General features: G+C 36.8%; 3 protein-coding genes across 4 annotated transcripts; 1 reads left to right on the top strand and 2 right to left on the bottom strand.

Moving 5' to 3' along the window:
• Nucleotides 1-31,817: 31,817 nt before the first annotated feature.
• On the bottom strand, nt 31,818-32,318 carry LOC131145766 (uncharacterized). Its single transcript, XM_058094955.1, has one exon. The coding sequence runs from the start codon at nt 32,316-32,318 to the stop codon at nt 31,818-31,820; it is 501 nt and encodes a 166-aa protein (XP_057950938.1).
• Nucleotides 32,319-47,197: 14,879 nt separating this feature from the next.
• Nucleotides 47,198-52,451, top strand: LOC131146403 (callose synthase 3-like). Of its 2 annotated transcripts, XR_009134369.1 has the most exons (5): nt 47,198-48,887; nt 49,085-49,194; nt 50,713-50,835; nt 50,930-51,047; nt 52,231-52,451. XR_009134369.1 is itself a non-coding variant. In XM_058095999.1 (4 exons), the coding sequence occupies exons 1-4, from the start codon at nt 49,189-49,191 to the stop codon at nt 52,269-52,271; spliced, it is 288 nt and encodes a 95-aa protein (XP_057951982.1). In that variant the 5' UTR covers nt 47,198-49,188; the 3' UTR covers nt 52,272-52,451. The 2 variants fall into 2 exon arrangements, 1 of the variants encoding a protein (XP_057951982.1); XM_058095999.1 differs by having other exon boundaries at nt 47,198-49,194.
• A 2,643-nt stretch (nt 52,452-55,094) lies between these two features.
• LOC131145765 (uncharacterized) lies at nt 55,095-55,568 on the bottom strand. The gene has a single exon (XM_058094954.1). It carries the CDS (start codon nt 55,566-55,568, stop codon nt 55,095-55,097), a length of 474 nt encoding a protein of 157 aa, XP_057950937.1.
• Nucleotides 55,569-72,089: the final 16,521 nt, after the last annotated feature.

Here is a 72,089-nt window from a genome sequence, read left to right as displayed (position 1 = left end):
ATATACTATTATAAGATGATGGAATGTGCACAGAAAATGAAGAGAATTTTTTTTTATTAAGATGAATTCAAATATACTGATATGAGAATTGTTTTATTAAGAAACGTTGAAACGAGGATATATAAATATATTGAAGAGTATTTTCCCAAAAATGATAGAATATGCAGTATAGAAATGTTTTAATGGGAAATGTTGAATAATTTGAAATGAGATATACATGTATTATTATGAAATGAATTTTGAAATGTGAATATTAAAAATGGGAATATTGCAATGTAAATTCTACAATATAAATATTGAAATGTGGAAATTGAAATGTGAACATTGCAAAGTGCAAAAGCTGCAATGGGATCATTGAAATATGATTGATAAAATATCGATACAGCATAATGATTGCAGGTATATGGTAATGATAACCCTAAGGGATGGATATGGAAACCCTAATGATGGGTTGTGATATTGAGCACGGTAACGTTTCTAGTGGTGTTAGTGCAACCACATGGACTCGTGGAGCGTGTGGCGCGACAGTTAACTAAGTTGTTTAGTAGAGTTGTTGTGCCCCCTGAGTCCGGATTAGGGCTATAGGCCAGCCAGTCGTACTACAAATACTGGATATATGATATGATATTTTGATCTAATCAGGTCAACCAACTGCGATTAGATCCAGCCTTCGGGCCACACAACCCAGACCATAGGGGGAAGCATGGCGTGGAATATGGAGTGAGACCGCGACCATTGAGGTGAAGCATGGCGTAGCGAACATCCTCAAGGCAGCCATAAGTTACAGACATGGGTATACTAGTTACCAAGCACACTCATGAGCTAGATGAAAGTGGAAAGGAAATGAAAATGAGAATGAGAAAGAAAATGTGAAAGAAAATTGTATGAGTTAACATTATAAATAATTAAAGCAAAGTAAAACTCACCGCCTAAGGGCTTACTGAGTAAGGTGAGTGCCCTGATAAGTACCAATTGTGGTCGAACCCGAGTTATTTGGGTAAGAATACAAACGATATCAGGGCAGAGGGAAGCTGCTTGTATGGGCGGGTAAGCTTCTCTATTCTCGAGAACTTCGTTGGTAAACATGAGTTGTGTACGAATGATTTTTGAAACGATATTAAAAGCTTTTGAAAGCTTGTGTTGTATATCTATATGACTGTATACATGGAAAGGTATATTTTTCTCATAAGATACAATCATTGATATGTTTATATATTATGATATAATGAAACTCATACTGCTACACACTGTAAATAATTTATTAGATCTTATTGAGATGTGTCTCACCCAAATTATCGAAACTTTTCAGGGAACAAAGACAAACTAGGTGATAGGGCTCCGAGATAGTATGGAGCGGATACCTTGATATACAGGGTAAGTGTTGGACTAGGGAGGTGTAATTCCTCTAGGGTTGTGTTGTTTTGGGTATGATAGAAATGTATATGTTTATATATAATAATACTCTAGGTATTGTATTCTGAATACTTTGTATTTTATGACTTCTGTTGTTAGGTTTTGTATGTGAAATGCCTATTTACCCGGTACCCAATACGAGTCGGGTTATGTGTATGGTATAAGAGTTGTTGACATGGCCGATATATGATTTTTTAATATTGTTTATATTATAAAAAAAATGGTATGAAAATTGGGGCAACACATCCTTCAAGTCATCCTTATTGCTTGATTTCACCTTTACTCAAGTACACTGAGCTACAGTATCTATAAATTGAAAACCCACACATGATATCTGCTTGAGTCATATCCAACTTTAGGATACATGAAGCATGGACATTTTGGTTATTATGACATGTAAGATCAATACAATGTCTTTGAGAAAATTATATTGATGCAAGGGTGAGATTGGTAGCTACCTACAAAACCAAGCACAAGAAAATTAATTCATCAGCAGTTTAATAAACAGTTGGGGCCAAATGATGTGAGGGTGACATGTAGTAAGATGGATAACCTTAGTTCTCTTACAACTATTTAACTAATAATTTGGGCCAAATGTACTGATAAATTTGATGTGCTATAAAGATTTTTCATAAGCAGCTATGCATTTCTCATTATTATTATTATTATTATTATTATTATTATTATTATTATTATTATTATATGTTTATGAAAATTGCAATTAAAGACATATTTGAAGTATGATCGTTGATATCAAGTTGACACATTATAAAAATTGCAATTGAGGGTTGAGACTCACTATGATAAAGAAGAGGAGAGAATACACAACCCATATGTCATTATTATTAATAAAATTTAATTATGAATCTCCTATATCTTGTCCCATATTAGAGTTATTTGACACAAATATGCTTCTGATTTTGTTTTTGGGAGATTTTGTAGGTTCAAAATTGAAACTTAGCAGTATTGTAGGAGACAGCAGGCTTTGTTTTTATGTATCTCATCGGGCTTAGTAAGTATTAATTAATTAATTAATGCAGTTTTTTGACTAAAAATTCCTCAGTCTTGTCTTAATTTTAATACCTTAGTCTCCTTCATATTTGATTAAATAACATTGCATGTGCATTAATATTTATATTTTTACTAAAAGTTTACCTTTTCTCTTTTAAATGTTTAGTTAGGTTTTAATATACTTTTACGTTATGTTTGGAGAGGTCTTGGATTTGGAGTGGTATTGGATTTGGAGAATATGTAATATTAAATTGTATTGAAATTTGTTCAAATTCAAATCCAAAACTTGCAATCCATGCTCCCAAATGTAGCGTTAGTGATTTGTCTTAAACTTTTAAATGTGTTTTTCACTGTGTTCTTTTAAATTTTTAAATAAGATTACAAACTGAAAATAAGTAGAAATATTAGGACGATAAATGTAAAAATTTTAACTTGAGAAATCAAAACATGAATATATATAATGTAAAGGCTCAAATACGATAAATGTAAAAATTTTAGCGAGGCATTTTGGAGAATGAGTCATGCGGGCATGACTCACTTGAGATATGATTGATTAGGTAATTTAATTTACTTTTATTTTAAGAGTAAGAATACATCTGCTAGTCAATGAGTCATGTACAATACATGTGCTTGCATGTGAATATTATTATCGTTTAAATATTTTATAATTCTTAATATAATTTGAATATATTTTTTAAAAAATTAATAATATATTTTCATAACTTAATTTATAAATATTAAAGTATGAATATTTAAATTTATTTATAAAAATTATATTTTATTTAATAAACATAAACATAGGAAATTTTCCTATGACACCACTTAGATGGATGGACAACAAAATTTTTAAATATATTATATGATATGATAGGAATGATCTAACTAACATGGAATGAAATATTAAATTTAATATTTACATATCATTATACATAAAAAAATTGATAAGCAACATTTTTATTGATTTATTTTTATAAAAGAATCTTATTAAATGACTTCTTCCAACAAAAATACAAATAAATTTATTGCAATTTTAAAATTGTAATTTTCTATCAAAATATTTATAATTATTATTTTTTGTTTACTTAATGAGCAATTAATGATTTTTTTAAAATTTCAAATACATTAATTATTTGGGAGTACTTCTAATTTTGTTTCTAAAATTTATTTTTCAAAAGTTATTATCTATCTAAATGGTGTTAGAAACCACACAAAATAATTTTTTAAGATGTCAAAAGTGTTACTTATTTTATTTTTTGTTTTTATTTTTTCATTCAATTACAAAAATACTAGCTTATTTTTCACTTTCTAATATTTATATTATAAAACTAGAAAGTAAAAGTTTTGTTTAATTGCAAAAAAGAAGTTTCATTTTTTATTTTTAGAATTTCAAATAATTACAAAATCACATCTTATTTTCAAATTTTCAAAAATTATATAAGACAAAACAATAATAGGATGTTTTTTTTTTTTTTTTTTGAACTTTCCTATACTAATTTAGAAAATTGAAAAACAAGATGCACTTTTGTTGTTTGAAAATTTGAAAATGGAAAATAAAACCGTTTATCACAAGTGAATAGTGTCAAAAGGCTATATTTTTTATAATTTTTTGAAAAAAAAAATAAAAAATAAAAATTGTTTTATACAACTAAACTTGGTGTGGACTTTTCTATGACTTTCGTTGTTTAAGCAAGCTTTCTATGCATAAGATCCTTAAGTATTTTCAAATATTGTCAAAAGATCCTTCGATTGACATATAATTACCATTGCGGGATAAAATGGTGATGACCTACGACATCGCTTTTCGACTTCCGATGATTTGAAAAGGATGGAAACATAGCAGGCTTGGAGGATCCGGGGTGTACTTCGGGAGATCACTCCAATGCCTAAGTAAGGGAACGCTTCAAAGATGTTGAATGCAACAGTAAAGTGGGTTAAAAGTGAGTTACCTTGGCTTGTTTGCATCACCCTTCTTTATAGTGGCGAGGTTTGACCCATGGGGTGATCTGTCATTATGACATGGGAGCATGGATCACTCCGAAGGTTTAAAGTGCCAGCGTGGAACACTCTAGGCGTTTAAGGCACCAACGTGGATCTCTCCCTCAATTATTGGATTAGAGCTAATTGCTCTTGCCAAAGGATCTGACTTGGATAGTGATTGCTAGGTTTTGACTTCTTTTTATAAGTTGATATATTTAGGGCATATCGTTGTCCCCCCCTTAGTTTCGAAGTTTTGAACCATATTTCCAAAGTTCGAAAGTTGTTTAGCCACTTCTTTATCTACAGCTTGCCGAGTCAGATTTGGGGCGTGCTCTGCTTACCTATGCCAATCTTGTGGCGCTCCTAGCTTTGTCGAGTCGAACTCAAAGGGGCATCGGCTAGTCTGAGTTGAGGTGGAGGCGAACACAGCTTTGCCGAGCCGATTTTCCAAACTAGATTTTCATTGAGTATTTGTGCTGAGCTACTCTAGTCGAGTTGTTCTCGCCGAGCTATTTTCGCCGAGCTTTCCTTCGTGGGCAACTTTTGCCGAGCCGCTCTTTAAGGAAATTCTTGTCGAGCTGCTCTGACCGAGCTGTACTTCGTGGGCAACTTCTTCCGAGCTGCTCTTCAAGGCACTTCTTACCGAGCTGTTTTTGCCAAACTATTCTTCATGGGCAACTTCTACCGTTCTGCTTTTCAAGGCACTTCTTGCCAAACTATTTTTGCTGAGTTACTCTTCGTGGGCAACTTCTACTGAGCTGCTTTTCAAGGCAATTCTTGCCAAACTATTTTTACCAAGCTGCTCTTCGTGGGAATCTTCTACTGAGCTACTTTTCAAGGCACTTCTTGCCGAGTTGTTTTTGTCTACCTGCTCTTCGTGAACAACTTCTGCCAAGCCACTCTTTAATGCAATTCTTGCCAGACTATTTTTTCTAAGCTGTTCTTCGTGGGCAACTTCTGTCGAGCTGTTTTTCAAGGCAATTCTTGTCAAGGTGTTTTTGTCGAACTACTCTTCGTGGGCAACTTCTGTCGAGCCACTCTCCAAGGCAATTCTTGCCGAGCTGCTCTTTGTGGGCAACTTCTACTAAGCTACTTTTCAAGACAATTCTTGCCGAGCTGCTTTTCGTGGGCAACTTCTTCCGAGCCGCTCTTCAAGGCAATTCTAGTCGAGTTGCTCTTCGTGGGAAACTTCTGCCAAGCTGCTTTTCAAGGCAATTCTCACCAAGCTATTCTTGCCTAGTTGAACTTTGTGGGCAACTCTGTCGAGTCGCTCTCCAAGGCAATTCTTGTCAAGCTATTTTTGCCTAGCAGCTCTTCGTAGGCATTTTCTACTGAGCTACTCGTCGTGACATTTCTTGCCAAGTTGTTTTTGCCGAGCAGCTCTTCGTGGGCATTTTCTGGTGAGCTACTTGTCGTGACATTTCTTGCCGAGTTGTTCATCGTATCATTTCTTGCCGAGCTACTCTTTATGGAATTTTTTGCTGAACTACTCTTCATGGGCAACTTTTGCTGAGGTGCTCTTCAAGGCAATTCTCGCTGATCTATTTTCACCGAGTAACTCTTTGTGGGCATTTTCTGTCGAGCTACCCTTCAAGGCAAATCTTGCAAAGCTATTTCTGCTGAGCTGCTCGTCGTTGAGTCTATTTTGTTTAGTGAGTCGTGCTCACTTGTTGGCGGTTATATGGCCTCACGAGCTGTGCTCGTCAGTTGAGCCTTCTTTTCCTAATGATCTGTGCTCATTTGTTGGGCATTCTTCTAACCTTGTGGGCTTTACTCGTCAGTTAGGCTGATTTTGCCCAAAGAGGGAGATTTATTTTTGTAGTACTGCATAGGCTTAAGAAAATAGAATATAAAACTTCTAGTGTCATTATCCCATTTGAATCTTCATCTCCAATAGAACTAGCAAGAAAAGAAATAAAAGGCATTACCAAAAGTTTACCTAGTTAGATATTCGCCGCTAAGATGTTGCCTACAGTGAGTGTGCATAATGACTTGTACAAGGATGACTTTTCAATTAATAATTTTTTGAAACTTATCGCACAATTGGTTGAAATTGAGGATTGGAGTACATGCATGCAAATGCTAGCTTCACAATACAAACCACTTCACCTGCAAGTTCACTTGTAGGTAGAGATGAAATGAAATCACGCGGATGCCTCCCCATAGTTACTTCCATTAATACTATCCCAAAGCTATAAACATTACACTTCTCACTCACTTTCGTTGTATAAGGAAACTCTACATGCAGAAAATTCTTTATTTAGTCAATTATTTACCCTTGAAAGTTGTAATTATACTTTTTAAAATAAATGTAAATTACTAATAAACTATCTTTGCCATTTGATATCACCATTATTTAAGTATTATACTGCACATCAGCATCACCCTTATTTTAACACTGTATTGCATTATTGTATTTTATGTTTTGTTACTTTCTGTATACTTATATTACTCTTAAAAGATAATTCTTATTTTTATGGTCATTAGGGTACAAATAAAAATTAAATTGACTATTTTACCTTTTTTGTCATTGAAGTTTCTATTTTGAATTTCAATTATTTTCCTTGGATTGGAGTCTTGAAATTCAAAATATCCTTGCATTTATTCTTTTCTTAATGGATGCTAATTAGGGCATTGAATTTTATAATGGGGGAGCTCTTGGGATGTCTTGACCAAGTTTTGAATATTGCTTTTATTGAAAAATATTTTGGCATTGTGTCTTTTAAGGTAGCGTTTGGCAATATGAATTTAGAGGATTGGAGTATAATGAATAAATGGGTGTATAATGTGTTAGCTTTGGTGTAATCCCAAGACGGGGGTGAATTGGAGATTTAAAAATTTCTTCCTAGGTTAAACTAATCTAGCAACAGTATTATGCAATCTAGGGGCAATCTAAGTATGTATGAAATTGCAGATATGATATATTAACCAAATTCAATACATGCACTACAATTTCAGTATTTCTCAACAAGATACTATTAGCTTTGGTGTATTCCCAAGAAGGGGGGTGAATTGGGTATTTAAAGATTTGTCCCTAGGTCAACCAATTCTAGCAGCAGCAGCATTATACAAACCTAGAGTCATTCTATTTAATTATAAACTCAATCAACACATGTACTACATATAATGAATCAAGCATACAACATACATGTGCTGAAAATAAAAGTGCAGAAAATAAATTTGTGGTAATATAAGGAACACGCACAATATGTTATCGGGGTTCGGCCAACTGTGCCTACGTCCCCGCCTTTAACTCGCAAGCCCGAGGATTCCACTAATGCTCACTTAATAGGTGGAGCAGCACCTAATACAACCAGGTCAATTAGCATAAGGCTGACCTAAACCTTTACAAATTCTCCTTGCGGGGCGGAGAAGACCCTAACAATCCTTATGGGCTGGATTATCGCCCCCTCAGGTTACGCCTCGAATACAATAGTTTTTTTCACAAAATAACTAGTACAGTGATTATACTTCTCAAGTAAAGTAGATATGTACCCAATATAAGCAATCACATACACATCAACAATATAAGTAATGTAAGCTCAGTGATGTGAATATATGTGCAAATAACACTCAACAAGATATTATCACAATAGTGTTCAAGAGTGTTCTAAGCAAGTTGTATCTTTCAAACGAGCTAAATGATATCTCAATAGAAAATCAGGGTTTCAAAGATGTTTATCAAATATTCAAACTTAACTCAAAATATTTTCCTTCAATGTAATGAGTACAAAAGTAGTTTGAAAATATTTTATCTTGTTGAAAAATATTTTGCACACCAAAATCAAAACTATGAGACACTTGCACTAACAATGCAAATATCCTAAGCTTGCCAGTTTATCCCAACACAAGATTTATAATATTGAAATCTGTACTCCCAAAAATGAATCAAATAATCAACCATACAAATGGAAGTATTAGCACTATTTAATAAACACAAGAACAATCAATAACCTCTCACAATATCAAGATCTATCAAGGGAATAAAAATTTGAGAGTATTTTGGGAAAAATGAGATTTTGAGATAGAGAGGATTTTTGTTAATTATTTTGGCTAATCTCATACTAATCCTCACAAATGAACCCATATTTATAGACAAGGTAAAAAAATAGAACCGTTTGGGACCTATTGGGTATTCTTAGAAAAGTATAAAATGCTTAGGATATATTAATCACAAATTAACCCGTATTTACCTCAGTTAAAATAATTTTAACCTGACAAGGTTCGGGTGGTTGAACCGAGGTTTGGTCGCCTGAACAGACACATTTTTGAAAACCCTCGAAAATGGTTTGGTAGCCTGAGTTTTGGTGCGGTAACCCGAACAAAAGTCAGTAGCATTTTGTTCGTAGGTTTGGGTGCCTGGGTCTAGAATCGGTAGCCCAAACACAAGAGTTCGGTTGCCCGGGGCATGATTTGAGCTAAAATGCTCGGCAACCCATGTTGGTGAAATGTATTTTTCAAAGGGTTCGGTCACCCGGGGAAGATATGATCAAATGTGTTCGGTCGCTTGAAGCAAGGTCAAACTGTTGACTTCTCAATAGTTCGGGCGCCCGAGGTGAAATGAACTCCTAGGGTTCAGTTGCCCGAGCTCTCTCAATTTTCCCTATATTATTCAATTCTATTCATTTTTAAAACTCCTCAATTTTGTATCATATATGTGCATGAGTGTTGTCATACTAGGGTCTTACTGAGGCTGTTTTGAGATAGTCCCAAAAATCCGGCATCGGTCGACCGAAGGGTGCCCTAAGGTCATTTGGTCCCTATGGTCAATCTACGGTCATTTTAAGCTTACAAAACCTATATGCATGACATGTAAAGATTATTACAGACCGATATAAATTATTACAGACCCAAATAATATAAATTACAACAAGAAATAATCTTCAAGGTCTTCAGGCTTTACTTCGTGTGTCATCAATTGATTTGCTAATATAAACCTGCACACAAACTTGAAAGCTATCAAATATTAGAGTATTTGTCATTATCAAAATCGGGTGTGACCTATAAGTTCAACAGATACAATATCGTGTCAATCAGATATGTAGTATATAGAGAAGGGAAATTAAATCAAGTACAAACCAAAATGTGATGCAAGAAATGTAAAAGTGGCACCGAATATGATATCAAGGTTCAGCCAATCCTGCTTACGTCCCCGCTTTGGCACACCCGTACAAGGATTACACTATAAGCTCACTTAACGAGTGAAGCGGCACCTAAACAACCAATTCAATTAGCACAGGGCTGACCTCAACCTTTACAACTATGTTAAATTAACACAGGGCTGACCTCAACCATTACAAACAATCCTTACTAGGCTGAATTACCGCCTCCTCAAGCCACGCCTAGAATACAATAGTATCTCTCAATAACAAACTGGGTACAATAATTATACTTCTCAATCAAGCAGATATGTACCAAATGTAATCAATCAAATGCACATCAACTATGTAAGCTTCGTGATGTGTATCTTTGTGCAAGAAACACTCAACAAGATGTTATAACAAGTATGCTCAAGAGCGTTCTAATCAAGCTATGTCTTTGAAACAAGTTATATCAAATCTCAATAACAAATCAGAGTTTCAAAGATGCTAATCAAATATTCAAACTAACTCAAAATATTTTCCTTCAATGAAATAAGCACAAGAGTAGTTTGAAAATACTATAGCTTAGAAAAATATTTGCACAACAAAATCAAAGCTATAAGAATCTTGCAATGACAATGCAAAGATCTTTAAGCTTGTTAGTTTATCCCAACACAAGACTTACAATATTCAAATCAGTGGAATAAACTTAACTAAACTCCCCAAAATTAATATCAATAATCAACCAAAACAAAGGGAGTATTTGTAATATCTAATAAGCACTAGCACAATCAATAAGCTCTCACAATGCTAAGATGTATCAAGGGAATGAAGATATGAGAGTATTTGGGTAAAATAGGATTTTGAAATAGAGAGGATTTTTGCTAATGATTTTCTTAATCTACTTTTGTAATCCACCCAAATGAGGTCCTATATATAGACAAAAGCCAAAATATAGCCATTTGGGACATGTGGGGTATTATTAGGAACGTTTTAAAACACATTAAAAAAATTAACCTTGTTTAAAGCATTTTAACCTCGGTAAATAATTTTCAATCTGAGAGGTTTCGAGTGGCTAAAGTCAACTCAAAAATCCATTTTTAATGGTTCGGGTGCCTGAGTTCAAGCTCAATTAGCTGAGTAAAAGTCAAAATCTTTCTATCCGAGGTTCGGGTGCCCGGGTCAGTTTGGTTACCTGAATACAGGTCTTCGGTGGTTCGAGGCCTATTTTGAACTAAAATGTTCGGCAACCCGAGTTGGTGAAAAGTGTCCTTTTAAGGGTTCGGTCGCCCGAGGGAGATAGGATCAATCCTAGTTCGGTCACCTGAAATCAGGTTAACCCACTGACTTTCTAGCAGTTCAGGCGCCCGAAGTGTTTTGAACATAACAGGTTCAGTCACCCGACCTCTCATAAATTTGCCTATTAAGTTCATTTTCACTTCAATTAATTCTCTTGATATGTTAAGTGATTTTGGGGACATCTAATGTACTTGTGTATGGACCTAAAGACCTTCTAAGGTCTTTGAGGACACTGAAAAAATTTGGCGTCAATCGACCGAAGGATGCCCTAATGACATTCAGTTTCCTATGGTCAATCTACGGTCATTTTGAATTTACAATTACCTACATGCATGGCATGTAGAGATTATTTTAGACCTTTTTCCCTAATTACTATTATAGACCCAAATTGAATAATAATGAATTACAATAAAATAATCTTCAGGGTCTTCATGCTTTACTTCATGTGTCATCAAAGTATCTGCGAATATATACCTGTACATGTACTAGATAGCCATCAAATACTTGAGTATTTGTCATTATCAAAATCGAGTATGACCTATGAGGTCAACATAATGTTTGGGTCATTAATAATGATGTGAGGGTGAAATGCATAACAATGTACAAATTAATCTCAAGAAAAATAATTTGCTGGACAGAGAGTGGGAAATGATTATAGCTTAATTCCTAGAAGGTACTTTTAAAGTAGTTTAGAAGGTTGATATTTTCAACTAAACATCATAGCAGTTAATTTAAAATATTTTATAAGGCTAATGATCATGGCTTAATTACATTATTTGAAAATATTTTTAATATTCTCTTTTTCCAATACTCAAATTTGTCAAAGATTAAAGACATTTAAATGAAGTTAATTAAATATTCATAACCCTCCACATAAAAGCAGGAGTAGAAGCTTAACTTCTAATTCACATAGTGTTGTTCCACATTTAACCTGCTAATTTCTGACTTAAGCATAGAAATGATCTCTCAAAGCATATCTTAGCTTCTCAAAGAGTTCTGTATTTTCTTTTTAGGGAATCAAGATCATGAACGAACTAATAAATCGCAATCAATAATTGATTGGCTTGTGTACCTAGTAGTATTAACAACATTAATTGATTGTAGCTCATGATGTCCTTTTTATTAGTTGGGTGCATCAATTATTCTATGGATATGAACCTTTTTTGTTTTATAGAGAATATAAGTTTTTAATTTTAGGTTTGAATGCATATAGATTTGAAAAAAATATTTTATATATATATATATATATATATTTTTTAAATTCACATAAATTATAATTTAAAATCTGAAATTTGTGCTCTCAAACACTATTTAAGACAAAAATAAAATAAAATAAAAATAAATAAAAAATAAATTTTAAAATAAATAGTAAATTTGTTAACAAAATTTTAACCTTGTATTTCTTAGACTTTAAAATTTAAATGAAATCAATGAATTTTAAATAATTTTTTATTTTTGATAATATTTGACATAGAGGGAAGCTCATATATTGCCTATCAACCACAATCTTTGGAGAAAGTAAAATTGTTTGCTAACAAGCATTTAGTGAATATGCATATTGTTGATCACATTTTGACAAAAAATACGCATATTAGATGCTTGGTGAAATGCATAAGTTGTATATTCATGGTAATTGTCAAACTAGGATTTGGTGATTTTTGGGCTTTCTCTTCTTTTATGTTTTTAGCCCTCTAAAGGGAGATATGCCATTATTTCATTAAAATTTAATTACTATTGACACAAGTCATATAGAGAAATCAAATATTTTCATGAGTTGTCTTGATTTTCAAAGCTTTTGAAAGAAAAAATAATTGAATTTCAAGATTCTTGGTTCATTTTTCCATTTCCCTAAAAAATCTCGATGTTTTTGTGTTTTTAGGGGGGCTAGAAGACTTTAAGTTGAAATGCAAAAATAAGATTATGCCATCTAAGGTCTTCTTTTTGTTTGATAGGAGGGCTTGTGTCGGCTTTCTTCTCTCACCTCCATGGACATTTTTACTCTCATCCTTCCATCTCACCAAGCTGTCGGGTGTTGTTAAGGCATCTTTTGGTATAAGCAATGGTAAAATTGTTCATCAACAAACATTTAGTGAATGTGTATATCATAGATCAAATTGTGACAATAAAATAGGCATATTAGGTGCTTAGTGAAATATTCAATTGGTATGTTTATGACAATTGTTAAACTAGGGCTTGGTGATTTTTGGGTTTTCTCTTTTCTTTTGTTTTTAGCCCCTAAAAAGGTGATACACCATTATTTCATTTAAATTTAATTACCGTACATATGATTTTGTCCAGGCATCATATTGAGAAATCAAGTACCTTCATGAGTTTGGCTTCATTTTCTAAGCTTAAAAAAAAAATTCAAAAAAAATTAAATTTCAAAGATTTTGGTTCATTTTCCATTTCCCCTAAAAAATATTTAGGGGATTCGAAAACTTTATGTCAAAATGCAAAAATAAAATTGTCATGACTCTCATCACCTCACTAAGTTTTTAGGTGCCACAAAGACAGGTTTTTCTAGGTTTTATCTGATTAGGCCGATTTCCCTCTCAAGTTCATGTCCCTTATCTTTCTTGTCCTCCATCTCACCGCAAAACAAAAGGGGGAGGGGGGACGCTCGACTATGGATTGAGCATGTTGGATTTTTGTGTGGATTTTCATTTTGATTTTGAAGTTTGATTTGGTGATGTTAAGATGCAATTTCCGATTTTGAGTGAATGTCAATTTGCCCTAAATTTCATTGGCAACCATGGAAGTTGTAGACACCCCAATTTTAACCAGGCCTTTCCGAGGAGACCTCATGGCAAACCTTCCCACACTGTTTGTGGATCCCACACATCCTTGTAGGTCCCACGTTGCTTGTGGACCCCACACATCCTTGTAGGTCCCACCCTATTTATGGGCCCCACATCTCTTGGTATGCTAGCTCGGATTCCTACATCTGGGTCACGTTATCACTCTGGTACGTTAGATCGGATTCCTACATCCAGTGCACGTTATCACTTTAGTACGCTAGCTCGGATTCCTACATCCGATGCACGTTACCTTTTTTGGCATGCTTGTGTCTGTTGGCTCGAGTTCCTATAACCCTTAAATGGCTCGTGGACCCCACATTGCTTGTGGGCCCCACATATCTCCATTGGGCCCCACATGGTTTGTGGGCCCCAAATCTCTTGGTACGCAAGCTCAGATTCCTACATCCGGTGCACGCTACCCCCTTTGGTACGCTAGCTCGGATTCCTACATCTGGTGCACGTTACCCCTCCTAGTATGCTAGCTCGGATTCCTACATCCGGTGCACGTTATCACTCTGGTACGCTAGCTCGGATTCCTACATCCGATGCACATTATCTCCTTTGGCTTGCTTGCGCCTGCTGGCTTGGGTTCTTATAACCCTTAAATGGCTCGTGGACCCCACATTGCTTATGGGCCCCACATATCTCCATTGGGTCTCACATGGTTTGTGGGCCCCACATCTCCTGGTACGCTAGTTCGGATTCCTACATCTGGTGCACATTATCCCTCGTGGTACGCTAGCTCAGATTCCTACTTCTGGTGCACGTTATCACTCTGGTACGCTATCTCGGATTCCTATATCCAATGCACGTTACCTCCTTTGGCATGCTTGTGCCTGCTGGCTCAGGTTCTTATAACCCTTAAATGGCTCGTGGACCCCACATTGCTTTGGGGCTCAGCATATCCCCATTGGGCCCCACATCTCTTGGTACGCTAGCTCGGATTCATACATCCGGAGCACGTTACCCCCTTTGGTACGCTAGCTCGGATCCCTATATCCAGTGCATGCAAGCTCAGGTTCTTATAACCCTCAAACGGCTCGTAGACCCCACATGGCACGTGGGCCCCACACATCTCTCTTGGGCTCCGCACAGCTTATAGGACCCTCATATTATTATTATGATTATTATTATTATTATTATTTATCTAATTTGTCAAATGCAAGCATACTTTGTTCCCCCATCATCACTCACCACATGTCATGTTTCCTCCCTTTATCATTCTTTCTATTCTATATTCCCTTCATCATTCTTTACCCCATACTTTATTCCCCCATCATCACTCACCACATGTCATGTTTCTTCCCTTTATAAATCTTCCCAGACTATATTCCCTTCATCATTCTTCATCCCATACTTTGTTCCCCCATCATCACTCACCACATGTCCTGTTTCCTCAATTTATCATTCTTCCAAATTATATTCCTTTCATCATTCTTCACCCCATACTTTGTTCCCTTATCATCACTCACCACATGTCATGTTTCCTCCCTTTATCATTCTTCGCATTCTATATTCCCTTCATCATTCTTCACCCCATACTTTGTTCCCCCATCATCACTCACCACATGTCATGTTTCCACCCTTTATCATTCTTCCATGCTATATTCTCTTCATCATTCTTCACCCCGTGCTTTGTTCCCTCCATAATTACTCCCCTATGTCTTCTTTCCCATGCTTGTTCCAAGTTAAGTCTATAAATAGCCTTCTTATTCCAAGCACAAGGAGGAGTTCTTAGTGGTGGTAAGGAGAAGATTTTAAATATTGAAGTCTTCTATTATAAGTTTGTGAAGCTAGTTTTTCTGAGTGAAGATCAAGCGGTCAACTAACCCCATTTCCTACCGGTGCTGAGTCACCCCATTTGAAGAAGGCACTCCGTAGTGCCTCGAGTAAGAGCTCAAGAACAACTCTCGGGAAGACACTGTAGAGTGGCCCTAGTAGACTCACCGATAGGAAAAGAAGACCGGATAAGAGGAAAACGAAAGAAGATCAAGCGGTCGACTGATCCCGTTTCTTACCGATGCCGAGTCACCCCATCTGAAGAAGGTACTCCGTAGTGCCTCGAGTCAGAGCTCAAGAACAACCCTCGGGAAGACGCCGTAGATTGGTCCTAGTAGACTCATCGACAGAAAAAAGAAGACCGAAGGAGAGGAAAACGAAAGGTAAAATTAATTGATTTTCTTTTCTTGGGTTACATTCTAAAGTATAATAAACGGGGTATGAAGTTGTGAATCAAAGACTCAAGCCTAAAATTAGGTTCAATCTCGAACCTAAACTCCGTTTATCTCTCTTCAAATTGTTTGAACCTGTTGCAGCCAAAAATTGAATGACCTTCACGATCCCTGATCACGACCACCTGAAAAGAGATAAATAAGTAAGGCTTAGAGGACCCGGGGTGTACTCTAGGGGATCGCTCCGATGCCTAAGTCAGGGATTGACTTGAGAGGTTTTTTATGCAACAGTTGGCGCCGTCTGTGGGAACTTCTTGAGAGGTTTTCTCTTTCAATCCTTGATCATGACTACATCAGATAATTGAAGGTCGATGCATTGGCTCAATTAAGATCGTCCGAAATACCACCGTCCAACACCTAGACGTACTCGATGTCGTCTGATCCATCGCCAATTGGGATCCTACCTAGTGCAAACTCTTCATTCATGGAATTGGAGGGACACTACCATCAAGAACCTCCACAATCTTTTCTCCACCTATGGTGACCTCGAAGAAGCCATCGCGATCCTTGGCAAGGTCACCAGGAAAAGTAAAGGGTATGGGTTTAATTCGTTCAAGCACATCAATGACGCTTTACTCGCATTAAAAAAGCCAAGTAATAAAATTGACGGACGAATAACCGGAACCCAGCTTGCGATATTGGGAAATTCCGGATCTAATACGAATCCAACTACAATTGATGTTTCTATGCACAAGATTTATGTAGCCAACGTGCCTATTCTCAAGGTATGATTTTTTCTCCATCATACAATAATAATTTTAAAATAAAATAAAATAAATAGATGTCATAGTTTCAATGCTTGAAGATCTCTGCCTTAATGACTAATAATAATGGGATGTTCAAGATATTTAATTGATTGAACAGTGACCTATACACTAAATGCATAGTGGGGTCATGACAGCTACACTGCCAGTCAAATAAACAAAGCCAAACTTTAAAATTCGAATGGGTTAGCCGAATGTACCATGGGGTCAACAATAATGACTCTTACACATTCATGTGCACTGAACAGTGCTCTAAATAATGAATTTGAAATTACAATTGAAAATTTGAGTTGAAATTGCAATGCACACTGAAATTGCATAATTGTAGCAACTGCAATTGGAAAAACCTCAAACAGAAAAATCAAGCTCCTTAGTGACATTTGATTGAGCACCTGGAGCACAATCAGCTGAACAATCCACACCATAATCAAAACAAACAGTAACAAAATCACCGTCGTCAATGGTAGACATCTCGCAAATCTCAATCTCAAACTTCAATCTACCATTGCACTCACAACCCCAACCAACATGGGACTCACGAATCAATTGGGATACAATTGAATAATCTGAGTTTATAGACCCTACATATGACACAGATAACACAAAAATAGTCTGCGAAATCTATAACACTGCACGCTTACTTGCAGTTCCCTTTGCCATAAATGATCGAACACTTGGTGCATACACATCCAAACCCTTTGAAACAAATCCATCTCGAACCGATTAAGAATCCTAACTGATATTGAAAATACCATAACTCACATCTTTAACCACAATAAAATCAAAACTGCAAGAACTTGTCGAATTGAACAACCATCCCAGCATTATAAATTATCAAAATGTTACTGAATATATAACCCAAAAAATGAGCACAGATCATTAGGTAAGGAAGAATCGGCTCAACTGATGAGCAACGCTCGTGAGGCCAGAAGACTACCCAAAAAATGAGCACGACTCATTAGGCAAAGAAGAATCAGCCCAACTAACGAGCAATGCTCGTGAGGTTAGAAGACTGCCCAAAAAATGAGCACGACTCATTAGGCAAAGAAGAATCAGCCCAACTGACGAGCAACGCTTATGAGGCCAGAAGACTGCCCAAAAAATGAGCACGACTCATTAGGCAAAGAACAATCAGCCCAACTGACGAGCAATGCTCGTGAGGCTAGAAGACTGCCCAAAAAATGAGCATGACTCATTAGGCAAAGAAGAATCAGCCCAACTAACGAGCAACACTCGTGAGACCAAAAGACTGCCCAAAAAATGACCACGACACATTAGGCAAAGAACAATCAGCCCAACTGACGAGCAACGCTCGTGAGGCTAGAAGACTGCCCAAAAAATGAGCACGACTCATTAGGTAAAGAAGAATCAGCCCAACTGACGAGCAACGCTCGTGAGGCTAGAAGACTGCCCAAAAAATGAGCACATCTCATTAGGCAAAGAAGAATCGGCCCAACTGACAAGTAATGCTCATGAGGCCAGAAGACTGCCCAAAAAATGAGCACAACTCATCAGGCAAAGAAGAATCAGCCCAACTGACGAGCAACGCTCGTGAGGCCTAAAAACAACCCAAAATATGAGCATAGCTCATTAGGCCAGAAATGACAAAAAAGAAGAGCACGACTCATGAAACCACAAGCAGCCCAAAATGCCTCAAGAAGAGCTGCTCGACAAAAAAAAAAAAATACAATTTTCGAACTTTGGGGGGACAACTGATATACCTCAAATATATCACTTACCATAAATCTAAAGGAGACTAGAGCCCAGCATTGATGAGGGCAATTACCACCTAAGTCAACTGCTCAGGCAGAGCAATTGACGCCAGCTCCATGATGACTAGAGCAATCTACGCCAACGTTATAACAATTGGAGTGATTCACGTTTGCTCCATAATTCACTAATAAATGACACATCACCCTTGGGTCAAACTCCATCACTATAAATGGGGATTCAGAGAAGAGGCTAAGGTATCTCATTCTAAACTCTACTTTACTGTTGCATAAAAAACCTCTCAAGTCAATCCCTGACTTAGGCATCGGAGCGATCCCCCAGAGTACACCTCGGGTCCTCCAAGCCTTACTTATTTATCTCTTTTCAGGTGGTCGTGATCAGGGATCGTGAAGGTCGTTCAATTTTTGGCTGCAACAGAACCCTTGAATCGGTATGGAGCCGATTTATTGTTTTATTTAGTATGTTTTTTTTTTTTTCTTTTCTTTGAATGACTATTGATTCAAAAAACCCATAAAAATCATAAAATGACAAAAAAAATCACAAAAGTTTTTTTTTTAGGAAAAATTCCAAAAATATTTTCAAATTTTGACTTCTATGAGTTTTGTTTTAATTTTATTTGTGTTATTTTGAAGTTCGGAAAAAATATTGAAAGATCATAAAAGTCACAAAATATTTTCACACTTGGAAAAAATCACAAAAACATTTTCAAAGTCCAAGAAATCATTTTCACCCCGAATGAGCCCAAAACCTCCCAAGATTTCAAAAATGTCAATTTTCCTTACTTAAAAAAAATCCTATAAATTTCAAAATACCTGGGAGTTATTTTTTGTAAAAAAACCTATTTTCTCTATTTTTTGATCCCAATGATTGCAAGGAAGGGCGTTGAGTTTTTCGAAAGCATGATATGCCCTGATTCTGAGGGAATACTTATATGTTATTTACTTTTTATTTTTTAATATTTATTTTATAATTTTAAAGAGAAGAGTAATTTTAAAGACTAATTAAATTAATTTTTAGAATAATTTTTAATTATTCTAGTACCATTCATAAGAATGAGTGTGTAGAGGGTACGAAGACCTTCTTTTTACATAACTGTACTCTTAAGCATGTCTTTGATAATGCAGACTGATTCTAACTTTAATTAGGTAGTAATTAAGTATTCTAACCACACTAAAAGATTAGCAGCGACTACATTACACTACTTTTCACAAAAATTTAAAATTAACTTTTCATTCACTTTCTTCCACTTGGAACGTTGCGACAGAGGTAATCGTAGATTTTGGGGCGTGCGAAGCAGATTTTCGCGGAGGTTACCAGAACTTCTGCGAATGCAAATCGGTTTTCACCGCTGCAAGAATCAGAGAATGAAGGTGAAGATGGTCTGGATTTCATTGTGAATCAAGGGAGAGATCGTTGTGTCTGCCAAGAAGAGTCTGCCTCAGATTCGTGAGGAAGTTTCGAGGCTTAAAGAACTGGCCAAGAACAAATTACGAGAACAGAATGCTACCCTTGATGGTGCAAATGGAAAATCTGCTAGTTCTGGGTGGCAGATGCATTTTGCCTCGACTTCCAGTAGCAGATCCGTAGAAGTTGAGGATGATGGTAGCTCGTCTACTGATGAATCTGATAGTGGCGAAGATGAAAATCTAGAAAACTCTAAGGTGAGTGAGTCATCCTCTAAAGACGATGATGAATGTCCAGTGTCAGAATCTTTGGGTACAATACGATTGAGGTTGAGATGGAACCGACAGTGACAATTCTACTAGATTGGTGGGCAATAGTTCTCGAATTGTTGTTACCACGGCTGATGATGAAGTTTGCATGCAAGGTGCTCGACCATATGTCTCAACGGACACAGGTGAAAGATGGGGATCAAAGGGCTGCTGCGTGTGCAGATGCTGGTGCGTGCACTCAAGGTGCTCGATAAAATGTCACAAGAGACATTAATGGGAAAGGTAGGCAAAGATAGGCAGTTAAAGAGATTGCAAAAGATGGTAACTCTACCTGCACCCAAGGTGTTCGACATAATCCCACAAAGGAGCAAAAGAAGTTCTTTATGAAAGGGGACAAGAAGGTGCCTTGGGCTGAATTATTCGCTAAGAAAAGGCACCAACAAATCCCTGGATTTGTTTCAGATGGTTCAGGTGCTCGGATTGAAGCTGATGATTTTGCGCACACTGCTAAACAATGGAAGAACTGCTTGGTTGGTCACTTCGTGGGTAAGTTCCCAGGTAAAGCAGCCCTTGATTTCATTGTTGGAAAATGGAAGGTTAAGGTTAAATCTTTCATCATGAGAGTGGTTGGATTGTTTTCAAATCGAGGAAGGAGGAGGATTTGATCCATGTGCTGCAAGGAGGCCCTTATCATGCATATGGACGACTTTTAAAGCTCAAAAGGATTTCGAATTTGTTCCAATTTGAGAAAGAGAGCTTTAGTGTTTGTCAAATTTGGATTAAACTTAAAAGTCTGCCCCTTGAACTATGGGCTCCAAATGTTTTGGGGAAGATTTGTTCTGAGTTGGGAAGACCCGTACTCACCACTAATATGGAGAGGTTATCTTTTGCTAGAGTCTTGGTTGAGATTGATGTTGCCACAGAGATTAAAAGCTGCGTCAAGATCATGTTTCTAATGAACAGGTAATTTCTCAGGAGGTTATTTATGAGCAGATGCCCAGTTTCTGCAATATTTGTTCGAGTCTGGGCCATGTTGAAGAGAACTGTCCTGCCAATAAACAAGTTCAGAGCAAGATGAATGAAGAACAAGCACGTGTCATTCCTGTTGACTCTCCTTCCTGCAGTGCCAAGACAATCCAGAGTAAAGAATTACATGGGCAGGGTAATTGAGGCAGAGAGAGCTGTTTAGAATAACGCAAGTGCTGCACAGGGACAGAAGTTTGGTGAATCTGAAGTCACTAAGGCAATTTTGGTTCAGAGCATACAGCCAGGCAGTGTTGTAGTCAACCCGAGTCCTCCTGTTGTTGTTGCAATAGCTCCTGCAAAGGATGGTGGTATTGATAAAGGATTTGCTGCTCCGGTGGATAAAGGAAAACTCCTCTTGTTAGCACTAGGAGTCTTCTGAATCATGGAGGGGGTAGCCAAATAGAAATTGGGAAGAAGGTGCAGGGATAGATTGTACTTGCCTTGGCTACTCCTTCTAAGAGTAAGAAATGGAACAAGGGCACTCGGCCTCCTTGAGGTCTTTCTGTTCTTTTTCTCTTTGTTTTGAAATTTGTATGGAGTTGTTTGCTCGACATGCCCTGTTTTGAATGTATATTTTTGGATTGACCTCTATGCCCCTGGAAATGCCTAGGTTTTTGTGTAACTTTTGTGTTACTTTGATTAGGAGCTTTGGTATCCTTTGTTTTTTTTGTTGGTGGCCTTTTTGGCCAGCCTTATGATTGTATTGCCTTGCAATTGTGTTGGGGACTTGGGGACTTGGCCCCCCTCTCGGTGTATATCCGAAGTTTTTTGTACATATTCCATTAATCAATATAATTTATCATTTACCGATCAAAACAGATCTCCACCTTCATAATTCAAAGTCCTCATCTACACCACCCACATAGATTTCCAAAATATCAAAACTAGGGGTTCCACTCACTATGTGCATGCATCAGATCTTCACACTATGTGCATGCATCAGATCTCCACCTTCATAATTCAAAGTCCTCATCTACACCACCCACATAGATTTCCAAAATCACAAAACTAACCAAAAACACAAACAACAATTACCCAACCAAAGAAGAGAAAAACAAACGAAGGACTTTAAACCTTTGCGCCCTCAAATCATTTCTAGCTTCATGATAAAATTGTCCTCAATGATTATTCAATCCAAATTTAACTACTTCTAAAAGGTAAAAATAATTTTTATGGTGGTCCTCCAATGTGATAACTTTTATAATGACAAAATTGTCCTCGATGATTATTCAATCCAAATTTAAAATCTTGTTGTATCCTAAGAAATTTGATGGCTTTCAAAATTTCCGTAGGAACTAAATTTATGGACAAATGTATCCCCAGGGTTTTAAGGACCATTTTTCTTTTTTTTATTCATGGTTTCAACAGTTTTGATTGTTTTTACTTAATTATCATCTGATTGAATGATTTACTATTGTCCACTCTTATATATGACATATTTGTAATGTAAGAATAATTTCATTATCATTCCTTGCCTTACTAACTTTGTGTTATTTGTGGCTCTTATACTTCTGTTTTGATAAGCAAAGAAGGAAGGAGAAAAAACATGAAGAGGGCAATACAGCAAGCCTCGTTGACAAGGGCCTATGTTCGTCGACGAGGCGACAACAATGATTCTTCAACGAAGACTCTGAAGCTCGTCGACGAATAATTGCCGAGAACAGGAAATTTCAGAGTTCTGGCATCGTCGACAAGAGCCATGCATTCGTCGACAAAGGTTCTTCTTGGTCTCGTTGATGAAGCCCTGTGTTCGTCGACGAGGGGCGCCTAGGCTACGGTAGTTTGTCTGAATTTTGAATTTTTGAACGATGGGTGGTTGGGCAAATGGAGGGAAACCTCCGAGGAAATTCTATATATGTCATCTAGGCATATTTTGGGAGATAGGGTGATCATTTGAGAAGTGTATTGTGTATATTTTGATTTCCTTAGTGAAATTTGTGTGTCATTAGTTCCGTGGATGTAGGCTTTGCCAAACCATGTAAATCTTTGTGTTGATCTTGTTCTGATTGTGTCTGTTATTTACATTTACTTCTTGTTGTTTATTTCATTGTGCATCTTCATTATCCGATCAATTATCACAACAAATTGGTATCAGAGCGTTTGTTGTTATGGCATCAGGATCGTCTTCTGCAAGATTTGACGTTGTCAAATTTGATGGAACCGAAAACTTTGGCTTATGGCGAAGGGGGGTGAAGGATATTCTAGTGCAACGAGGAATGGCTAAAGCGATGCTTGATACTCAACTGAAAGGAATGGATGAGACAACATGGGTAGATTTGAAAGCAAAGACAGTGTCTACAATATGCTTGTGTTTGGCCGATGAAGTTCTCTATAAGGTGATGGAGGAAGATTCTCCAGCGGCTATCTCGCAAAAGTTAAAAAGTCCGTACATATCTAAATCCCTCAATAACAAACTTTTTCTTAAGTAGCGTTTATATTGGCTGAAGATAGTAGAAGGATCTAGTCTAGATCAACAAATCAATGCATTTAATCAAATCATAAGTGATCTTATGAGAGTTGATGTGAGATGAGGATGATAAGGCTTTGATGCTGTTAAATTCTTTACCCTCGACTTATACCTATGAAAATCTTGTGACCACTCTTATGTGGGGAAAAGAAACTCTTGATCTGCAAGAGGTAACAAGGGTCTTGTTAAATTTTCATTAAAGATTGAAGATATGTGATGAAGGAGAAGGACTTGTGGTAAAAGGTAGTAATGAGCGAGACAAAGGAAAGTTTAAGAATGGGTCTAATCATAAATCTTGAAATCTATCCAAGAAAAAAAACAAAATTCAGTGTTATAAATGCGGTAAAAAGGGACATGTGAAACCAAAGTGTCCAGATTGGAAGAAAGGAAATACTAATAAGTATGAGGGGATTTCAAAATCTGTGAATGTTGTTCAAGAAGAAGATTCAGAAAATGGTGATGTTCTATCAGTTTCAGCGTAGTCGGATAATCTAACAGACTCTTGGATACTTGACTTGACATGTTCTTATCACATGACTCCAAACAAGGAGTGATTCAACACTTACAGGTTAGTGAATTCTGGATCCGTTCTTATGGGTAATGGTGCTTCTTGTAAGATTGTTGACATAGGAAATGTATAGATAAAAATGTTTGATGGTGCTGTAACAACACTGTGTAATGTGAAACATATACCTGAGTTGAGAAAGAGTCTGATATCTCTTGGTACTTTGGATTGTAACGGTTTCAATTACAAGTCCGAAGTTGAAGTCTTGACGGTATGGAAAGGTAATCTAACTGTAATAAAAGAGTAGAAACTGGATGAGAATATTTACACGTTGCAGGGAACTACTGTTATAGGTGGAGTTGTAGCTATGGATGCTGAATAAGATGAAACCATCTTGTGGTATATGCGTCTTGGGCATATGGGAGAACATAGTATGAAAGAACTACACAAGTGAAAATTGTTAAAAGGTTTAAAATCATGTCAGTTGGAATTCTACAGATTTTGTGTTCCTGGAAAACAGAATAGGGCAAAATTCAGTTCAGCTACTCACAAGACGAAAAGAATTCTAGACCATGTGCATTCAGATGTTTGGAGCCCAGTTAGAGTTGCATCAAAGGGTGGACATGTGTATTATGTGAGTTTCATTGAAGATTACTCACGGAAGGTTTGAGTTTACTTCATGCGTCACAAATCTAGTACGTTTGCCAAGTTTAAGATTTGGAAGGTTGAAGCGGAAAACCTGATATGGAGGAGAATCAAATACTTAAGGTTGAATTATGGAACCAAGTACGCTGATTCTTGGTTTATGGAGTTTTGTGCAGAGCAAGGCATCAAGAGGCATTTTACAATTCGCCGAACACCTTAAAAAAATGGTGTGGTAGAACGGATGAACTCTTGCTGATACGGCTCGGTGTCTCAGATTGAATGCATGGCTATCAAAGAACTTCTAGGCCAAGGTAGTTAGTATGACTTGTTTTCTGGTAAACCGATAACTAAGGGCATCGCTAGGGGGTAAAGTGGCGGAAGAGGTTTGGATGGGAAATGCAGTAGACCACTCTGGATTGAAGGTATTCGAGTGTCCAGGCTATGTCCACGTGTCTAGTGAGGAGAGGTCTAAGCTTGACCCGAAGTCTCGTCGTTGCATCATCTTGGGATATCCAGAGGGTGTGAAGGGGTATAAGCTGTGGGATCTAGTGGCAAACAAGGTGGTGATCAGTAGAGATGTAGTCTTTGATGAGAAGGCTATAGTGAAGCGTACTCAAGAGTTTGATGATAAAAAATAGGAGCCAAAAAGTCGGGGCAGTGATGAACATGTTGTACTAGTGGAGTGGGAAGCTCAGGGCAACGAAAATGAGCATGGTTGTAACGACCCGAAAAATCTATACCATTTTTTTTATAAAATAAATTGCAAAACATAACATTATGATACTCCTATATAATCTGCTATAACATCTTAGGTCCAAAGTGAGCACTGAGGAAATCTGATTATATTACACACCTATGCAGCAAGAAAAACATATAACTGTTCATCCATATAAACAATACTAGAATTTTAGTAACTCATCCAAAACCATACACACATATATACACATCACCCCAGTATCATCTACTCAAAAATACTATCTCCTGTATACACTTACCCAACAAATAAGGTAGTGTACTCAATCGACCTCTCTATCTGTGAGCCTGATCCGCTCGCCTAATTAGATCACCTAAAAAATATTAAATCACTGGAATGAGACAACGCTCAGTAAGAGGAAATATACTACTACTACTGTGTGGCAACTGAGCTACATAAATACTATACTGATAAATATATGAAACTGTAAAAATTGATAGAAAAATATACAGTACAACTTGCATCTTTTATAATTTAAAATACAACTGTAATGTCCGAGTTTTCTACTTTTTCATACTTCTAGTATCATAATATATCTGCTGATATTCTGTAAATTTGTATACATATACATAACTGTGATATTTACCCTTGAAAACTGTACATCATGATTTAACCCCTCATGACAGGATTGTGCGGCCCGTAGGCGGGACTTAACCTTGGTTGGCCTACTAGGTAAGTCCACTGTAACTCTACCAATCCTCAACCTGGCCAAACTGCAACCTCTCCTAGGCACGATACTGGTATCTACCTCCTCAAACTAGCCACCTCAACCCACTCTCCTGGGGAGTCTACAATCCCTTTAGACACGATTGACGGAAACCTTCCACGCACTATCTAAGATGTGTGGTTGCACTCTAATCTTGTAATAGCAACGGTACCGTGCTCTGATAACTGAATATTTACTGAACTGATTAATTAGGGTCTGATATTATATAGTACTGATATACATTATTATCTTACTGTTTCATCATGATTCCAAAATAACCATAACACCGAAAGCTAATCCGAAAATACTGTAATATCTATACTATATAAACTGAATTACCATAATGTTATGGAAGATAACCATAACACCGAAAACTGATATGAAAATATTGCATTAGCTGAGTTGTATAAACTGTAATATCATAGTGTTATGACTTTAATATTTTGGAAATCATGGTAATCTGCATATGCTGTAAAATATCTGTCTGTATAAACACTGTAATTCATACTCTTATAAAATCTGATAAAACATATCTCTGCATAATAATATAAATCATACCAATCTAAAAATTGTATTGTTTCTATACTGATCTGATAAGGTCTTATAACATATTTCTAATAGATACTATAAATCATAATAATATGGAAATTGTATAATTCATATATTGATCTAATACTATCTCATGCCACACAACTACATAAATAAATATCTCAGATACTGATACTGTATTTTCTGATATATAAATAATTTCTGAACTCAATAATAATCTAGAAAAACATATAATTTATTAATAAATATTCTAAAATTTCTAACATAGCATATTTCCCTTACCTAACTGATTGGGAGGCTCGCCTCCAACTCTATCCTCATGCCCTCGGCGTACCAATCTCAAAATGTTGCAATAATACATTTATACAAATTCCTTAGTAAATCACTGAATTTTTTCCATAAAATTATCTCACTTATATTTCCTGAACATGCCTATTCACAATTTCTTAAACTTTAATGTACTTGGGCTCCTGGAAAAATACCTGCTAGGGTCCTCAACCCATGCTTGCAGGGTCCCAAAAACACCCTAACCCTGAAAACATAACACCCTAATTTTACTTCACAAAATTCTAGTATATTCTTATATATAGAATACAAAATCTTAACTCAAATAAGCCTACTAATACTAAAAATACCTAAATAATCTACTTACCCTGATTTTGGGATGGTGTTCAAAATGCCTAAACCAACAATCTATTCTAGTAGACTTGTAGAGAATCTCCACAGGATCAACATGGCGGCTTCTGATCATCAAAATGGGAAGAAACGGGGCGAGAAATCTAGAGGGAAGGGGAGAGAAACCGAGCAGGAGAGAGAAAAAAACTGAGAAGAAATGAATTTCTTCGCTGAACCGTTATTTTATGCTATTTATAAACCTCTTTCCATGTGACCTTGTCGATGAGCCACGACACCTCGTCGACAAGTCCAAGAAGGGGTTCATCGATGAACACCTAACCCTCGTCGATGAGTTTCAGGCCCCAAAAATAGCCCCTTGGTAAATTCTCATCGACGAGATACGTTTGCGTTGTCGACGAGGCCCTACTACGCCCCCCTTTAAAATTTCCTTTTTCCTCTCATTTCTTTATTATTTAATTCTCATAATTACCCGGGTTACTATATTCTCCCCTTCTTATAAAATTTCGTCCTTAAAATTTGTTATCTGTATTAAACACCATCAATTGAGAAAAATAGGCTACTTATTTTATTAATTATCCTCACTTATGGCGAAGGAATACTGTGGTTACATAAATGATTATAGGAGATTACAAATATACTCATAAAAGAAAACTTTCTCAAAACCAAAACACTACCTATCCTATGATCTAAAATACAACTATACATTGATCACTCTGCACCGAATAAATCAAAATTAACTTTATTTAATTAATACTAACTAATACTATACTCCATTAAATAGGTTGAGGTATTTCTGTCTAATCTCCTCCTTAAGCTTCCACCAAGCTTCTTCTATGACATGATTTTTCCATGAAACTTTCACTAATTGAATTTTCTTGGTGCACAATTCCTATTCCTTCTTATCTAAGATCTGCATTGGCGCTTCCTCATATGCCAGTGAATTTCTAAGCTCTATTTCAGCGTAATTGATCATGTGGGATGAGTCAAGGACGTATTTTCTCAGCATGGAAACATAAAATACGTTGTGAATTCTAGATAAAACTGGTGGTAAAGTTAGCCTGTAGGCAACTAACCCCAATCTCTCAAGTATCTTGAATGGGCCAATGTACCTAGGGCTTAGCTTATCCTTCTTCCCAAATCTCATAACTCCTCTCAGTGGAGCTACCTTCATAAATACCTTATCTCCTACGTCAAATTTTAACTCCCGGTGACGAGTATCTGCGTAGCTTTTCTGCCAAATCTAAACTACACTGATTCTATCTTTAATCAGTCAGACTTTATCGTACGCCTGCTGCACCAATTCTGGTTTCAAAACTCGCCTTTCACCCACTTCCTCCTAATACAGTGGAGAATGACACCTCCTACCATATAACGCCTCGTATGGTGCCATGCTGATGCTAGCCTGATAGCTATTATTATATTCAAACTCAACCACCAGTAGATACTAGGTCCAGCTACCCCCAAAATCTAGCACACAAGCTCGCAGCATATCCTCAAGTATTTGAATCATCCTCTTTGTCTACCCATCAGTTTGAGGATGAAAAGCTGTGCTGAATGCTAACTGTGACCCCATAGCCTCCTGAAAATTTTTCCAAAATCGTGATGTAAATCGGGGGTCACGATATATGACTATAGATATCGGCACACCATGGGAGCGAACTATCTCTTGAATATATAATTCTGCTAGCCCATCCATAGAATAGTTTACTTTGAGGGGGATGAAGTGAGCGGTCTTCATTAGTCGATCTATAACCACCCAAATAGCGTTTTGTTTCTATCATGTTGGTGGTAGCCTTGTTACAAAGTCCATAAAGACATGATCCCAATTTCACTCAAGGATGTAAAGTGGCTGCAACTGTCGCACGGGTCTCTGGTGCTTAGCCTTTGTTTGCTGGCACGTCAAGCACTGCTTTACAAATTCAGCAATCTTCTTCTTCATGCCACTCCACCAGAAGGATTCCCTTAGATCCTGATACATTTTAGTACTACCCAGATGCACGGTGTATAGGGATCTATAAGCCTCCTCCAAGATGACTCTCTTGATTTGAGCATCTGTAGGAATGCATAATCTAGTACAAAACTGCAGGGCTCCATCATTTGATATACTGAACTCTTTCTCCTACCCGTCTTGCACTTTCTTTATCAACTTTTCTAGTTCTGGATCAGTTCTTTAGGTGGCTTTAATCATTTCTTGCAATGTAGGCTGTAACACCGAGTTGGCAATAAATGCCTGGTGATCACCCTCTATCAGCTCCATGCCTCACGTCTCCAAATCCATTTGGATAGGGTGTTGAATCTCCACTGCTAACACCGCTACTTTTGCTATTTTCTTGTTTAGTGCATTAACCACCACATTTACTTTTCCTGGGTGGTAGTTGATAGTACAATCATAATCCTTGATAAGCTCCAACCATCTTCTTTACTGCAGATTCAAATCTTTTGGGTGAAGAAATACTTTAAGCTTTTATGATCAGTGAAAATTTTGCATTTCCCACCATAAAGATAGTGCCTCCAGATCTTCAGACATACACCACTACTGCTAACTCTAGGTCGTGCATAGGGTAATTCTTTTCATACTCTTTAAGCTGTTTAGGTGCGTAGGCAATAACTCTTCTATGCTGCATTAACACACTTCCAAGTTCCTTCAAAGATGCATCACTGTATATCGCAAATCCATCCTCCCCTGATGGAATAGATAGTATCAGTGTAGAGACCAACCGTCGCTTTAACTCTTTGAAGCTCTGCTTACAAACATCGATCCATTTAAATCTCATATTTTTCTTTGTGAGTCATGTTAGCAGACTCGACAATCGGGAAAAACCATCCACAAAACGTCAGTAATAGCCTGCTAAACCTAGAAAACTTCTAACCTCTTGGACATTTCCTGGCCTTACCCAACTCATCACTGCTTTAATCTTACACGGGTCAACTGATATATCGTCCCCGGAGATCACTTGCCCAAGAAAAGTGACCTGCCACAACCAGAATTCACATTTCTTTAACTTCGCGTAAAGCTTCTTTTCTCTTAATACCTGCAATACCAGTCGCAAATGATGCTCGTACTCCTCAAAACTTCTCGAGTAGACCAGTATATCATTTATAAAAACCACAACGAATTGGTCCAGGTATTGATGGAACACCTGATTCATTAAATCCATAAATACTATTGGTGCATTAGTTAACCCGAATGGCATTACCAAGAACTCGTAGTGCCCATATCTGATTTGGAATGTTGTTTTTGATATGTCCTCTGCCTTGACTTTCACCTAGTGATAACCTGATCGAAGGTCAATTTTAGAGTAGACTTAGGTCCCCTGGAGCTAATCAAATAAGTCATCAATCCTAGGAAGAGGATATTTATTCTTGACTATTAATTTGTTTATCTCCCTATAATCTATACACATCCTCATGGTCCCATCTTTCTTTTTCACGAACAATATTGATGCTCCCCAAGGCAACACGCTAGGTCTGATAAACCCTTTATCCAAAAATTCTTATAACTGATTTTTTAATTCCTTCAATTTGGTTGGAGCCATACGGTATGGTGCTTTAGACACCGGTGCCGTACCTGGCAGTAGATCCACTGTAAATTCAATCTCTCAGTCTAGTGGTAAGCCATGTAACTCCTTTGGGAAGACATCTGGAAATTCTCCAACCATTGGAATGTCGGCCTGATTTAGTTCCTCCTTTGGAAATTCCTTTATATAGGCTACATATCCTTGGCATCCACCCTGAATCAGTCTCCTTGACTAAATAGCATACACTAGCCATGGTGAAGCACGTACACGTGAACCCACAAATTTGTATTCTTGCTCACCTGGGGGTCTAAAAATCACTTCTTTCTGATGGCAATCAATGCTGGCATGATTAGCTGCTAGCCAATCCATACCCAATATCACATCAAATCCCTACATATTTAGTATCACAAGATTAACTGGTAGCACTTTCCCTTGAGTGGCCACTGGAAAATTTCTAATTACGCTCCCACACCTCAGATTAGATCCAATCGATGTGGATACTAACAACTCAACATCTAACAACTTTACTCCTATCCCAACTACTTTAGCATACCCCGACGATACAAAGGAATGGGTGGCACCTGTGTAAAAAAAAAAAAAAAACTTTATATGGTAAAGTAGTAAGTATACCTGTGACAACGTCTTCAGCAGTCTCAGCATCTCTAGGCGTCAATGCATAGACTCTCGCCGGTGCAGTGTTCCTCTACTGGACTCCACGAGGCACCTACTCTCATCCAACCCAACCTAGTCTGGGAGCTGGTGCATAGATCAGTGGTCCCTGACATGATCGAGCCATATAACCAGGTCTTCCACATCGGTAACAAATGTTCTCTCCCATCCTACATTCACCTGGATGCCTCCGGCCACATCTAGGGCAGATAGGAATAATCTGCCCACCCTGAACACTGTCATGCCCCATCATCTGCCTCTGGCCTCCTCCATATCGATCTCCTTTCCATGGGCCTCGGCTGGAACCCGTATGAAAACCAAGAGGCGTGGGCCTCTTCCTTTGGCTTGATCCTCCTACATCTGTCTACGCACTCTCCTCTACTACCATGACTCTATCAACAAGCTCAGAAAAATCCTGCATCTTTAATACTGCAACATGCCTGTATATATCTCGCCTCAATTTTCTATTGAACATTCTAGCCTTTTTAGCTTCATTTGGAATGATATAAGGACAGAAGCACGAAAACTCAATGAATTTCACCACGTACTGCTGGACTGTCATCGATCCCTGGAACAGGCTTAGAAATTCTTGTACTTTAGCCTCTTTGACTGTGGCGGGAAAATATCTATCGAAAAATATCTCCCTGAATTTGCTCCAGGTCATATCCATGGGCATAGGCCTCTGTTCTTCCAACAACTTTGTAGCTACCCACCATCTCTTAGCCTCATCTGTCAGCTTATACGAGGCATAAAGAACCCACTGCTCATCGATGCGCTGGAGCACTGTCAGTGTTTTCTCGATCTCTTGCATCCAGTTCTCAGTAGCTACAAGATTAACTCCTCCTAAAAACGCTGGAGGATTCATCTTTGTGAACTTCTCTATCGTGCATCCCTAAATTGTAGATGGACCTCCCTACTCCCTAGAGCTCCGGGAAATCTTAGTCATGACCTGCTGAGCTACGTTGCATAAAACAGCATCTGAGTCCCCGCCTCCTGCACCAGAAGGCCCTGCTTCATCGTCGCCACTAGCTTGAGAATCCAAACCTTATAATACTACTCTATATAAAATACCCCGCACTTCCTATCACTAATTTAAGGTCTAGTCCTACCATATGGAAATAGAAATCGATGATAGTTTACTATAGTTTTCCTGAAATCGTCACCCTAGGAAAATCACAAAAACCACCCCGAAATTCTACCTCCAGATCGTAAAACAGAACCCTAAATTCTAATCCTAATTCCCCAACATCAATTCACTGATATCCTGTTCCACTCTTCTTAAAATTCCATTCCTATATTCTGGTATTGTTTTCCGCTGTACTCTAGAGTTTACAGAACCTAAAAACCTAGGCTCTGAAACCAAACTGTAACGACCCGAAAAATCTATACCATTTTTTTTTATAAAATAAACTGCAAAATATAACATTATGATACTCCTATATAAGCTGCTATAACATCTCAGGCCCCAAGTGAGCACTGAGGAAACCTGATTATATTACACACCTATGCAGTAGAAAAACATAAAACTGTTCATCCGTATAAACAATACCAGAATTTTAGTAACTCATCCCAAACCATACACACATATATACACATCACCCCAGTATCATCTACTCAAAAATACTATCTCCTGTATACACTTACCCAATAAATAGGGTAGTGTACTTGCCCGACCTCTCTATCTATGAGCCTGATCCGCTCGTCTAACTGGATTACCTAAAAAATATTAAATCACTGGAATGAGACAACACTCAGTAAGAGAAAATATGCTATTACTAGTGTGTGGCAACTGAGCTACATAAATACTATGCTGGTAAATATATGAAACTACAAAAACTGATAGAACAATATACAGTACAACTTGCAACTTTTATAATTTAAAATACAACTGTAATGTCTGAGTTTTCTACTTTTTCATACTTCTAGTATCATAGTATATTTGCTGATATTTTGTAAATCTGTATATATATATACATAACTGTGATATTTACCCTTAAAAACTATACATCATGATTTAAACCCTCATTATAAGGTTGTGCAGCCCGTAGGTGGGACTTAACCCTGGTTGGCCTACCAGGTAAGTCCACTGTAACTCTACCAATCCTCAGCTCGGGCAAAGTACAACCTCTCCTAGGAACGGTACTGGTATCTACCTCGTCAGACCGGCCACCTCAACCCAGTCTTCTGGGGAGTCTACAATCCCTCCAGGCACGGTTGACGGAAACCTTCCACACACTATCTAAGATGTGTGGTTGCACTTTAATCTTGTAATAGCAATGGTACTGTGCTCTGATAACTGAATATTTACTAAAATGATTCATCAGGGTCAGATACTATATAGTACTGATATACATAATTATCTTTCCATTTCATCATGATTCCAAAATAACCATAACACCGAAAGCTAATATGAAAATACTGTAATATTTGTACTGTATAAACTAAATTACCATAGTGCTATGGAAGATAACTATAACACCGGAAACTGATCTAAAACTAGTGTATTATCTAAGTAGTATAAACTGTAATATCATAGTATTATGGTTTTAATATTTTGGAAGTCATGGTAATCTGCATATGCTGTAAAATATGTCTGTATAGACACTATAATTCATACTCTTATAGAATCTGATAAAACATATCTCTGCATAATAATATAAATCTTTCCAGTCTGAAAACTATATTTTTTCTATACTGATCTGATAATGTCTCATAAACATATTTCTGTATAAATACTATAAATCATAATAATCTAGAAATTGCATAATTCATATACTGATCTAATACTGTCTTATGCTACACAACTACATAGATAAATATCTCATATGCTGATACTGTATTTTAGGATAAATAAATAATTTCTAAACTGAATAATAATCTAGAAAAACATATAATTTAGTAATAAATATTCTAAAATTCCTAGCATAGCATAATTTCCTTACCTAACTGACTAGGACGCTCGCCTTCAACTCTACCCTCACGCCCTCGGCATACCGATCTCAAAATCATGCAATAATACATTTGTACAAATTCCTCAGTAAATCACTAAATTTCCCTATAAAATTATCTTACTCATATTTACTGAACCTGCATATTCACAATTTCTTAAACTTTAATGTACCTATGCTCCTGGAAAATATCTGCTGGGGTCCTCAAGCCATGCCTACAAGGTCCTAAAAACACCATAACCCTGAAAATATAACACCCTAATTTTATTCGACAAAATTCCAGTATATTCTCACATAATACAAAATTTGGACTCAAATAAGTCTGCTAGTACTAAAAATACCCAAATAATCTACTTACCATAATTTTGGGATGTTGTTCAAAATGCCCAAACCAACAATCTACTCTAATAGATTTGTAGAGAATCTCCCCAAGATCAAGCAGGAGAGAGAAAAAAACTGAGAAAAAATGAATTTCTTCGCTGAATCGTCGTTTTTTGCAATTTATTAACCTCTTTCCACGTTGCCTCGTCGATGAGCCACGACACTTCATCGGCAAGTCCAAGAAGGGGGTTCGTTGACGAACACCTAACCCTCATCGATGAGTTTCAAGCCCCAAAAATAGCCTCTCCATAAATTCTCATTGACGAAGCACGCGTCCACGTCGACGAGTCCAAGAAGACTGTTCATCGATGAATGTTCTACGTTCGTCGACGAGGCCCTGTTGCATCCCCCTTTAAAGTTTCCTTTCTCCTCTCGTTTCTTTATTATTTAATTCCCATAATTATCCGGGTTACTACAATCATTCTACAGTTGCAGGGAGCTCTAGCTCGGGAAACCAGCAAGTTGACGATATTCCTATATGGAGATCCGGACGCACTATCAGGCCTCCTTTAAGGTATGGTTTTGATGAGTTAGTATCTGTTGATTTTTTGAATCTGATCCCTATTTTGATTATGACAAACTACATATTACTAATGTGTGTGCCTAATACTTGAACAAGTCATTATTTCAATACACTCACATGAGAAAGGATTGTTGGAAGCCTGAAAGACTTAAATATCATACTCCTAACATACTCCATGGAAAATCTAAAGAGTAGAAGAAAGAAGAAGAAGTTTCCTATTGTAAATGCACTGTTTTAAATTTGGTCTATAATAATCTATATCAGTCTGTAATAATCTATGCATGTCATGCATATAGGTAATGGTAAGCTCAACACGACCATAGTTTGACCATAGGGTACCTAATGTCATTAGGGCACCCTTCGGTCGACTGACGCCAGATTTTTGGGACTATCTCAAAACGGCCTTACAAAAAACCTTAGTATGACTCTAGGTCCCAACATTCATGCACATATATCTACAAAATTGAGGAGTGTTAAAAATGAATAAAGTTGAATAATATAGGAAAATTTGAGAGAACTCGGGCGATCGAACCCCAGGAGTTCGAAACTCCTCGAGCGTCCGAATTGTTGAAAAGTCAATAGTTGACCTTGGCTCTTGGGTGACCGAACCATTTTATGCATATCTTTCATGGGCGCCCGAACCCTCTGAAAGGGACCCCTCACCAACTTAGGCTACCGAGGAATTTAGTTCAAAATAGGCTCCGGGCGACCGAACACGTGCGTTCAGGCTACCAAATCTAGGAATGGGCACCCGAACCTATGAACAAATTGATTACGCACCGAAACTGCATAATTGAACGTTTAACCCGAGCTTTATGATTTATATTTTTAATTAAATGTCCAAAATTGTCCAATATTTTAATAAAGTGCCAAAATCATCATTCTTGAACTTATTGCACTATTTATGAAAATTTGGTAATTTTTTGTCGCAGGAAAATTCCCGGGAATCAAAACTGACATCTGTTCGTATTTCGTACATAACTTTTCCGTCCAAGCTCTGATCGAGACAATTCAAATTTCTAGAGAAAGAGGAAAGGATTATCTACAACTTTAGTGTTTTGAGTTTTGTGAGATACAGGCTTTAGAAGAGTCATATTTGCAACGAAAAGAGAACAAATAAAATGAGAAAATAAAAAAATATATTTGAATGAATATTTGATGTGACCCGGCCATGAGTGTCATCCGGGTAGGGCTTCTGTATTTTCTTTTTAAACTCCTCCAGCGCAGCTCCTGGGGAAATCCTCTTCTCTTCTCTCCTCTACTATTCTCCTTCTTCTTCTTCTTCTTCTTCTTCTTCTTCTTCTTCTTCTTTGGTTTTGTTTTTTTTGTTCTTTCAATTTCTGCTTTGCTCCTTCTCTGTTTCCCTTTCTTTCTCCCCTGTTTTTCCTTAGTTTTGCCTTCCCCTGTCTCTCGAGTCTCCTTCCATAACAGTCCGGCCAGTCCTCTCCACCCTCGGCCAGTCACCATAGCAATCCTCCTCAGCCCACTGGAGTGTCTCCATCACAGCAGCAGCAGCACGCCTCTGCCCCAAGAACACAGCAACCCCCTGGAGTACCTCGGCCAACCCAGCAGTTCTGCAACCAACCGCAGCAAACTGTGAGCATCCAGCCACACCCGGCACCCGAGTCCCTGTTCCACTCCAGTAGCAGCAGCAAGTCCTCTGCAACTTGCTGCAATTTTCCAGCAGCCAGCAAAAGCCTCTCGGCCAGTCTCCAGCAGGCCTCTCGGCTAGTTCCCAGCACAGCAGCCTCCACAGACTGCTCCCCACAGCAGAAGCACCCGAGCTCCACACCACCATCCTCTGCTTCCCACCAGCAACAGCACGGCCAAACACTCAGGCACCATCCACAACAGGCCCCTACTCTCTCTCTCTCTCTCTCTCTCTCTCTCTCTCTCTCTCTCTCTCTCTCTCTCTCTCTCTCTCTCTCTCATCTCCTTCTTCTTCTTGTTTTTTTATTTATTTATTTTATGCTAATTGTTATTTTGTTTTTACTCATTGGATTTTATTAAAGACTTGGTTTTTTTTTATTCTATTTTTTTCTTTATCATTTATTTAGATGCTCTTTTAATTATAGTTCTTTTTATTATTAAAGTTTATTGAATTTATGTGTTTAATTAATGAAGTCTAAGATAAAAATAAAAAAAATATAGAAAAATAAAATAAAATACAAAGTTCGTTTTTTTATTTCTTGTGTCACGTTATTGTTAGGGTTGATTGATAGTCTAATTTTAATTCGAGTTCTGTGTTCGTGTTAAAGGTCCAATTTTTATTGCGCGCGTGTGCGTATTTGATTGAGTTTCCATTGCATACTCTATTTCCTTGTTTGAAGTTGCCATTTTAATTAATGCATGTTTCAGTGCTTCCTTAAGTAGGTTAGGGTTTCCATTCTTGCTTTTTAATTTAGTGAATGTTAGTTTTAGGGTTTAGATTGCGTGTTATTTAATTTGTTAAAAATAAAATTGAACAATCTTGAGATCCCGAATCTGAACTGAGTTCAGTACCTTTTTAATTTCGATTGGAAAGACGTAAATTATGAGATTAAAACGCATTCCCTGAGGAGACGATCTAACCCTTGGGCTTAATATTACACAACAGAACTCCTATACTTGGAATAGCTTCCGAGCTGCTCATTTTTTGAGTGAGTCACAAATGTTTCTAACTTTTGTTTGGGCTACCGAACCTTCACTCGAGCTGCCAAACTATTTTAAAGACTTTTTAAAATGTGTTTGTTTGGGCGACCGAACCTCAGTTTATCCACTTGAACCTTGTTGGGTTAAAATTACTTTAACTGAGGTAAAATTGAGTTGATTTGGGTTAATACTTCTTAAGCATTTTAGAACTTTTCTAATAATTCCCTATAGGTCCTAAACTGTTATAATTTTACCCTAACCTATAAATATGAGTTCATTTGTGTGGATTAGTAACAATTAGCAAAAATCATTAGTGCAAAATCCTCTCTTTTTCAAAAACTCATATTGCCCAAAATATTCTCAAATACTTATTCCCTTGATACATCTTAGCATTGTGAGAGCTTATTGAGTGGGCTAGTCATTATTAGAGGTTGCTTATACTCCCATTGTTTTTCTTGATTGATTGTTATTGTTTTGGGGAGTCAAGCAAGAGTTTTTCCACAGATTTTTATTTGACAAATCTAGTGTTGGGAAAAACTCATTAGCTTAAGGATATTTGCATTGTCATTGCAAAGATTCCTATAGCTTGATTTTGTTGTGCAAAATATTTTTTAACAAGCTATTATTTTGTTTTTCAAACAACTCTTGAGCCTACTTTTTTGAAGAAAATATTTTGAGTTGTTTTGAATATTTGCAACATCTTTGAAACCTTAATTTATTATTGAGATTTGATATATACCGTTTTAAAGAAATAGCTTGATTAGAACACTCTTGATCATATTAGTGGTAATACCTTGTTGAGTGTTGCTTACACAAAATCACATCACAGACCTTACATTTCCTATATTGCTGATGTGTGGTTGATTGAGTATATTGTGTTTAGTGGTACATAATCTATTCAGTGTAAGAAGCATTTCCGTGTACATAATATTTTAGACACATTTGTTGTATTCCAGGCACGGGCCTGAAGAGGGAGACTAGCCCTGTGGAATAGTCTCGGATTGGATTAGACCCGATTAGGAAAGCTAGGTACGCCATCCTGGTAAAGCGTGTTGGTTGAGGTCAGTCTCGTGAATTGACTTGGTTGTAACCGATGCCACTCCACCCGTTAAGTGAGCATTAGTGGAATCCTTGTGCTGGTGTAGCCAAGGTGGGGAAGTAGGCACAGTTAGCTGAACCCCGATAACATTTCTTGTGAGTGCTTTTAATGTTCGCATTTTAAATTCTAGTACATGAATGTTTATATTTTACTATTGTGAATGATTGGGTTTATAATTGCATAGACAGACCCTAGGTTGAGTAATATAGCTATTAAACCGATTGAACTAGACGATAATTTTTAAATACCCAATTCACCCCCCCTCTTGGGAATACACCAAAGTTAACAATATTTTATGCTTTCCTTATTTGTTGCAATGATCCAACTACTTTTCAAGAGGTAGTGCACGACCAGGAGAAAGATATGTGGATGGGAGCGATGATTGAGGAGATGGAATCATTACATAAGAACCAAACTTGAGATTTGGTGGAGCTTCCAAATGGGAAGAGACCGATAGGTTGCAAATGGGTGTATAGGAAGAAGGAGGCAATTTCATAAAAGGAAGGAGATAAATTCAAGACACGGTTGGTGGAAAAAAGATACTCGCAAAAGAAGGGGATAGATTATGATGAGATCTTTTCTGCAGTGGTCCGACATACTTCTATTAGAATTGTGTTGGGGTTGGTATCTCATTACAATCTTCATTTGGAACAAATGGACGAGAAGACAACATTTCTTCACGGTGACTTGGAGGAACAAATCTATATGGTACAGCCAGAGGGATTCATTGAACTAGGGAAAGAAAATTTTGTTTGTAGGTTGAAGAAATCTCTTTATGGGTTGAAACAGTCTCCAAGGCAATGGGATAAACGGTTTGATTCGTATATGAAGATTGGCTACAAACGATGTGAGTATGATTGCTGTGTTTTTGTGAATAAATTTGGAGATGATTATCTTATTTTCCTATTATTGTACGTCGATGACATGTTGATAGCTGCAAAAGATTTAATTAAGGTGAATCAGTTAAAGGACCTATTGCATAAGGAATTTGACATAAAGGATCTTGGTTCTGCCAAGAAAATACTTGGGATGAAGATTCGTCTTGACAGGACTGCAGGGAGAATATGGTTATCTCAGGGCGGTTATATTCAGAAGGTGTTGGAGAGATTTAGCATGACTGATTCAAGACCGATGTGTACACCTCTAGAGAATCGTTTCAAATTGGCTATTGCAGATTGCCCAAGTTTGGATGAGGAAATCCAAGACATGTCAAAGGTCCCCTATGCTAGTGCTGTGGGGAGTTTAATGTATGCCATGGTATATAGGAGGCCAGATTTGGCTCATGCAGTAAGCATGGTGAGCAAGTTCCTCTCTAATCCAAGAAGGTAGCATTGGGAAGCCATCAAATGGATACTTAGATACTTGTGAAGTACATCGGGATATGACATCATGTTCGACAAACAACAGGGTTTTCCTTTAATTATGGGGTTTGTTGATGCAGATTATGCTGGAGATATAGATGACAGAAAGTCTGCAACAGAATATGTGTTTACCCTTGTAGGAGGACTGGTATGTTGGAGATCTATGGTACAGTCTCTGGTTGCATTGTCCATGATTGAGGCGGAATATATGGTAGTTGCCAAAGCTGCAAAGGAAGCTTTATGGCTTACTGGTTTAGTCAGAGAGCTGGGGTTACAACAAGATGGTGTGGTGCTGCATTGTGATAGTCAGAGTGCCATTTACTTGGCGAAGAATCAGATATACCATGTTAGGACCAAGCACATTGATGTGAAGTTCCACAGAGTTTGGGAATTGATTGCTTCAGGTGAACTTATGTTGGAGAAAGTTCACACATCTGATAATGCAGCATATATTTTGACCAAATCAATTACTTCAGAGAAGTTCAAGCATTGCTTGGACTTACTACATGTCTCCAAGTCATAGAAGGGAGACAAGCCCAACCTAATGTTTTCAAGTTCAAAGTGAAGCAGTTCATGTTTTTGAGATTCTCCTAAGGGACGTATAATCGCTAAGGTGGATATTGTTATTTGTGCCTCTTATACTTTTGTTTTGACAAGTAAAGAAGGAAGGAGGAAAAACATGAAGAGGGCAACACAGTAGGCCTCGTCAACGAGGGCCTATGTTTGTCGACGAGGCGACAACAATGATTCGTCGACGAAGACTTTAAAGCACGAATAATTACCGAGAGTAGGAAATTTTAGAGTTCTGGCATCATCAACGAGAGCCCTGCATTTATTGACAAAGGTTCTTCTTGGTCTCGTCGACGAAGCCCTGTGTTCGTCGATGAGGGGTGCCTGGGCTGCAGCAGTTTGTCTTAATTTTGAATTTTTGAATGATGGGTGGTTGGTCAAACGAGGAGAAACCTCCGAGGAAACTCTATATATATCATCTGGGCATATTTTGAGAGATAGGGTGATCATTTGAGAAGTGTATTGTGTACATTTTGATTTCCTTAGTGAAATTTATGTGTCATTGCTTTCGTGGATGTATGCTTTGTCGAATCACGTAAATTTTTGTGTCGATCTTATTATGGTTGTGTGTGTTATTTACATTTACTTCTTGTTGTTTATTCCGCTGTGCATCTTCATTATCTGATTAATTATCACAACACTTTGGTGGGGGCAAAGCTTCCAACCATGTCTTCTTTGATAACCTTAAGCTACAAAGTCCCCAATGTTCTTGAATTGAATGCTAAAAATTAATATCATTGATTCCCTATTTCATTTCAAGAGCTTTACAGTCCCTGTCTTAAGTCCTATATATATATATATATTAAGAGGATAAAAAGCTGAAATATATTCAATAAAACCGCAGCAAACAAACTCATGCTAGAAAATGTCCTCTGTTCGAGAGAGACAACAACACGTACGACAGGCTTCCAACAAATTAAACTGAAGATAAGCATGCATGCTTGAGTAAAGGCTGAGCTCCAGAAAAGACTGACAGCAACTTTCCAATTCACTTCAATGAACAGCGACACAACAAACTGTAGACAACACAGCGGCAGAACAACAAGAAAAAGCCAGAAAAAATAAACAAGGCTCCTCCATATACAACAGCAAGCAAAAACTTCAAACCAATCAGCAAACAAAGAATCCAAGACCATCCACAAACTGTAACAAGAAGAGCCAAACTGCTGCAGCCAAACAAAGCCTTAAGTAACTCTCCAGATTTCCCAGCATGAGTATCAGCAATCAAGAACAAGAAGAACCCCCAAAATCTGAAATAGTCCCCTATTAACCTCCTCAGTAGGACAAAATGCATTTGAACTCTTGCCTATCCAGGTTTGGGAGAAGTGAGGAGGATCTAGACCATAGTAAAGTATTATCGAGGCACCTAAAAAGAGCCTCTGAAGTTGAAAAGAAGGATTCCCTAAAAATTCGTCTATTTCTTTCTCTCCAAATCTCCCAACAAACAATGCCGATGATGGCTACTCTAATACACTTGAGAAAACCTTTAAGCCTTGTGAAATTCCAGATATCGTAAAACGAGCTTAACTTGAAGGGGAAGACCAATTGGAGTTGCAAACAATTGCATGTGGAGGCCCATAAATTTTTTTTTTGAATTGACAATGAAGGAGCAAATGATTAACTTCCTCACCTTCCTCTTTGCAAAGAATGCACATCCCTTCTCTTTTGTAAATTATCAGCTGTCAAAATTCTAGTGTTAATTGTCAACCAACAAAAGAATTAGAAACTGATCTTTGAAGGGATAAAAATGATTCAAAGCCTAACAATGGATTTAAGGCTCTTGAAATGAATTTTCTAAGAAAGGGCTTTGTAGAACCTTGCAATCGAAAATTTTTTAGAATTATTTAGATCCGTAGCAAGAATCAGACCAACCTCTTCTGATTGAAACTTTATAAATTAACTTCAAAAGCCGGACAGCTTGGTTCATCTCCTTTCCTCTTATTTGAGCTCCTTATTTCATAAATAGAATATTTTATCTTAATTCCTACGCCATTGTTATTCTTGTTTTCAGGCTTATTATCGAATCAAGTTGAACTTAATTTGTTCGCATTTACTACAGATTTAATCAATTTCATGGATAAGAGTTGAATCCACGGGGTAGGCATATGCGGAAAATACTTTGATTGGTAAATCAATTTATGTTGAAATTATGAACATGTTAAAATCTGAGTGGAAACAGTATAAAGCATCATTACATGAGTTGATGTATAATAGTGGATACCAATAAAATTAGGGTATTCCCCTAAAACAGCCAATGGGGTATGACACGTGGCTAGTGACGTCACCTTGTTACACTAAATTAAAAAAATAATAAAAAAAAAAAATAAAAAAAAAAAGAAAAGGAAAATGGAACTAGGACTTAACACGTGGGTGACGTTATGCTGACGTCATCATGTTACAATAAAAAAAAAAATCATGTGTCCCCACTGTGGGTAACACGTGGCCCAACAAGCCCAACTGGGCTAAGCTCGGTCTAGACCCATTCAAATCGGTCTGATTTTTCTTGAACAATGTGAACATGTGGCATAACAAGCCCAACTGGGCCAAGCCAATTCAAATCGGTCTGGTTTTTCTTGAAACATTTATTTTATTTTATTTATATTACTTTAATTTTAATTTTAATTGGGTTTAATTTTTTTTTAAAAATATGGGAAAATCAAAGAAAAATTAGGAAAAATATTTTGAAAGTCATAAAAAAATAAAAATGTTATATATTTGGGTTGCTTTAAGTCAAAATAAATAACAAAAAAGTCTTTAAAATTCAATTTTTTTAAAAAAAAATATTGAAAAATCTCATAAAATTTTCTATAAATTTTGGAAAAATATTTAAAAACTATTTTGCTCAAAATTTGATGATTTTTTCCTATTTTTGCATGGGTGCGTCCTAATGATTTTAAAAAGGAGTTAAGAGATATTTAAGACCTCGCCTATATTAGTTTTTATGTGGGTTTATCTAACAAGATCCCCTCGTCTAGAGGTCTTGTTAGAAATTCTTAAATCACACCCTAATTTTCGCTCCCTTCCTTTTAAAATTTTAATTATTTATTTATTTTGTTTGTTTTACTTCAAATGAGTTAATTAAAGACCATTGGATTTAATGGAGGGAGAATTTATAAATAATTAGGTATCGTTCGTAAAATGGGTGTGTAGGGGGTGCTGGTACTTTCTCTCACATAATTAAACTTTTGATTTCAATTTTGGTAAAAATGGACCATGACTACTAGTTCCTTGGCTTAAGATTAGTTTAGAGACTAATCTATGAACAGTAATTAGATGTTCTAATCGCACCTAGGTAAAGTAATAGGTTAGTGATGACTCTATCAAATTTTCAATATTTATTGTGCCTCGCCCGTCCTGAGGACACCTTCACCTCCAAGGAACATCATGACAAAGATAAAAGCTCCAATGTAACCAAGAAGAACACGCACGTGTATAAAATAACTTGCTAGGTGCCTATTGAATAGTTCTCTAAGGAGGACAAAAAATTTCATGTGTTAAAAAAATGCTTATGCATTGTGCATAACTAGTAACATCCATGTAACATAATATCGTGTTTAAGTTCATTTAATCATTTAAGATGAGAGATTAATTATGATAGGCCCACTCGGGTTAGCTGACTTGGATCCGGGTCTACTTGTACGATAAGGATGGAAAATAAAAAAGTTTTAATCGTAGAAAACATTTCATATTTCACTTTTAGATTCCCGAAGAGTTACAAAATCACACATTTTTTCTAAATTTTGAAAAATTATATAATAGAAAATAATAAATTTTTTTATTTATAAAAAATCCTATACAAATTTAGAAAAATAGAACTATTTATCACAAGTAAATATTACCAAAAGGCTGATTTTTTTTTTATTTGCAATTCTTTGAAAAAAAATAAAAAAAAATCAATTATTAACAACCAAATACACCTTAGACTTTTCTATAACTATCAACATTTATGTAAGCTCTACATGCAAAAAACCTTCAAAAACATGTTACATATTCTCGATATCATCCTTTACAAATAATAAAAGATGGTAACTAATTGTGAATCTCATTGCCATGACCCATGCAATATCTAAGAGAAATCATCCCTGTTAACATACTTTCAAGTTCAAAGATATTATACCCATAGTAAAGATAATCTAATAAAAGTTTATAAAATTATCATATATTAGGTACAAAAATCATGTCACAATTGATCATCCAACATAGCGCTTTTGTCTAATCTATTAAAACCATTTGCAAGTTAGTTGATCCTCTTGTGCATTGATGCAACGAGCATACAACATATAATTCAAATAATTTCAACTGGCAATGTTTTCAAATTACTAGTGTAACTTGAGAAAATCTCAAAATATGTGCTATCTCATCAAATAGAAGCTATGTGAAGAGATGGATTCTACATACAACAAAATCATTATTTAGAGAGAATATTAATCAACTAAGAAACATTCATATGAAGTTTAGAATTGACTAAACTATGTTAACTTATTAAAACAAAAGATATTTCACCAATATTTAAGTTTTGCTCGATATTTAAAAGTATGGCTTTGGCTCTTCTACTATGACTAATGCATAGCACCACCGGTCGATTCTATAATAAGATTTTGTCACATAACTACTGGATACTAATTTGAGTTAAGTAATGTAGGATTGCTTTAGATGAGATCTTTTTATCCATTACTTGGTGAAATATTAAGATACATAGTACTAGTGCTATGCATTATCCATAGAAGATGAGTGGGGGACTTGGAATATAGGTTGTTCACCAATTAAATTTGAGTTTGATTTGAATGACAGAATTTGATTGAACCGATAAAAGTTTAAATGGTTCATATGGTCAAAAGATTTGAAAAAGATCTAAACTAGTCATACTCACTAAAATATGATCATATAAGGTTCAAGTTAAATCAACATTCATGATGTAAGTTGATGTAAGTTTCAATCCAACCATGGGGAATTATTTCTGTTGTACCATATGGGCTTTAAAAAAAAAGTATAAAACTAGTGTCTTGCTATGTCATTTGAATCTTCATATCCAATGGAAGTAGCAGGACAAGAAATAAAAGACATTCTCAAAAGTTTACCTAGTTAGATATCTGTCGCCAAGATGTTATCCAGTGTAAGTGTGGAGAATGACTTCTGCAGATGTGGCTTTTCAATTGATAATTTTTTTGAAACTTATCGCATTGTTGGTTGAAATTGAGGATTAGAGTACAAGCATGCAAATGCTAGCTTTACAATCCAGACCACTTCCTTTGCGAGTTTACTTGTAGGAGCTGATAGGCGTTGGTCTACCACATCTTTCAACAGTACATGGTGAGTGGCTAATGATGATGATGTTGATGGTAATGACGAGGAGAATGGTAGAGATGAGATGAGATCACTTGGATGCCTTCCGATAACTACTTCCATTGAGTGAAGCGTAGAAAAAATCAACATCGGAGATTTAATATGGTTCGGCACCAAGCCTACTGATTACGCGTCAAAGATGCATAATTAGGAGTTTAAATTCATGCATTGATGATTATAATTTTAATTAAATGTCTAATTATGTCTAATATTTTAACGTCGAACTTATTTGATAATTTTGAGATAAATAGCCTATTTTTGTCATAAATTTATGGTCATTCATGTCCTATTATTGCAGGACAATTTTTGGACATTAAAAATGTATGCGGGTCGTGTGAGGGAGAAACTGTGTACGTCAGCCACACACGTGACAAAGAGATACAGTGTGTATAACAAGAAGCCATGTTCATGAAGATGTAGATTGGCGGTGACGTGTGGAAATCGCCCATGCATTGGGCTGAATTGGAGAGGACCGGAGGTGATTAGAAAAAAAAAAAAAAATGAAAAGGAAAGATGGAAGCTGGGCCTGCACTGAAAGTAAAGAAAAAAAAAAGAACATGCATAAGCTGGGCCTAAATGGTGTGTGAGGGCTTTCGGCTAACAAAGTGAGAACAAAAGCGAGCAGGGCCTTGTGTGTGCTAGAACAAATTGGAAACAAAAGGGAGGACCCGTGGGCTTGAGTGAAGAGAGGCCGTGTACAACAAAAATGAAAAAAAAAAAGTGGGCCGGGTCTTGCTGTGACCCGGCCATGCAAATGTGTGTGTGTGTGAGGCGCTGGCACGTGAGGGCAGTATGCAGCTAAAAAAGAGGGGCAGCATAGGGATCCAGGGAGTTTTTGGTTTTACTTTTATTTTTTCTGCGTTGTGCACCCCCTCGGGCTCGCCCCTTTCCCCTTCTCTCCCTTTCTTCTCTTCCTCTCGTCTCCCTAAACTCTCAACTCACCCGGTCTCCTTGAATATCACAGCCTTTCTTTTCTTTTCTCACATCTCTCCCTCTCCTCTCTCTCTTTTTCATCTTCTCAGTTCTTCTCTCTGTCTCTCCCTCTCGGTTTGTCCCTCATCCTCACTCCTCAGCTCTCTGTTCCTCTCGTCCCTCTCTGTCTCTCCTCTCTTCTCTCCCTCCCTCTATTCCTCTTTTTTTTTTTTTTTTTTCAGCATTTCTTTTCTCCCAACCCTCTTATCTCCTCTTTCTCTCAGCTCTCTCCTTTCTCTTCCTTTGTTTCTCTCCCTCCTAGGTCCATCTCTTCTTCCTTCCCTTTCAGTTTACCTCTCTCAGTTATGCTTGTACGTGCTGTGCTGCTCCCTTATACCTTGCTGCTCCCTCTCGACCCTGTCTTCTCTGTGCTGCTGTCTATTGTTCCTGCTACTGCGAACTGCTGCTGTCTGCGGTCCAGTGCTGCCGTGTTGCTGCTGCAGCTGGAGGAGAACCCGAGTCCTGCTCCTGCTGCTGTGCTGTGCTATGGCCAGACTCTCCTCAAATACGACCTATTTCCCTTTTACTCTCTTCTCTCTCTCTCTCTCTCTCTCTCTCTCTCTCTCTCTCTTTCTCTTTTTCTTTTTCCTTCTTCTCTTCTTCTCTAGTTTTTTTTTTTTTTTTTTTCTTTTTCTTTCCTGCATTTAAATACTTGGTTAATCATTGTTAATTTTTACTTGAATTTTAATTAAAGTTCTGAACTTTTAAATTTATGCTGGGTTATATTTTGAATTAATTTTGATTGGGTTAATTTATCTTGAATTTGGTTTAATTGAGATCCTAGTTATTATTGTAGTTAAATTTATTATTTAAGCCGTTGAAGAGTCAAGTTTGTTTTTGGTTAAACCATCGTCCGATTAAATTCAATTTCTGTTTAGGTTATTGATTGGGTTAGGTTCAAGTTTTAAGTTGGTGTTTAATTTTATGTCTAAATGCTTAAGTAGAGTAATAAAGTTTTCGTCTTTAGTTTTTTTTTATTCGAAATTTTGAACGTGAATTTTATTTCTCGTCTGCATGCTTAACGTAGGATTGTTTTCTCCATTTAAGTTGAGTAATATAGTTTATGTTTTGCTTTATTTTAAGTTTCATTGGAAAAATCTCAACAACCAAAAACCTGAATCTAAATTGTGTTCAATAACCTTTTCATTTCTTATTTTCTTTTGGAATTATACTAAATTTGGAATTAGGCTGCATTTCCTGATGAGACAATCTGACCTTTAGACTAATTATTATACAACTGAACTCCTATATTTAGGATAGCTTTCGAGCTGCTCATTTTTAGAGCGAGTCAAGTTTTTGGCACCGTTGCCGGGGATTGCCAGATTTAGTTTTAAATTAGTGTTTTTCCCTTTATTTTGCTTTTCTTCACGAAGAAAAAGAGTGTTGAAAATAATAACAATAATAATAAGAAATAAAAGAATATGGTTGTACCTGCACCACATAATCTTATGGATTTTTTGCAGCCTACATGCACCACTGCACCATTTTACACTGTTTTACCTAATGACGCACTTAATTTCATGATTCAGCGCGGGAGGATGTCATTGATACTTCAGTTCTACGGGACGGAATCCGAGTGTCCTTATCGGCATCTGACGGAGTTTAAGTTAACTTGCAATACTTTTTTTTCCTAGTGTTAGAACTGATGAATTTACTAGACTTCATTTATTTCTTGCCTCTTTGGAGGATAGGGCGAATATGTGGTCTAATTCTTTGAGACCTCACTCTATCTCTAATTGGGCCGATATGGAATGTGAATTTCTACATAAGTTTTGCCCCTCACAAAGAATTCAATTTTTATAGGAACAGATGATTCAGTTTATGTAGAAGGGTGATGAAACTTTTCGGGCTTGCTAGGAGAGGTTCAAGGGTATGATAAATACTTGTCTACATCACCGGTTTGAATCATGGAGGTTAGTCAATTATTTTTATACAGATCTTACTCCTAATTGCAAATAATTTGTCCAAACTATGTGCAATGGAGAACTCTTCAGCAAGGAACCGGATCAGACACTATCATTCTTTGATTACTTAGCTAAAAGTGTCCGATAATGAAATACACGATACGATTAGGCACCCATGGCAGTACAGCCTATCTGCGCAATCAGTGGTGGATGTAAATATGAGCCAACATATTATCCATACACTCCTCTGCATCAATATCCGCCACAGTAGATCTATCAGAGCTACACACTTCTAGGATTTCAATCTAATGAAGCTCCTATTCCATCGACGACGTCTTTTGAGGATAACGTGGCACAAATGGCTAATACACTTTAGGAATTTATGCAGATTAATACTGAAACCTAAGGTGTAGTCCCAATTACTATTCAAACACAACAACCACACAACAAAAATCACTTTGAATATTTAGAGTCCTTATATATGAATATACAACTCCTGTTGTTGTCTTTTGAATTTGAATATTATAACGACATTCAAACACTTTTTCAATATCATAACTTAATTAAACCTTTAGCTAATAAGTTTTTGGATGTTAACCAATCAATGTACTTCCTTTCGATTTCCGCAAGCCCAATAACAAATTAGTTTTTGGGTTTACTTAATTTCTAATACCCGTTTGCTTTATAATTGAAAGTATTAAAATATTCACACAAGTTATATTGTTGCTAAAATTAAAAGAGAGTAAGGGTAAGAGAGTGACACCACCACTTTTACGAGGCTCGGCTTATACCCAGCCTACGTCCTTGTTTTAGGTTAATCACCTAAGGAATTTACTATATCTTGTTCCTTCCAGTTGGAACAAAAACTTTACACAATTAACCATCTTTTTCAGGAAGAGAAACCTCCCCAAGCACCGACCTGTGCTCGATCGAATGATCTAACAAACCTTTGAATCGTTCAAAGTACAAAAAGATAGAAGTAGATCGGTGGTTCTAAAGAAAAAATTGAATACAACTCAGAACCAAGCTTTTGATATTTTTAATCCACCAAAAACATAGAGTTTTTCTCTAGCAAAATTAGGTGAGCAAAGGAACTCAAGGAGAATTTTAGCGTAGGAAGAATTTCAGCGTATTGATTAATTGATCTCTTAGCCTTATCTTGCTTGTATGTTCTCTCTCAAATTTTCATTACCCAAAGAGGTATTTATAGACCAACGTCCTTATTTAATTAGGTAACATTTGAAAAAATTTTGAAAAACTTCATGTTGAGGTTGAGATCTGAAATCTGTTTGGAATGCTCCAATTGTGTGTGTGTGTGTGTGTGTATGCCCCTTGAATGTAGAATTTGATCAAGTTGTCTTTTATTATGCATTCGGAGTGTCAGACTAAGAAATCATTTTTTTTCACATTTATTTTTTATATTCTTGGAATATCTTTGCCCTTGTGCTAACCACTACATTTTCTGTATTTTAAGTTAATTCAAATGGAAAAATGATCGGATAAGTTGTTAATTTATATGATATTCAGGATGGCAAACCCGCTAGCAGAGATAGATGGATGGGGAAAGTTAATTTTGTTGAGATACGTACATTTTTGCATATTTTCCGAAGCTTTGACAGAATGTGGGGTTTCTTCATTTTGTGCTTACGGGTAATGCTTTGCTTTCCATGCCTTTGATTTTCTGTTATTTTTTATTTCCTGTTTATGTATTTCGTTGGTATTGAAGTTGGTGAATATTGTGAAGGCTATGATTATTGCCTCTTGGAATGGTTCGGGAGAACCAAGCTCTATATTTAGTGCTGATGTTTTCAAGAAAATACTGTCTGTCTTTATCACTGCTGCAATATTGAAGCTTGGACAGGGTAACTGAGGAAGTTCTGACCGTAGTCTCTCTCTCTCTCTCTCTCTCTCTCTCTCTTTCTGTTTTTTGTGTACGTCCATTTATCCTTTTTGCACATTGCGTGTTGGGAACATTTTCATAGCGACTTTTTTTTTTCTTCTTTTTTCGTCCGTTTAATCTTTATCTTGTTCATTGCATGTTGGGAACTATCTGGTAGACTGGTAATGACTTTTTAAGGACGCTAATGTTTCTTGTATCACTGTGTAATATTCACTATGTTCGATTGTCTAGTGGATTCTTGGATTGGATTCACATGGTTAATAACGGGAACAAATGCCATGTAGGATAGGTTATACTGTGCATGGTGTTGGTCCCCATACTGTACAAGGGTTGTTCGCCCAGGTGTGGCACCCAGGGGGTTGAATTGATGTGGTTAAAAATTTCATGTTGTACAAATTTTAACAGCAGAGTGAATCAAGCAATGCAAACAAGCAAGAGTAAAATTAAGGAAACAAAAAGACAATGACATACAAAATTTATGGTGGTTCTATCTTTTGTGACCAACATTCACTCCCAAAGAAGCTCACTCACAAATTTCACTAGTATAATAAGCAGTAGTCATGCACTTGGCACATGGATCTATGGTCCTTGATATGCACTTTGATACTTGATCCAAAAAAACACGCATTATGGACTCTCTCACACTTCAAATCAAATAAGTTTAATTACACACCCTTAATAGATAATCAAGAAATTTAAATATGACGCATTATAGACTCTCTCACATCGAAAGTCGATGTGATTTTATGGTAGTGCAGGCGTCCCTATGGTGTCCAGACCAGGAGGGGCAGACCCATCGTACTTACAGACTTACGTTGATTTAACAAGGTCGGCCAGCCATTTTTAGGTCCTGCCTTTGGGCTGTACAACCTAATCATATGGGGGTAAGACATGACACCAGCCAGCTATCCATCCTGTGTGTTATTTCATGTACAACTATGTGAGATGATTTTTATGTATAAAAATTCAGTATGTTATACCATGTGATAAATTATGTTTTCCCAGTTATGATATAGATAGTTTAATCAAATATGATTTATGTAGTGTTATATGTATAACACAAAAATATGCATGTTGTCACACACTGATATTAGTTTATTTTCCTTACTAAGAGGTGTCTCACCCCGGCCATATAAACATTTCAGGAGCCCCAGATAGAAGAGCGAATAGAGTTTCGCAGCATTAGAATTCGATCGTTCTACCCTGTCTGAAGGGTAAGTCATTTTGCTAGCGTCTGACGGATTTTTGGGTGGTGATCCTAGAGCACTTTTTGGATATTTTGGGATGTGTGTATGTAGATGAAAGTTGTAGTAAAACTCTAGTATTTTGTTGGATGGATGATTTGATATGTATATGATTTTACGTTTCCCGTTGCTTAGGTATCAGTGTTGTATTATTAGGACTATTATGTTTTAAAAAAAAATTATGGTAAAATAGGCAAGTCGTTACACGAAACCTCAAGGCCCCATCATTTGAGATACTTAAATCTTCCTCCAGACCATCTTGTACTTTCTTTATCAGCTCTACTAATTTTGTATCACTCCTCTATGCCGCTTTAATTCTTTCTTGTAGGGTCAGTTGCAACATAAGATTGGCAATAAAGACCTGATGGTCACCCTTCAATAGTGTTATCCCCAATATCTCCAGATCCTTCTGAGTCGAATGTTGGATCTCCACTGCAGATACTGATGCACCCATTGACTTCTAACTCAAGGCATCAGCCACCACATTTGCCTTCCCTAGGTGGTAACTGATGGTGTAATCGTAATCCTTTATCAGCTCTAACCACCTCCTTTACCTAATGTTCAACTCTGTCTACGTGAAAAAGTATTTCAAACTCTTTTGGTCAATAAAAATTTCACACCTACCCCCATAAAGATAATGCCACCAAATCTTTAGTGCGTATACTATCATTGCCAACTCCAAATATTGGGTAGGGTAATTCTTCTATTAATATTTCAACTGACGTAAGGCATATGCTTTAACTCTCCCCTACTGCATCAGAACACAGCTAAGCCCTTTGTGTGATGCATCACTGTAAATTACGAAACACTCCTCACTTGAAGGAATCATCAACACCGGTGCAGTAATGAGTTGCTGCTTCAGCTCCTGGAAACTCTGCTCCCATTCATCTGACCATTCAAATTTTACCCCTTTCCTGGTTAACCTCATCAACGGACCCAACAATTTAGAGAAACCCTCAACGAACTTGCAGTAGTATCCAACTAATCCCAAAAAACTTTTAATTTTATGCACATTCTTTGGTTGTACCCAATCTACTACTGCCTCAATCTTACTCGGGTCTACTGAGATACCACCCTTAGAGATCACATGTCCAAGGAAGGTAACCTGCTCTAACCAGAATTCGCACTTCTTAAGTTTCGCCAACAGTTCCCTTTCCCTCAGTATCTAAAGTACTATCCTTAGATGTTCCTTGTGCTCCTTTAAGCTCTTCGAATACACTAGTATATCATCAATAAATACCACCACAAACTAATCTAGATATTGGTGAAATACCCTGTTCATCAAATTCATAAATACCACTAGAGCATTTGTCAACCCAAATGGCATAACCAAGAATTCATAATTGCCACACCAAGTCTTGAAGGCAATCTTAGAAACATCCTCTAATCTAATTTTTACTTAATGATACCCAAACTGTAAATCTATTTTTGAGAAAACATGTGTCCCCTATAGCTGATCAAATAAATCATCGATGTGGGGAAGCGGGACTTATTCTTGATGGTCACTTTATTAATTTCATGGCAGTCGATGCACATTCTCATCAACCCATCTTTCTTTTTCACAAATAATATCAGCGCTCCCTAAGGTGACACGCTGGGCTGAATAAATCCCCTGTTCAATAGTTCTTGCAACTGATCCTTCATTTCCTTTAATTCTACCGGTGTCATTCTATACAGCGCTTTCGAAATCGATGCTGTCCCCCGTACTAAATCAATAGAAAATTCTACCTCGTGATCAGTAGGTAGTCCTGGAAAAACCTCGGGAAAAATATCAAGAAAATCATGCACCACTAGAATATCCTCAGTCCTCAACTCTCCTTCTGAAACCGCCTTTACACAGGCCACAAAAGCCTAACAACCATCTAAAAGCATCCACCTTGCCTGAATGGAGGATAACAACTGTGGTGGGGTACACACACAAGATCCCACAAACCTGTGCCCCTGTCCCCCTAGAGGTCTAAACACAACCTCTTTCTAATAACAATCTATACTAGTATAGTGAGCGACTAGCCAGTCCATACCCAATATCACCTCGAATCCATGCATATCCAATACAACTAGATCAACCATTAAAATCCTCCCCTGAATACACACTGGATAATTGCCAAGTACTTTATCACATGTCCCCATAGCCTCTGTCAGCGAAGCTACTAATAAACTAAACCCCAAACGCTGAGTTTCAAACCCACATAATTTTTTAAATTCTCGAGCAATGAAGGAATGGGTTGCCCCTGAACCAAACATTGTAGTAGCTTTAAATGATAGAATTGATATGGTACCTATCACGATGTCTCCGGCCACCTCTGCATCTCTGGGTGTCAACGCATAAACTCTTGTCGGGCGATATTCCTTTGCTGACCACCACGAGGTGCTTGATGACCTCCTTTGTACGGTCTCGGAGCAAGCGTTGTCATCGACGGTGCATGACAATCCATCACCATATGTCTCGGCTAATAACACCGATAGAAAATTGTCTTCCTGAGCTGGCATTCACTCGGGTACCTCCTATAACATGTAAGACAAGGAGGGGGCACTTGACCGCCTCGTATAGCTTGATCTCTCACTATCTGTCTCCATCCACCTCTGCTGTCCAGCCTCCTCCATGGTCCCCGATTGGACTATGCCTGAATATCTTAAGATGTAGGCCTCTTCCCCTGACTCTGCATTGCTGTGCCTTTCTAAAGGCCACCCTCAATGATGTCAGCTCTTTTTACCACCTCTACAAATGTCTAAACTCGAAAACCTATAACCTACTCAAATAGATTCTACCTCAGACCCTTCTCAAATTTTCGCGCCTTCTTCTCCTCATCAGGTACTAGATACGGAGAAAACTGAGACAGCTCGACAAACCTCACCACATAATATTCTATTGTCATCGGTCCCTGTGTCAGATGCCAAAATTTCATCGCCTTTGCACTCCTAATCGTAGCGAGAAAATACCTCTCGAAAAAAATCTCTTTGAAGCAGCTCCACATCACCGCCACAAGGTCAAATCTCTGCTCCTCCAACAACCTTGCTAATCTCCACCAGCGCTTTGCATCCCCCGTTAGCTTAAACATCGCAAATAAGACCTTCTTCTCATCCTTACATGGCAACACTGTCAGCATATCCTCTATGTCTTGAAGCCAGTTCTCTGCTACGAGTGGGTCAGCTCCTCCAGCAAATGACGGGGGTCTCATCTGCGTGAACTGCTCGATTGTGCAGCTCCGCTCCCTTGAACCTCCAGCCACCTCATCCATTACCTATTGAGTGACACTGCGTAATACTACGTCGGAATCTTTACCCCCTATACTGGAAGGTCTTGCTCCATCACCCCCAATATTCGTATCACTATTCCCAAGGTCCATCCAGAAAAGGAAACAACAAATCTCAAAATTCTATCATTATTACACAATTAATATATTCATTAGACCATAACTTATAAAACATCCTTCTAAGATCATCTATCTTATTATCCCTAGTTCCCATTTAGAATGTAGTCCTACCACTCAAAACAAGACTTAGCGATAGTATCCACGGTTTTCCTAGAATTATCACCCCAAGGAAAAACACAGAAACAACCACGGAACCCCTGCTTGCAGGTCACAAGATAGAACACTAAATTCTAATCTCATCAATATCCATTCTTATACTCTAGTATTGTATTCCGTTGTTTATTAAGTTCTGTAGAACCTAGAAAACCTACGCTCTGATACCAAACTGTAACTCCCCGATTTTTCATACTATTTAAAAAAAATAACATATATCAGCCATGTCAACCACTAATACCATAATACACAACCCGACCCGCAAATAGGTATCGAGTAAACATCATACTCACATATAAAATCCTAATAGCGGAAGTCATTTCATATACATATATACATCCTACAGCGAATACACATACCAGAGTGTCAACCAACCAAAAGATTATATATCAATATACATCCCAAAATAACAAAACTCTAGGGGAATCATCCATCCCTAGTTACACACTCACCCTATAGGTTAGGGTACCAACTCCACTCTATCTGGAAGCTCTATCAACAGCTCGATCTCAGTTTCTTGAAATATTTAAATGATTGGGTGAGACGCATCTCAGTAAGACGGAATAAATTATCTATAGTATGTGGTAATATGAGATTCATTATATCATAACATATAAGCATACCGGTGTTAGCATTTTCTGAGAAAATATACCATTCCACATTTACTATCATATAGATATACAAAAGAATCTTTCAAAAGCTTTTATTTCCATTTCAAAAATCACTCACTATAATCCCAAATTTTCCTGTGAGGTTCTTGAGAATAGGGAAACTTACCCGCCCATATAGGCAGCCCTCACCTTACTCAGTAAGCCCTCAAGCGATGTGTTTTACCTTGCCTTAATTATTTATTTATTTACTCACGCTATTCATTTTCCATTTCATTCCCTTTTCCCTTTTTAATGTTCATTTCCATTTCTAATTATTTCCCTTTTCCATTTCCATTTCTAGCACATGAGTATCCTTGGTAACCCACACTGTTGTGACTGTAACTCATGGCTGCCCTGAGAATTTTTCTCTACGCCATCCTTCCCCCGATGGTCAAAGTTGTGTGGCCCAAATGTTGGACTTAACCACGACTAGCCGACTCGGTTAAGTCAAATTTCATCACATATCTTATGTCTATAGTATGACTAGCAGGCCAAAGCCCTGATCTGGACTCACGGGGCACAACAACTCTACAATACGGCTCAGGCTACTGCCACACCACACGCTCCACAAGTCCGTGTGGTTGCACTGCTCCACTAGCAATGATACTGTACTCTCAATATCATAACTCATCATTAGGGTTTCCATATTCATCCATAAGGATTTGCACTGCCACATACCAACAATCATTATGCAGTATTGGCATTTCATCCATCACATGTCTTTATTCCCTGTACAGAATTCCACATTTCATTTCTCACAATTTAGTATTCATATTGCAGAATTAACAGTGCAATATTCACATTTCACATATTTACATTTTCCCATAATCATATTTCACATTTTCATATTGTAGAATTAACATTGTAATATTTTCATTTCCTATATTCACATTTCTTATCATCATGTTTCACATGTTCATATTCCTCATATTCATATTGCAGAATTTTGCATTGCAATATACACATTATTCTCAACACATTTTATCATATAAATATCAATATTAAGTATTTCTCAAAACACATTCACATATTCCACACTTCTTCATTTTCTCAGAAAATACATTTCCTACATATTTCACTTTCATCATTTGCCCACAATTCAATTCTCATATCATAACACATTTCAATATCACATATTTCATAGGGTAACTCATTTAACCCAGTTTAAACATTTCCCGACATAATTCATATGCCACACAAATTTCATCTGATATTTATATCATAAATAAATGTTAGGTAAAATATCATATACCATTTTCACATATTTTTCAACCCATAATTTACATAAAAATAATGATATGATTTATTCCCTTTACCTGACTTACTGAGATGCTCACAATAACACCCAATTTGACGCTCCTCGGCATTCCCAACTCAAAAGCCTAAAAATCATATTTTTACCAAATTAATCACCTAATTTTTCACAACAATTTCATTGTAATATTACCTACATTTCAAATACCCCAAACAACTCATAATACCCTTAAATCTCTTATTTAACTTGATTTTGGGATGGTGCCCAAATTAGCCTAACCAATGAATCACTCTAGCAAATTTGAAGAGAATCTCCCAAGAGTAGCATGGTACCTTCCGATCGTCAATCCGGCGAAAATCAAAGCCAGAAATGAAGAGAGAAGGTGAGGGAAATGACTTGGAGAGAGAGAGAGAGAGAGAGAGAGAGAGAGAGAGAGAGAGAGAGAGAGAGAGAAATCTTTGCATGCGTTTTTCTCGTTGAAAATGAGAGTTTCCACCCTTTATAGCCCAACATTCGTCGATGAATTCAAGTGGTTCGTCGACGAATCCATGAAGGTACTTTGTCAACGAGGGATCTATATTGTCGACGAATTAAAAATTCCCAAAAAAAACTACTCTCAGTAATCTTTCATTTCGTCGATGAGACACGTGTATCTCGTCGCCAAAATCTATGGAGCATTCGTCAACGAAGGCCCTGTGTTTGTCAATGAAGCCCTATTTCTCTCCCTTTTAAAAATTCCCTTTTTACCCCTCTTCCTTTCTTTCATTAATTAAATTTCTCGGGTCTCTACAAGACAAGTTAGGCTTAGCCTTATAATTGAGCTAGGGTTTTCCTCACCCCGTAAGGAGCGCATATAAACGGCTTCTGCTCCACCTATTTAAGTGAGTAAGTTTAGTGTAATCCTTGAGGGTATGCCCAAAGCGGGGACATAGGCTGATTTGGCCGAATCTCAATAACAAATATCGTGTGTCTCCCTCTCCCTATCTTATTTACTTTCCTCACTTCAATTTCAGTATGTGTATGCTTGTTCATGTTTTGTGATAACCATCTTGCAAGCACACAAAATTAATTTAAATGAGATATGCAGCACACGTGTATGTATGCACTCATTGCTCACTTACTTTACATACATGTTTTATTTCAAATGGAATATGAGATGTGGTGAATCGGTGTGATTGTTTAAATTAGCCAAAAAGTCTTAAATGTCCAATTCACCTCTCTTCTTGGGATTACACCAATTCTAAGAGATCCTCCTCTTTCTCTCAAATCTCGCAGCTCTCCCTCTACTTCTTGCTCTCTCTCTCTCTCTCTCTCTCTCTCTCTCCCTATGTCAATTCTCTTTCTCTCTCTAGTCTTTCTTTCTGAATCTCACTTTTTTTTTCTTTTTTTTTTTTTCCATTTTTTCCGGTTCAATCGGTAGAAGAAGCAAAGGACATCGATTAACCTAAATCCTAAGATAAGCCCCATTTTTTTTCTTTTCCTGTTATTATGTATTTATTGTGAATTTTCTTGAGTTTCCCTGCATTTTCTTAGGATCAAAACAAGTTTTAGGTTTGATTAACTTGGGTCCTAACCCAAGTTAGACTCAAACTTGGGCTTGGTCATGGTGAATTTAAGTTGGGCTACCTATATGGGCCGTAAGTTAGTTAGGTTAGCCTTAGTTTGGGCTAGTCCCAATTGGGCCGTGGGATTGGGTCTTTGGTTGACTTCGTTAGGTTAAGGTTGAACCAGGCCCATTTGGGCTTGGATTTAAAATTGGGTTGCATGCTAATTGAGGAATGGTTTTTGAACTGGGCTAAATTAAAGTTAGGCCCATTTGGGTCATGAGAGAAAGGAAATGGGTTAGGCTAACCCAAGTCAATATTGACTTGAGTCAAAGAGTTTGGTTCTGACCCAGGCTGGGTACTCGGGTCAGTTGACTAGGACCCAGGTCTAGTTGACTAGGTTTTTGAGTTGGATTCGGGTCCCAGATCCAAATATTCTAAACTAGAGTCAAATACTTGAATTTATTTGGAATTTTATGGGAAAAAAATATGAATTGTTATCTTATCTAAAGTTGATTTTTAATTATTGAATCTTGAGTTCAAAATTCAGCATTTTCCATATATTAAAATAAAACCAACACCAAATGAATCAGTATTTACCTTTGTCACTGAATTTTGACTTTTCCAAATTGATCTTCCTTTGCCTGAGCCTTCTTGAATCCCCTTTTGCTACACTTGCCCTTCAAACCACCTTTACTTTAACCTTTCAAATATTTAAACCTCTCTTCTTAACCCTCACAACTCTTTCTAAAAACATTCTCAATAAATAGCTTACTCTTTATATCTCAATCACTGTCTCAGCCTCTGTCTGTCTGTGTGTCTCCTTCCTTCTCTCAAAAACCCACTATTTATAGGTCTATAGGATTACCCAATTAAAACTGATTAGATTAATCAACACATAATTTGATCAATTAAATTTATTTCAAATTGACTCGCATGTTTTAATTCACAATTCCCACATGTCTAATTGCTGGATTTCCTTTTGTGCTTGCATGTTTGAAGTTGAAAATGCTGACCTACTTTTTTTTTTCTATTTTTTTAAATTTTTTTAATGTATTCATTTTTTTTCCATTTCATTTTCCATATATTCAGTTTTTTTTTTAAAAAAAATCTTATATTTTTCTTAAAATTTTAATGCATTAATAAACTTTGTCCAATTTTATATTATATAAACCCGAACAAAATATGAACCTATATGGTGCTTGAAATTGTTTCTTTGGAATGGACCGGTACTTATGGGTCTTTGAACATCTCACTCGTTAGTTAATGTGCACAATTTGTTAAAGGTGCGCCTATCTTTCTAAATTTGGAAAACTCATCTAGCCTTATTCCTAGGATGTTTGTGGTCGGAACATAATTTTTAGCATATGCTTATAAGAGAGCTGGTTAAGGGAGGCATGCGTGGCGTACAATTGTTGATAGCACCATAATCGGGATTTAAAAAAATGTTGTACTAAGTCTAACCTCATTTAAGCATTTCAAAATGATTCTTACATGTGTTACGATGTGGAGAGTTTATTATTGGTCTACTAAATATATATATATATATATATATATCAATTTGATCCAAAAAATTAAGCCTATCGAATCGAACCATGCATATAAATATATATATATATATATATATTTTATTCTATTTTTTTAATCACAAATGAAAGTTTTAATAAGATGTTGGGACGAGGACCTTATATGGTGATACAACTAAAAAGAATAGAATCATACAGAGTTGAAATATTTCCAAAAAAAAATTAAATAAAATAAAATAATGTAGTCATAAGAATTAGTTCATTACAGTTAATATATAATTCAAATGCATAATAAAATAATCATATAGTTACATATGATGACGTCTTAATTGCATCATTCTTAGGTAGTGTTTTTCTACGGACGGACGTACTTGCGAAATGACTCATGCATGTTTCGTGTGGTGTCATTTCTACGTCATGTTAAACCTCACATACTTTCAAACTAAAATTGCAAAAAGTTTTTTGTTTATTAAATTTGAGTAGTCATATCTTTCATCAAGCCCCAGGAAATTTCAACCCACCTTCTTGCCTTCTTCCCTTCTAATTCTACTCCCTTGCACTTATATAATTATATAATCATATATGTGTATACATATATATATATATATATATATATATTATCGACATGTGGTACAGTGCTTCATATATACATATTAGACAATTTTTAAGGTTCATTTGGCTCCAGAATTTTGATTGGGGAAAAGAAAAGAAAGAAAAAAAAAAGAGATAAGAAAATTTATTTTTTATTATATTTTTTCTCCATATCAAATATTATTAAAAATAAAAATTTATAATATAAATAAAAATTTTAAAAAAATCAAATATTAATGATGTCTCATACACCCAAAATTGGTACGTCCAAAGTTGATAGGTTTGCTCATAGAGGCGGGCAATTGTAAAGCCAGCATTTAATGTATTTGGTGTCTTGCATAATCGTCTTTAGGTTATCCATAACCCCTGATGCAGTTATAAGAGTTGCTATTAACCTTTAGGTTATCTATAACTTCTGATGCGGTTACAAAAGTTACTATTGATGTTCTGCATAACTACTCTTGAGTTACTCATAACCCCCCAAGATATAATGACACGATCATAAATCCCAAGCTAGTAGAGAGTCTACCTTTACCACTATAAAAAGGGGATCCCTGGAGGAGGTAAGCATCTCATTCTTACTCACTCTTCACTTACTATTACAATCTGAATCTCTTATTCCCTAACTTAGGCATCGAAGTGATCCCCTGGAGGACACCTCGAGTCATCCAAGTCATTATTATTTGATTCATTTCAGGTGGTCACGGTTGAAGGATGATTTAACAAAAGTTGTATGATTCTTGGCCGTAACAATGTCTAAAATTAAATTTTTATTCATTGATTTAGTGTTTTTTTTTTTTTTTTTGGGGGTGCTTTTTCTTATTTTCTTTGATAACTAAACATAAAAAAGTGAATTCTTTCATATTTTTCTTTCCTTTTCTTAACATTTTTTAAGTTTCAAATAGGGCCTAAGTGTGTTGAATATACAAGTTGGGTTGATATATATACCAAGTTAATTAAAAAAGAACATTTATTTTAGAGGTGAGTTCACTGTTAAAAAGTTGAATATTAAATTAGGAGAATTTTGTCAAATATAGTGACAGAGAATTGTGCGATACACACAACCGATGCACCTAATAATTTTTCCCATATATATAACTTCAACTCTCAAACATAAATAATTTTAATAGGCTAAATTGTAATAACAATGATAATAACAAAGATGTACGTGAAGTTTACTAGATTACATTGATGTCAAATCTTAAAATTTGATGTCATTTTGGGACAACCAAAGAGAATTAATTAATTAATTAATTAATCAAATTTCATCTATTAAGAGTATTAATGTCAAGTCATGATAATTAGTGATTGGACATATAGAAGGGTTTTGGTTGCGAAGGCACTCTAATTGCTACTTTTGACTTGAAGGGGAAGTGGATTGGGTGCATGGGGGTGAGGTGAATGGCCGTGGGAATGTTGAAATTCTGACTTTAATGGGATTAATGTTGAACTAAGTTAATTATCCTCTGTTGACGTTAACTCATGCAATTATGTGATTAGATTTTGCCCACTACTTAATTAAACATACCTGCAAATGGGGGAAACCATTTCATCATCATTTCATGACCCTTGTTGCTTCTTTTTATTATTATTATTATTATTATTATTATTATTATTATTATAAGTTTGATTAGACAAAAAAGAGAGAAAACAAATGTTTGTTGTTGGATTTATGTGTATGTATGTATGTATTCTAAGTGGTATTTCATAATGGAACCCATGAATGACTATGGGATCCATTAGTTTAATTTGTGGGCTAGATATTAACATATCACCCGAGGCATATGAATTGAGATACATCAGTTTGTCTTGAGTAAATAAGTAATCTATTGTCCCCACAAACATGGTACGGTGGAAAGACATTAGCATGTAAAAAGCGAATTGTGTTTTCGATTTCTGGTAGATGCACTCGTCAAACCAGCAGTTGAAGCATGTAACCGTTTTCTGTGGACAATGAAGTGAAATGGGTCCCGGATCTCGAATTTGACAAAAGGTTAAATGATGGACAGAAGTTGTGACCGCATCCGAACCCCTGTACAGCGAGATCTGGGGGAGGAGGATGTTGTGCCATGGGTTTGGTGTAGCACTAGGGGGGTCAGAATGACTTGTCAGTGGCTAGAGTTCCCGCATCATAAAAGAAAAAAAAAAAAAAAAAGTAATATGCCTAGCTAGCTACCAAAATCACCACTTAAAGCATTTGACATTTGCTAGTAATCATAGCCAGAAAGTGCTTGGAGAATGTATTGCTCCATTAAGCAAACCTTCAAACCCACTTCAATCTCTCGTGTCCCAACTACACCAAATCAAATTAATGATTCACATGGAAATTTGTTTCGCTTGAACAGTTGTGATCAAAAGTTGGTCATGAAGATACTACCCAAAATTAAGGGCAAAAATAAAATTAAATAAAATTCAAATTGAGGATTAATGAAAGCATTGTTCATAATTCCATTTGTAAGTTTCATGTTAAAAAAAATATAATATACGATGTGTGCTTATATACAAAGTGTAGATATCCCATCTTGTCTGAAACATTAGATAGCGGAATCAATTATTTTGAATAGCTTTCTCTTCATTAGTCGAAGATCTTAAAAATCTTAAATTTCAATAAAATTAAGTGCTTCTTAGTATATTTTCATAAATAAAAAAAATTCCTTATTGTGTGTGATTGTAGGTGGGGCGGATAATTTTTTTTCATTCACTCTATTTTCTCTCTTTTGCCATAATTAGGGGGTGCCATCTTAAAGTCTTTCTTGTCCTTTCTCTCTTGATTTCTTTAACTCTCACTTTACTCATTCTCCTTTCTCACCATGCCAAAATAAATATGTTATAATATGTAACTTATATGTTGAGTGTAATGCATGTACAAAGAGAAAACATGTTGAAGATAGGACTGTTTTTGTCTTGCTATATCGACTGTTTGGTCTCGGCTTTAAACTGTCAACGATATGATTGAAATCGTCGACGGTTATGCTCGATTACTCAGTGCTAGTTTTCAAATTTTGAATTAGGAAGTTGTATATGTTGGAAGTTGTATATATTGGGTTTTGAAGGAAAAACCTCCGAGAGGGTTATATATACATGTTGTATGTTGTAACTTTATGTCTTTGGATACAAGATAGTGAAAATTCATTGTTGTTTACTCCTTTAGATGTAGGCATTGTCAAACCACATAATTTTTTATGTCATTGTTTTATTACTTTCATATAATCTGCGAGATTACGTAATCTATATATTTCACATTTGGTTGCTACGTTGTAAGATTATTTGTTTTCGTTACACATTCATTTGCACAACAAATTGGTATCAGAGCAATTGGTTTCAATGGTTTATGGGGTTTCTTCTGCAAAGTTTGATGCTGTGTTAAGTTCGATGGAATGTGACATTTTGAACTATGGTAGAGAAGGGTTAAAGATTTGTTAGTGCAACAAAGTATGGTGAAGACTTTATAGGGAAGTCAACCGGAAGGCATGGATGAAACAAGTTGAAAGGAATTGGAAACAAAGGTTGTGTTGACTATCATGCTTTGTTTGGCTGATGACGTGTTGTATCATGTCATGGATGAGGAATCTCTGGTGGCAGTTTGACAAAAATTGAAAAGTTGGTATATGTACAAGTCTTTATCGAACAAGTTCTTTCTTAAGCAAAGATTGTATTGGCTTAAAATGGTGGAGGGTTCGGATTTGAACCAGCACATCAATGTATTCAATCAAATTATAAGTGATTTGATGTGAGTTGATGTGAAGTTTGAGGAAGAAGACAAGGCGTTGATGCTATTGAATTCGAGTTTTTTCCCATTTTAATTTTTTTTTTTAAAATATATTAAATAATACCTTATTCTGGGAAGTATTTCCCAGAATGCCCCTGACGTAATCTCGCTACTCCAAATAGCGATATTTAACCAAATCTCGCTACTTGGAGTAGCAAGATTTACCACGTGTCAACTGGAGAATTATTTTTCTAAAAACAAATCTCGCTACTTGAAGTAGCGATATTTTACCAAATCTCGCTACTCCAAGTAGCGAGATTTTCCACGTGTCAATTTAAGAATTAGTTTTGTCAAAAAATATTATTTAATATCTATATTTTAAAAAATGATAAATAAGGAAAAAACTCGGTTCCTTGTGCTGTGGTGTTTTTTGGTTCGTTGGATGGATCGTCTCGGGTGGACAGCCCCAAAATGTGCAGAGTTGGATGGCCCACGTCAGCCCAGATTTGTCAGTATCTGATTGGACAATATCAAATGGTTGACAGAGAGTTTAGTCTCTTTGGATGGCAGCAAATCCCAAGATGGGATTTAAAATTTTTTATAGAAATAATTACTAAATATGTTTATATACATTATATTATTTTTATTGCTTATTAGTATTCGTAGTTGATGGATGCTAGCAAAAATAGGATGGTAGGAAATAATGGCTATATGAAGGCTACTGTGCATGCTCTGCAGCAACTATTCAGAATTCTGACCTGCAGATCACATCCATTATACTGACATGCACAATAAAAATGTAATTCACCTTTTTAGTAATTCATTTCTTAAAAAAAAAAAAGTTTCTTTAATAGGGATGCCTAAGGGTGGTTATCGCTTGAGACTAATTAAGAAAGAGGAAGAGGAGGTCATCTGTAACACAATTTTTTAGTCCCAATTTTAAGTCTTAGTTACTTTTAAAAATAAAAATAAAAAAATTAAATCTAATTTTGTTGATTTTAGCCTATTTTTTAAAAATATCTTTACTCATATTAATATTTAAATTAGAAGGATCCGACAGTTTCATTTATTAAGTCAAATGACAAAAATACTTATCATAGATAGTGCTGGATCTTGGGGATAATAATAATAATAATAATAATAATAATAATAATAATAATAATAATAATAATAATAATAATGCAATTATAATTTTACGAAAAATTCATTAATATTGTATAGCTGCCCCCTTATGTTTTTGGATCCATTTAAATGTTTATTAAGATCAGGCAAGACAACAAAATTAAGAAGTGTATCCTCATTTCAAAATTGTTTCATATACTATTCAAAATTTTGAATTTAATATTTTTCATAACAAATTTGTATGATATCCCCCCTATAGTACAAGCATCAAGTTATCTTTACCTTTACAAGCCAAGAATTAATTAAAGTATTATACAATATATATTGGAAATATTTTTTACCCTTTTTATAAAATATTAAAACTCAAATCCATCTCTAAATTCCAAAATTATGATTTATTTTAATTTCTCTTTTACCTACCTAACTCCTAATCTTTCAATTTTTCTTTTTTAAAAGATTCCATAATGATAATGATAAATTACAATAAGACACGTAAAAAGTGAATGCTTAATAAAAATAAGTTTAATAAAAACTATGGTTTAATAATTTTTTTTCGAGGGGATTTTAGAAATTAGCTCAGCACTCATATGCTAATATATTAACTATATTTAATTAAATAGGAAAATATTTATATATTTTATTATTGAGTAGGAAATATTTAAATGTTATGTTCCATTTATTACTGCTATCTGTAGCACAAAGAGAGTCGATGATCCATCAATTTATCATATTGTTTTTTTGATCGAAAAGTAAATATATTGATCAAAATGAGTATTTACATGGAACACTGGGCAGATATAGGAAGGGGGGGGGGGAAAATGAACTCCATCAAAATTACAAGCAATAAAGTTAACACTCAGGATCTTAAGAGAGCCTGAGCAAATGTAGGGACCTTTTGGCTTAGTACTATGTATATATGTTTCTAAATGGTCACAATCAACTCCATTGGAGATATGAATTTTCCTTCAAACCTTTTCCTATTTCTGGCATTCCATATGAGATAAACAGTAGATGCCAAACCAACTCTCTTACCAACCAAAAGGAACAATACAGGTTTCCTTCAAACCCAATACGCCTATCACAAGTAGGTAGTTTCCTTATAATTCCCAGCGAAAGAGTGAAAGCATGTATAGGGGTACTTCCACTCTTCCAAACCACCATGGACCAAGGAACCGTAGTTCCTTTAGTTATCCAGAAGTTATAGCAAATGAAAGAGCTAGAATGATTGAGGTCCCATTCCTCAAAAAGCTGAAACAATGCATCCAGGTGGTTCGCACATCTTCACATAATCTGATTCTTAATTCTATTGAGCTTTTTGTATAGTGAGAATTCATTATTTGATATCCTGGCCTCCCACAGACTTGAACCTTTCAGGTAGATTTGATTGACTCATTTGGACCAGACAAAGCCTTTTTAGAGTGGATATTGCAGAGTGTTTTTGTGAGCAAGGAAAGATGCCAGGCTTTCAGATCCAGCACACCCAGACCACCTATCATTTCACATTCCCTCTCCTTTCCCATCTATAATTTCACAGTCCCTCTCCTTTCATTCAGTAGTAGTTGCAGGTCACCATCCGAGGGAATGTCGTGCAGTTTTTTGTTGGGAGAAGTGGGATGCATTAAGAGCCTTTATAGGTTTTTTTTAGGCCCTCAGATCCCCCAGAATCCATCTTTGATTAGCAATCACCCTGGACAATTTGCTCCAAACCGTACCATTTGTCTAAGTAAGGGAACACCCTAATGATCTCAGATCAAATAGACTAGTCATTACTCCTCCAATGACTACTACAATTATACTTATGGAGTCTTTTGCTCATTTCAAAACTTATTGTTGTTGATGTTGGGAATTAACATGAAATTCCCCAAGTGTCTGCGAGGAAGAAAGTATCAAAGGCTGCAGCACAGAAAAGTCGTTAACTGTTACAGAGATATCTGATGGGGAAGATGAAAACGATGATTTTAGCGATGAAGATTTTAAGGTGGATGTGATAGCGGGTCGCCCAGAATATAGAAAGAATGGGGGTAGAAGAAAACAAGTAGCAACAAATGCTAAATCGACAGCAACAGCTGCATGAAAGAAAAGAGGACAAGATAATAAGCAGCAGCCTCAGCTAGTAGGCCAGAAGCTGCTGACGGACATTTTGATGCCTGCAGAGAATCTATGTATTTCACCAGAGAAGAAGAGCTGTTCAGTGTTCGGCAGGGTAGGTGGTAATGAAGAGAAGGCAGTGAGGAGCTGAGAGAAGGTGAATTCTGATTCTGCTTCTCCTTCAAACGACAATCGCCCTTCGGATTGTCTTTACATTTCCGAATGTTAAACAGTTTCACCCTTCATGAATCATACAAAATGAGCTAAAATTTGTAAATTATTTCCTTCTTCTATGTTATTAACATGTTCTAGCATATAGAGTTGGGATAACACTGTCCTGCATTTAATGTTTTTTAACTTTTACTTCTTCATCATATATGTATCCATTATCTATAGGAGTTAATAGAACTTCCTCCTTTACAGATCATAGGTTATTATTTTCGTCTGGCTCATGTTTAACTTTCTACATTTTGGATTGTCATTACATTTTTGATTTAATGATTGGTTCTATTGTGCCTTTGCTTAGCACTTGGTTCGTGCATTCAATGATTCCAAAGTATTCCAATGTTTTCCCTCGTTTAGTTCGAATTCCATTATCGAGAATAAAGATTTTTCATTGAAGCTGTTCATTTATATCTAAATTCGCAACTTGGTATTAATTAACAAAAAATCTTAATTTATATTTAAAATAAGAAGACATACCCTCCTTTCCATATCAATCTTATTATGAACAAAAGATTAATGCTCCATGCCAAGGAATCTATTAGCAATATGTTTGTGGTCAAAACATTAAAATTCTTATGTTCATGAAAATTTTGTATCTTCAGTAACACAATTCTGAAGCATCCGAAAGTTGAAGGATACAATGATGCCACGAACCAACTGTTGTAGAAATACAAATGGCTCGGTATACACTTTTTAGTATTATATTTTTTTTCGTAGTTCTAAAGATAAATCATCATATCATACAGCTCTTTTACTGAGTATACATTTCCATCCTATTCAAGTTGAATTGCACCTAATTGAATTCTTTCCTTTTTCCTCGGGGGCCCGTTTGTGAAATTAAAAGTAGAAATAAAACCTAAGAAGCATACATAGAGAGACTAAATTATATTTCACAACGTTACATTCACGAGAATCGTATACATTGAATCTATCAAAATACTATATTAATTTCGGCAGAGTCCTATTTACAAATTGAGCATATCCATCCACGCACCTGTGCAAAGAAAACATTCTTTAAATACAATTGATACCAGTATGTTCATAACGTTACATTCACGAGAATCATATACATTGAACCTATCAAAATACTATACTAATTTCGGCAAAGTCCTGTTTACAAATTGAGCATATCCATCCACGCACCTGTGCAAAGAAAACATTCTTCAAATACAATTAATACCAGTATGTTCACAACGTTACATTCATCATATTCGTATACATTCAACATATCAAATTACTACACTAAATGATACCTGCTTGTCACTTTACCTATTGCTGCTCTATAGATTCAGAATTAAGAAAATTACATTATGTACAAATGATACTCCAAACAATTACATTATGTACAAATGATACTTTAAACAAGTAGAAATAAAGGGCAAATGATATATTCTATACAAATAGATGCTGTACAAATGAAGTCATTAATAAATACATTATGCCCAAATGAATAATGAATAAATACATTATGTACAAATGAAGTTATAAACATATATCTGATGTACAAATGAAAGTATGAACTAATTAACAAATACATATATCGGCTACTCAGTACCGCATGGAGGTCGTCTCCGGTGTTGGGGTGGCTGCCGTCTACGTCTGCCCTCACCTGGCTGCTCGTCTGCGTCTGGCGTCCGGTCACGTCGAGGGGCTACATGTCTGTCGTCTCTGCCCATACGTACTGGATAATCCCTCTCTAGGTGAAGCGGACGGGGAGCTATGTCGTATGTAGTCTCTGGACGAGTCCGAGCTGGCAAGTCGGGTGCATCCACCTCCTCCGCATTGAGAGGGTCGTCTAGTAAGTACGACATCGACGGCGTCGCGGTAGAGTCAGATCGATAATCCGCCGGTCTACTGGAGGGTCCCGCAAAATCAGCAGCTGTCGATGGGGCATACGGTGCGGACGGCCCAAACACATACTCCTCATGTACAATGGGCGATGAGAAGGCCGGACTCGATGGACGGCTGGAGGTAGCTGCTCGACCCCTTCGTACTAGAGCTGCTCGACCACCTCGTGGGGCCAGGGTCCGGTGTGGGGTAGGGATCCGTTGCCCGTCCTCATAGACAATGTCCAAACCAACTCTCGCTAAATCGCTCACAGCGGGGTCTGATGATAGTGAGTCGACTTGGTGTAATACGTCAGCCTGCAGCATATGCAAATAGTGGTTACAACATTGAACTACTAATGTAAACAGTAACAAATTAGGTATACGTTTGAGTAAGCGTACGAGGCTCATGTAGACCGCTGCAGTCCTATCTACGAAGCGACGTGTGATCAACCTGTACCACGCGTAATACGGATCCTCCGGACGCATCGGGCCATCTGCCCGCTCTCCCTCGACAATGTACTCGTGCCTATGTACCCACATACTGACGTACATGGCGTGCTCCGCAGCCCAATCTGTGTTCCCCCGACCGTGACCATCAATCTCGTGCAAGTCCTCCCCACGTACATTGACCCCCGAAGTACAAAAAGAAGCGACAGGGGATGCCCTGTCGAAAGCCAAACTGGCGCATCACTCGGTCTGGGAGATGCCACTCGACAATATGAAAACATATGAGTGGCACTCGAGCAACCCAGAGGTCCGACCCAACTGCATAACCAGTTGGTAGGTCGGCAACAATGTCATTAGTGTAGGGCGCCCATACGAACTATGCGTATACATATAGTAAATGTCAGAGGTGGGACGGGAATATATGCAAATATTGAAAAATACTATCAATACACATAACCGAGACTACCTCGTGCTCCCGGTGCATGTCCAGCTCGAATCTGTACCAGGGCAGCGTGTGTTGCGCAACATTAGGTGCCAACAACTGATCCCTCCACCTATACACAATAAAACGTAAGTTAGCAAGGTGTAACCACTAGTACGTACTACAACTGAAGGAAATGATTTTAAGTTGAGTTACTAACCTCCACGCGAGTGGAGCTGAGTCAATCAGCCGTTCGTCCTCGTCCCTCTGAATAAGACGTCGGACACCGCGGCGCATAGGAGCTAACGATGTGAATCTCTCCCACGCCCAAACCTGTAATAAGTGGAGTGCTCCTCCGATCTTTGAGTGCGACACGTCAGCGGCACGGCACATCTCCCGGTACAGCCAGGCTAACGTCGCAGCACCCCAACTATAATGGCGTATCTCTCCTCGCTCCGCGAGCAGTGGAAGGAACATCAAGTGTGCATAACTCCCCGATAGGTCGCAGAACAGCGTCCCACATATCAATCGCAGCATGTGGGCACGTGCGTGACATGCTATAGTCTGATCATCAGCATCAGCCGGAAGCTGGCGAAACATCTTCCCCTCTAGAAACCGCATGCGAATGCGGGCACCAATAAGCTCACCATCTAGAGGCACCACTCCTAACAATCTCTCGCATATGCGGTGAAGTCCTCCCCCCTGACCAACGCTTCCATCCTGTACTGGTCCAGCTGTACGACCTGTGATGGGCAACCCATCAATCGGTAGCCCGAACAACACCGCGACATCCTGTAATGTGATAGTCGCCTCCCCGTGCGACAAG

The sequence above is a fragment of the Malania oleifera genome, chromosome 13, assembly GCF_029873635.1.
Source record: "Malania oleifera isolate guangnan ecotype guangnan chromosome 13, ASM2987363v1, whole genome shotgun sequence".
In the NCBI taxonomy this organism is placed as follows: Eukaryota; Viridiplantae; Streptophyta; class Magnoliopsida; order Santalales; family Ximeniaceae; genus Malania; species Malania oleifera.
Note: the sequence above shows the minus strand (reverse complement) of the source record. Positions and strands in the feature narration are given on the sequence as shown.

What these genes read in the sequence shown, in the direction of transcription:
- LOC131145766 (XM_058094955.1), bottom strand. Translation starts at nt 32,318, where the DNA reads ATGAATCCTCCAGCGTTTTTAGGAGGAGTTAATCTTGTAGCTACTGAG.
- LOC131146403 (XM_058095999.1), top strand. An exon ending in TCTTCATTTTGTGCTTACGG is followed by an intron (nt 50,836 to 50,929) that starts GTAATGCTTTGC and finishes AATATTGTGAAG; the next exon opens with GCTATGATTATTGCCTCTTG. An exon ending in AATATTGAAGCTTGGACAGG is followed by an intron (nt 51,048 to 52,230) that starts GTAACTGAGGAA and finishes TAAACATTTCAG; the next exon opens with GAGCCCCAGATAGAAGAGCG.
- LOC131145765 (XM_058094954.1), bottom strand. Translation starts at nt 55,568, where the DNA reads ATGGATGAGGTGGCTGGAGGTTCAAGGGAGCGGAGCTGCACAATCGAG.